Source organism: Ictidomys tridecemlineatus, chromosome X (assembly GCF_052094955.1).
Source record: "Ictidomys tridecemlineatus isolate mIctTri1 chromosome X, mIctTri1.hap1, whole genome shotgun sequence".
Taxonomy (NCBI): Eukaryota; Metazoa; Chordata; class Mammalia; order Rodentia; family Sciuridae; genus Ictidomys; species Ictidomys tridecemlineatus.
Window position 1 is genome coordinate 64868315 of NC_135493.1, and position 72089 is coordinate 64940403.

Sequence of the window (72089 nt, forward strand, 5' to 3'; positions counted from 1 at the left end):
AATAAACTGTACCTGAAATTTCATCCACATATAATTTATATAATATTTAGATGAAATTTTGAAATTTAGACTTTAGAGTTGATAAAGGGGAAAGATTAAGATTTGAAATGGAACAAATACATTTAGTATGTGAGAAGTCCATGGATATGTGAGAATAAGAGACAGAATTCTATGTACTAAGTTCTCTTTCACCAAAATTCATGTTGAAGCTTGAATCCCCAATGTGCTGACATATGGAGAATGGCCTTGAAGGAATTAACTGGGATAAAAAGAACATAATGGTAAGTCTCTTATGATGGGATTAGTAGCTTTATTTTAAAAAGGGGAAGAGAAAGGTATTTCTCTATCCACCATGTAAGAAAGTGGTTATCTGTAAGCCAGGAAAATAACTCTCACTAGAAAAAAAAATCAGCCAGCACCTTGATTTTGGACTTCACAGCCTTCAAATTTGTGAGAAATAAATATCTATTGTTTAAGCCACCTAAAAATAATCTATGGTATTTCTTATAGCAGCCAGAGTATACTAATACAAACAGGAAAATGGGAAATCATAATCATTTCAATTAACCATAAATCATTACTTTAATGCAATCTTAATAAAACTTCCATAGTTTTTCTTTCTGTGAAACAAGACAAAGTAATTACAAAGTTTACACAGAAGATTAAACAATCATAGTTTGGAAAACCCTTAGACAAAAGAGCAAGTGGAATATTTCAATGCCAGCTTTTAAACAGTCATTATAAAGCCTCTATAATTAAAATAATATGGCATTGAATCATAAATATATAGGCAGATTAATGGAACTGAGTAAAAAATCCAATTAAAATATATAAATTAGTTTATGCTAAAATTGTCTTATTTTGCATTCCTCTAGAAAGAAATCCTGAGACAAATATTACAGTTCATTTGTGCAGTGATCTGAGGAAATACCAATAAGGTAGTGTGGAAGGGAAATAGGAAATGGGAACCAGTCAATTAAAGGTTTTTTATCAAACAGATTACTTCTGTGTGTATTCAGAATTTACTTCAACTCTGTAATTCTGGAAAAAACATATGCCTCAGGGTTATCCCACTTAAAGATTAATTTGTTAGCAAGTTTTATTAGTTATCATGGGCTACTTGTGTGGGGTATTAATTCCCAAGTATTTCCAGCCTGCCTTGTGTTGGCAGACTGGGTTCTGATAGCCAAAGCTTTTTCAGGTTATTAAAAGAACTCAGTTACTGGAAGTCCTGGATGCACTAAGGTGGTAAGGGCAAAGAGATACAAGGAGGGTTCCTATAGTTTCTGTTTCAGATGGAAGCTCAAGTCAGTAAGGAAAATGTGGACCTCTTAATAATTGGCAAAAGGGTAACTGGATAGCCATATGGTAGAAATAACAAAATGTCTCTATTCCTCAAGCTATACAATAGGGCAAACTCTACCTGTATTAGATATTTAAGAATACAAAATGAAACTATACATGTACTAGAAGAAATATGGCTAAATTAAATTATAATTTGGGGGTATACGACTTGAAATTCAGAAACAATAATGGAAAAGATAGATTAATTTTATTATGTATTTTAAAAATTTATGTAAGAAAAGATACTCATTATAAAACAAAAACAAATGGCAAAATTGGAAAAAAAATCTATACCACCAAGAAAGCTTTAACATTACTAATATGTAACTTATTTTAATAATAGAGCAGAGCGACCAATCACATTCAAAACTAAACTAGACAGATAAGTTGTTAGTTCACAGAAAAAATGCAAATAGCCTTTCTGGGTGCAATGATGCATGCCTATAACCCCAGTGGCCTGGAAGGCTGAGGCAAGAGTACTAAATTCAAGGCCAGCTTCAACAATTTAGTGAAGCCCTAGACAACATAGCCAGACACTGTCTCTAAATAAAATATTTTTTTAAAAAGCTAGAGATGTGGGCTGGGGTCATAGCTCAGTGGTAGAGTACTTACCTAGGATGTGTGAGGCACTGGGTTCGATTCTCAACACCATGTATAAATAAAATAAAACAAAGGTCCATTGACAACTTAAAAAAAATGCTGGGGATGTGACTCAATGGTTAATTTCCACGAAGTTCAATTCCTGGTGCCAAAAAAAAAAGCAAATAGCCTTGATCTTGATTCTATTGTTTCTTGTGAGTGAGAACTAGGATTCTTAACTTTGGTGAAAACAGATACAGATGTAAGATCAAAGAAGTTAATTTAAAACTATGGTCTGGAATTTGAATTTTAAGTATCAGTATGAACTTATGAATTATTTTATTTTTAAAATAAATTCTTAGCTATTTTCACTGAAAATACCTAGGAATAATGACCAACCCAGGAACAAGGAGCATTCCTAGTACCTAGGTTGTGGTCTTGAAAAAAACATTCCCTCTAAAATAAAGCGCTGTTACTTGGAGAAATTCAAGGTTTGGGGCAAGAAATGTACAAGATGAGCCTGGAACATCTTGTCATACCAGAAATAATAAAGCTATTATTAGACTACTGGGAGCTGTGTCAAAAGGACTCAGTAGCCAAATTTAACAGACTCCCACAGGTCAAAGACAGTCAATTTGAACAACCATAAGAATAATTACTCTCATGGATTGAAACACATTAATTAACAGGATCATAGTGAAAGTTTAAAAAATAAACAATTTGTCACCATTGGAAGCTGATAGTAAAGAAATCCATCTTGAGAATTGGAAGAGCAAGAATCAAGATTTTCCCTGCCTCTCCTTGATAAAATTATCCCAGGATAACTAAAAAAATCTATATGAGATGAAGTAAAGTTTCTCATTGTAGAAGTAGGTCAGATAATAAACCAAGGAGGAATGTTATAATTAGAATATCACTATTTTGCAACCCTAATTTATTAATGTATTTACACATTTAACATAATGAGCTGCTAACAGATAGACAGCCAGAAATACATAAAGTATAGCCCTGCAGAAAGACTGTAACACCAATATTGCAGTATCCCTGCTGCTCTAAGAAAATAAAGTGAAATTGAATCTGATCAAGTCTTTAGATACATCTACCTATTTACTGGAAATACAGAGAGGAGAAGAACTTATCAAACAATACTTGTGAGATGCAAAAAAGAAATCTGCATTAGGAAATTCTATGAGATAAACGACCTACTCGTTTATCAATAATGTTCAATAAATATAGTGAAAAATGGAAAAATGAACCAGAAATCTACCAATTAAAAGATACCAGAAATATATTAATGAATCAATCTATGGACTTTATTTGGATCTTGATTCAAACAACTGCTAAAAGTATATCATAATTTTTATGAGATAATTAGAAATTTAATACTGGATATTTGGTGATTTAAAGTAGTTATTAATTTTTATGAATGATAATAGTATCTTGGTATAATGAATATAGTTCTATTTTCTAAAAATAAAATAATAAAATTTTATAGGGATATGTAATTCTGAGATATGCTTCAAAATCATAAGAGTTGGGTGTGGAGGTAGAAAATAAATGGAAGTAGGTCCTACAGTGTATGAAGTCAACCACTTTCTTACCAGCTCCTTCAATATCTTTTCCCAGTCGTCTGAGACTGCTGATCAAAATATAAACAAAAACAAACTTCTCTAGGATCGATTTAATGATTCCCCTTCTTTGGTCCTATTCTCAGAGCTAAAGGAGAAAACCATGAGCATGAAAATTGGCATTACCACAATTTTCACAGCCTGTTAAAACTGGAACTATCCTTTTATAGTTATCCATTTAACACTCTCTGCAAGAATCTCTTCTGCTTTTCTAATTATTTGAAATCCACTTTCATCAATTAATTCCATTCCATGCAATTCCTAATCCTGTGGATTTTGAGTTAGAAATCTCATGAACTTACCTGCTTCTCAACCAAAGAGTTTTAAAAATCTTAACCCACTGGTATAATATTAAAAGTTGTTGAAGCAGGACACTGTGGCGCATCCCTGTAATCCCAGTGACTGGGGAAGCCGAGACAAGAGGATTGTGAGTTCAAAGCCAGCCTCAGCAATGGCAAGCTGAGGTACTAAGCAACTCACTGAGACTCTGTCACTAAATAAAATACAAAATAGGGCTGGAGATGTGGCTCAGTGGCTGAGTGCCCGTGAATTCAATCCCTGGTACCCCTCCAAAAAAAGTTGTTGAAGGTATGACATCAAAAGTACACAGGAGTATTGAAGTGTTAACACTGAAATATCTGGTGCAGTCTCTTTCCACAGGGCTCTGAGACACTAGTTCTTGGTTAAAAATGGGAATTCTGGATAGAATCTGATTGCAGAAATTTAGGAAAACTGACTAAAACAGAAACTATATATAAATTATAGTCTTTAAAATGGCTATGGCTGATTTTTCAAAAGTGAAAGATGTGTTGAAAGTTTATGAAAACAATAATACATCTGCAAAGAAATTTGGTCATTTCTGTGGCATGCAAAATAAAGTACAGGCACAACATTATTTTTTTTAACCATGGGTTGAACCATGGGTGTTTAACCACTAAGCTGCATGCCCAGCCCTTTTAATGTTTTTTTTTTAATTTTCAATTTATTCTTTAGATACATACATGACAGTAAAGTATATTTTGATATATTATACATATATGGAATATAACTTATTCTAATAGGATCACATTCTTGTGGTTATAAATGATACGGAGTTATACCAGTTGTGTTCATATATGAACATAGGAAAGTTATGTCTGATTTGTTCTACTGTCTTCCCTTTTCCCATTCCCAATCCCTTTCCTTCATTCCCATTTGTCTAATATAATGAACTCCTACTCTTCCCTCACCCTCCATTATTGTATGTTAGCATCCACATATCACAGAACATTCAGCCTTTGGTTGTTTTGGGGGGATTGGCTTATTTCACTTAGCATGATAATCTTCAGTTCCATCCTTTTACTGGCAAATGCCATAATTTCATTTTTCTTTATGGCTAAGTAAAATTACATTATGTATATATACCACATTTTCATTATCCATTTATCTGTTGAAGGGCACCATAGTTGGTTCTGTACCATTTTTTTTTAAAATTTTGGGTCGCAGTCTCTCTGATTTGCTTAATACTTTGCTAAGTTGCTAAGGTTTGCCTTGAACTTGTGATCCTCCTGCCTCAGCCTCCAGAGTCACTGGAAATACTGTTGTGTGCTACCTCATGCAGCATAGGCATACCTTTTTAATGTGCTTCACAAACACTGTGTTTTTTTAAAAGAAGATTTTGGCAAACCTGCATTGAGTAAGACCACAGGTGACATTTTTTTCAAAAGCATATGCTCACTTGCTGTTTCTGTGTCATATTTTGGAATTCTAGAAATATTTCAATCTTTTTAGCTATTATTTTATATGTTGTGGTATCTGTCATCAGTGGTCTTTGATATTACTATTAAAATTGCTTTGAGGTGCCAAGATCCTCACCCATTTAAGAGAGTGAATTTAATTAAGATGTTTTGTGTATTGACTGCTCCACTGAGCCGCACTTTCTTCATCTCTGTCCCACTGCACAGGCTTTCCATTTATTTCAGATAAAACTATATTAAACTAAACCAATTAATAACCCTACAATGACTTTTAAGTGCTCAAGTGAAGGGAATACACACACATCTTTCACTTTAAATAAAAACCGAGAAATGATCTCTTGGTGAGGAAAGAAAATCATAGGCTGAGATTGGCCAAAAGCTGTCTCCTTTGCCAAACAGTAAGTCAAATTATCAATGCAAAAGAAAATTTCCTGAAGGAAATTAAATAGGTTACTCCAGTTAACACATAAATGATCAGAAAATGAAACAGCCTTACTGTTGACATAGAAAATTGTATGCTGATCTAGATATAAGATCAAACCAGCTATAATATTATGTTAAATTAAAGTCTAATCTATAGCAAGACTCTAACTCTTCAATTCTGTGAAGACTGAAAGAGGTGAGGAAGGTACAGAAAAAAAAATTTGCAGTTAGCAGAGGTTGGTTCATGAAATTTAAGGAAAAAAATTGTCTCCAAAAGATAAAAGTACAAAGTGAAACAACAAATATTGACATCGAAGTTGTAGTAAGTTTCCAGATGATCTGGCTAGTATAATTGATGAAGGTGGGTATATTAAACAAAAATTTCAATGTAGGTGAGACAGTCTTATATTGCAAGAAGAGGCCATATAGGACTTCCATAGCTAGAGCGGAGAAATGAATATCAGGCATTAAAGTTTTGAAAGAAAAGATAACTCTCTTTTAGGGCTTAAGTGTTGGCAACTTCAAGATGGATTCAATGTTCATCTATTTTAATTTAACTTTTATTCACCATTTAGAAAAATACAAGGGCCTGTAAGAATTGCAGCCTAAATCTGTTGTGCCCATTCTCTACAATTGGAACAACAATGCCTGGATGAGTGCACACTTGTTTAAGCACAGTTTCTTGAATATTTTAAGCCTATAATTACAACCTACTGCTCAGAAAAAAATATTGCTTTCAAAATATTACTGTCATTAACAACCATAAGAATGGGATCAAAAACGTAATGGGTTGCATCCCATGTATGTATAATGTGTCAAAATATACCCCACTGTCAAGTATATTTAAAAAAACAACAACAAATAAAAAAAAAGAATGAAAGAACACTGTACCTGGTTACCTAAGAACTCCGGTTGAGCTGTGAAATTAGACTAATTTTTTTAATGTCTGATAAAACATCTTTTCTGCAATCTATGTATCAAGAAGTAATTTCAATGTTTAAGTTTTATTTAAGAAATAGCACCTCGTAAGGCTATAGTTGAAATAGATATGATTCGTCTGATAGATCAGGGGAGAGTAAACTGTAAACATTCTAGAAAGCATTCACCAGGGTCTCACTAAGTTTCTGAGGCTGTATATGAATCTTCCTTTCATAGACTTCTGAATTATTGTGATCACAGTTGTCTACCACAGCTCTTGGCTTTCCTTTTTTTCTTTCTTTCTTTTTTTCAGGCCTGAGGATTGGACCCAGGGACTTGTGCATGCTAGGCAAATGATCTATCACTGAACTGCACATCCCCAGATCAGTAACATTTATTCACATAAAACTAGAGATGGGTAATTGAGAATTTCCTGCTATGCATCAGCATTTAGTGCTTAGGAGAGCTTTTGGACACACATACAACTTTTACAGCCATAAACATTCCACATATAACCTTTCAATGTTGCAAAAATTGAACATATTACTATTACCGAAAGACATACTTCATCTATAAGAATATGAAGTGGAAATATATAAATATAAATTTTTGCTTAGTCATCAGTTTCATTTTATTTAGATTTGATGTAGACATCCAGTGAATCCATTAATTAACTGAATTCACTATATGTTCAAGATTTTTTTTGAGAGAGAGAGAGAGAGAGAGAGAGAGAGAATTTTTAATGTTTATTTTTTAGTTTTCGGTGGACACAACATCTTTGTTTGTATGTGGTGCTGAGGATCGAACCCGGGCCACATGCTTGCCAGGCGAGCGTGCTACCGCTTGAGCCACATCCCCAGCCCCAAGATATTATTTTTAACCAGTACAAGATTTTAAGTTGCTTAGAGGTCTTGAAAATTATCTCCAAGTTGATATACCCTAAAGCATGGTGCTGAAATGAAACTTATCAGAATAATGATTTGATTTGTTTAAATGAACATTTTACAATTTTTCATAATCTTAACAGCAAGTAGAAATACTGCTAGTTTAATTGGTCAGTAAACCTGTATAAGTTGAGGAAAAAAATATCCAAGTATAATAAAAACTGTTTTCTTATATTTTACTTAACACTGACATTCAGAGAAGAAAACACAACTACTTTCATAAAGCCACAATTGTAGATTTCTCTCATCTGCTAAATTTCACCTAAACTATGAAAACCTTGATTTGTAAAACATTTCTAAGTCAGTTTCCTCAAGAATAATATGTTTACCACATGGAAATTTTTAAATACTCAATTTCCTTAATTTCTTGGAATCTTAGAAATATTCATTTTACATGTTTCTATTTTTCTCTATCGGCTATACAAAATAGAAGTCTTTTAATTTAAGGGACTTTATGATATAATTTATTTTTAGGCAAAATTAGTTGCTTTCACTTATTGTATTAAAGTGATAGAATTTATTAACATCATCTGGAGGTAGAAATAACACATACATAATGAGAGGTCAAGAACTTTATGAATTACAGGCACCTGGATAAAGACACATAGAGAGGGTTTATAGCTTCAATTCTAAAATTTCAGCACAAAATGTTATCAGTCCAGCCAGGTGCTATGGCACATATCCATGATCCTAGCAACTTGTGAGGCTGAGGCAGGACTCACATGTTCAAGGCCAACCTCAACAATTTGGTGAGACTCTCTCTCAAAATTTAAAAAAAAAATAAATAAAGAAGGTTGAGGATGCCTCAGTATTTAGCTCAGTGATAAAGCACCACAGTGTTGAAATCTTCATTATAAAAGAAAGAAAGAAAAAGGAAAAAAAGGAAAAATGAAAGGAAGAAAAGAGGGAATGAAGGAAGGAAGAAAGGGAGTGAGTTACTAGTATAGATATTAAAGAGCTCTTCTTACTAATGATGTTAGCTCAAAGTGGACAAGTAAGCAAAACAAACATAAACAACAACCACAATTAAGATTCTCTGTTGTTTCTCGCTGAACAGAGAATAAATGCCTGTAAACTATTAACCCACTTATAGAAAACATTGATGAGACTAGAAAACTCAAAATTCCAATATATAGTCTATAAAACCAAATTCCCAATAATTGTTACCACCAATGGGATATACCTTATCAACTATAAATAAACCAAAACCACACCAAAATACAAAACACAAAACTAGAAAAGAAGAAAATTATAAATCAAGATAAAGTTGTTTAACCACTGAGCCACATCTCCCCCAGCCCTTTTTTTTATATTATATTTAGATTCAGGGTCTCACTGAGTTACATAAGACCTTACCAAGTTTCTGAGACTGTCTTTGCACTCATGATCCTCCTGTCTCAGTCTCCCAAACTGCTGTGGCATGTGTCACCACACCTAACAACTATCTGTTTTTAAACTGCCCATGAGATGCACATCTCTTTTTAGAAAGTTTATCTGACTTTGTTGTATAAGTCCTTTGGGCATCTCTGGAAAACCAATAAAAAATTTTCACAAAAAAAGTAAAAACATGACTCATACAGATATTTTATTTAATCATGAAAGAATAAGGCAGATGAGATTACTAGTTAAAAAGAAACTCTGAAGAACAAACACATTAATAGATAAGGAAAATTAAAATGAATGTGCAAATGGAGGTAAAAACTTTTTCAATAGGGGTGGAACTGAGCAAGGGAAGTCTATTGGACTCCTACTGCACAAGACATAATTCGCAACTTTATAAACAACTATTATTTCCATTACTATCAGTTATTTACAATTTACATGGTTGTAAAATATTTCCCAGATTAAGATAACCCAGAAGGGTGTTCTATAGATGGTACACAATGCATAGTTTTCCACTGAGTCACATTTTTTTCTGCACAGTATGTGGTCTCTAACTCTTGTCAAACCCAGGTTTAAATCCCTACTATCACTGCTAACTAGATGTACAACCTAAATCAAGGTCCTTTACTCTCCCTCAGTTTTTTCACCTATAAAATTATAATAAGGATACCTTTCTCCTTGGGTTAAAAAGTTTAATGAAATATCCAAATAAAGAGTGCCTGTCATAGCAGAGGTTTCCATCCTCATCTCAGATAAAGTAGACTTCAAGCTAAAGTTAACCAAAAGAGACAAAGAAGAACATTTCGTATTTCTTAAGGGAAGTATATATCAGCAAGACATAACAATTATAAATATTTTTGTTTGTTTGATGAACATAGATGCTCCCCAAACAATGAGCACCTATGTACATCAAAAAATCCCTCCTCAATTTCTAAAATCAAAAAGAACACAACACAATAATAATGGGTGACTTTAATACACTCTCTCACTATCGGACAGATCTTCTAAACAAAAATCAAGAAAATACAGAACTGAATAACACAATCAATAATTTAGACTTAACAGGCATAGATAGAATATTTCTTCCATCAATGAGCTAATATACTTTCTTCTCATCAGTACATGACTACTACTCTAAAATACACCATATCTATGCCACAAAACAACTCTTAGTAAATAAAAAAAAAAAACAGAGATAATACCCTGCACTCTATCAGTTCACAATGGAAACAAATTAGAAGTTAATGATAAAATAAAAAATAGAAGCTACTCTAACAAATGGAGATTAAATAATACACTATTGCATGATGAATGGATAGCAGAAGAAATCAAGGATCAAATAAAAAAATCTTAGAGGTAAATGAGAACACTGTTACAACACATCAAAACATATCTCTGGGACACTATGAAGGCAGTACTAAGAAGAAAGTTCATTGCATTGAGTGCATTTATTTAAAGAATAAAAAGTTAACAAATAAATGACCTAACACTACATCTTAAAGCCCTAGGAAAAAAAGAACAAATCAACACCAAAAGCAGTAAAAGACAGGAAATAATTAAAATCAGAGCTGAAATTAATAAAATTAAAACAAAATAAACAATTGAAAAAATGGACAAATAAAAAAGTTGGTTCATTGAAAAAATAAATAAAATAGAGAAACCTCTGGCCATGCTAATGAAGAGAAAAAGAGAGAAAATAAAATTAATAAAATACAAGAAGAAGAAGGAACTATCAAAATGGACACATCTGAAATACAGAAGATAATTAGAAACTATTTTGAAAATTGATACTTGAGTAAAATAAAAAATATCAAAGACATCGACAAATTCCTAGAGACATATTACCTACCCAAACTGAATGAGGAGGTCATACATGCTTTAAACAGATCAAATTCAAAAAATGAAGTAAAAAATGCCTTCAAAAAATGGAAATATCTCCCATGCTCCTTGATAGAAAGAATTAATATTGTCAAAATGGCCATACTATCAAAAGTATTATACAGATTTAATGTAATTCTAATTAAAATCCCAATGACATTCTTCATAGAAGTAGAAAAAGCAATCATGAAATTTATTTGGAAAAATAAGAGAGCAAGAATACTTAAAGCAATCCTTAGCAAGAAAAGTGAAGCAGGAGGCATCACAATACCAAAATTAAACTATACGACAAAGCTATAGTAACAAAAATGGCATGGTATTGGCATGAAAATAGACTTATAACCAATGGTACAGAATAGAGGACACAGACATCTTTCCATCTTCTGAGGTTTTCTTCAATTTCTTTTTTTAGTGTTTTGTAGTTTTTGTTGTGAAGGTCTTTTACCTCTTTTCTTTGATTCCCAGGTAGTCTTTTTTTTTTTTTTGAGGCGATTGTGAATGGGATAGTTTTCCAAATTTCTCTGTCAATGAATTCATTGCTGATATTTAGGAATGTGTTTGATTTATGGGTGTTGATTTTATATCCTGCTAGTTTGCTGTATATATTTATTAGTTCTCAATAAATACAGTTATCTCATACTAGACAAAGGCACCAAAAACATATATTGGAGAAAGGATATCCTCTTCACAAATCATCCTGGAAAAACTGGAAATCCATATGTAACAAAATGAAATTAAACCTCTATCTCTCCCCCTGCACAAAAATCAACTCAAAGTGCATCAAAGAACAGAGACCCTGCATCTAATAGAAGAAAAGATAGGCCCAAATCTTCACTATGTCAGCCTAGGATCTGACTTCATTAAGAAGACCCCTAAAGCACAAGAAGTAAAATCAAGAATCAATAAATGGGATGTATTCAAATTAAAAAAACTTTTTCTCTGAAAAAGAAACAATCAATAATGTGAGGAGCGAGCCTACAGATTGGGACAAAATCTTCAACACATGCATCTCCAATAAAGCATTAATCTCTAAAATATATAAAGAACTAAAAAAAACTTAACACCAAAAAACAAATAACTCAATAAATAAATGGGCTAAGTAACTGAAAAGACACCTCACAGAAGAAGAAATACAATTGATCGACAAATATATGAAAAAGTGCTCAACATCTCTAGCAATTAGGGAAATGCAAATCAAAAGATTTCATCTAACTCCAGTCAGAATGGCAAGCATCAAGAATACAGGCAACAATAAATGTTGATGAGCATGTGGGGAAAAATGTACACTCATATATTGCTGGTGAGACTGCAAATTGGAACAATCACTATGGAAAGCAGTATGGATATACCTCAGAAAACTTGGAATGGAATCACCATTTGACCCAGCTATTCCACCCCTCGGTTTATACCCACAGGACTTAAAATCAGCATAGTACAGTAATGCAGTCACATCAATATTTATAACAGCTCAATTCACGATTGCTAAAGTATGGAACCAACCTAGGTGTCCTTCAATAGATGAATGGATAAAGAAAATGTGATATATATATTTTTCAATGAAATATAACTCAACTTTAAAGAAGAATGAAATTATGGTATTTGCCAGTAAATGGATGGTGTTGGAAAATATAATGCTAAGTGAAATAACCAATTCCAAAAAAACCAAAGGCAAAATGTTTTCTCTAATATGTGGATGCTAATTCACAACAAGGGAAGGGGCACTAGAGAAGAGCAGAATTACCTTAGATTAGGTAGAGGGAAGTGAAGGGAGGGGAGGGTAAGGGATGTAGGGATAGGAAGGATAGTAAAATGAAACATGAAGCAGACTTTATTACTTTATGTATATATGTCACTGTATGACAAATGTGATTCTACAGCATGTACACTCAGAAAAATGAGAAATTATATACCATCTATATATGATATACCAAAGTACATAAATTCATTATACTGTCATGTATAACTAATTAAAACAAATAAAATAATTTTTTTAAAGAAAAGAAAGTAATAGGTGTCAAAAAGACATCAGAGGCAGCTTGAAAGGACTCCTACAGTCTACCCTGGGACCAAGCCAAGCATCAAAAGGAATAACGACAGAAGTGAAATATAATAGGTTGGACAAAAATGAGTCCATATGAAAACAGGAAGGACAAAGAGAAGAAAGGAAGAAAAGGGGCTAGGTTGCAGTTGAGTGGTAGAGCACTTGCCCGACACATGTGAGGCACTGGGTTCAATCATCAGCACCACATAAAATAAATAAGTAAAACAAAGATATTATGTCCATGTTCAACTAAAAAAAAAGAAAGGAAGGAAGAAAAGAAGGTCTCTTCTTTACAAACGAATGGCAACAACTAAATATAGAAAAACTGGTTTACGGCCAGTATAGAATTAATATGTTCTGGCAGTGACAGCAGTAAATGCAGAAGTTATTAGGTGGATGGCCATGAAAATACAGTTCTTTCCCACAGTGTCCACAGATTAGATGTTAATTATAAAGGCAAAAAGGTAGCTTACACCAGAGAAATCCAGGAGATGCCACCTTAACCAGACAGACACACTCATTATCAATGATAGAAAACACTATCCTCATGTGCCCATGTGGCAATACCTACATCTTGCAAAAAAATATTTAGCCTAAATCAAAGTGTGCTTGAAAAAAATCCAAATTGTGGAGAAATAGGCTGGACCTTTCAAAATGTTTAGATAAGAGGCAAAAAGTTGGGTGAGTCTTGAACCTGCAGGAGACTGAAGCCCTGGCACCCAAAGCCAACACCAGTTTGGGGGGAACAACTCACAGTACATTATCAGAGATATTGAGAAATGCAGACCACATGCTATGTAATGGTCCTGTATGAAGGTTAAGCTTCCTGGCAGCCAACTATGTGTGGTTATGTGGGAGAATGCCCTTGCTGTATGACAGACCTGCGGAGACATTTCAAGATGCAGTGTCATCAGATCTCCAGGGGACTTTCAAATTCTCTGGGGGAAGGTTGAGGGACAGAAAAGGAGGGAGGCAAGTGTGCCAAAATGGGAACATTTAGTGACCAGAATGAAGAGAAACAGGTACTCTATACTGTTCTCGCAACTGTTGTAAAGGTTTTATAGTTGTTCAAAATAAGGTGGAGAAAGAAAGCAAACTAGGTTTGAATTCCAGATTATTTTCACCTACTGTCTTGGTAGGAAAGAAGCTAGATTTCCTTTAATTTATTCAGCTAGAATAAGCTAGCCTTGACTTAAGGTGAAAGAAATACAAGTTCTGAGTCCTTTCACCAGAACCAGGCCTAAGCACCCCAGAGCAACATCCCACAGCCAGCTCAGTCACAGAACTGGAATATGTGCACAAGAAATAAGCAGAAGAAAGCTGCCCCAGTGATTACTTTTCTTGCTCTTCCTTATTCCAGAACAAAGGGCTCCAAGAACCTTGCAGATGAGGAAGAAGGAGAGATCCTTGTAATAGACTTCCACTCTTTGGAATTTGGAAAACAGTAGCTATAATTTAGTTTTCTTGGACATAAATTTTGACTCTACAATAATATTTTCCTATCTCACAGAACTCAGACTGAGTTTGGGCCTGTTTTAACCAGGAGACATTACAGCAGGGCTGGTGAATGTACAGTGCCAGGCCCCTTCTGCTTTTTGTTTGCTTAGCCTACAGAGTTACAAAATGTTTTAAGTAGCTACAACTTTCAAAAGTCACAAAAGTTCACACAAAATTCTAAATTTCCACCTAGTCATGGAGTACTTAGGGCCTGGCAGTACCAGGTCCATATTCCCTCAGCAACAATCAGCTGGAACTGGTGTGAGTTGCTCTGTGTGGAGGGAGCGTTTGTGCTCTGGTTCCCACCTTCCCCACCACTCTGTCCTCTAGCTGATGCGTGTATTCATTCATGTGTTCATTTTTATTGTCTGCCCAGTCTCTGGGAACAGCTGAGTCGGAAACAAGAGAGCCTACATCAGGGGAGTGAGCAAATGTTTCCATGGGGATCAATCCACATAGCATGAAGTACAGAATGGTGGGTGCTTACAACAGGTTAGGCTCATAACAGTTTTTTTTTTGTTTGTTTTGTTTTTTTTAATTTATTTATTTTTTTATTGTTGGTCGTTCAAAACCTTACACAGTTCTTAATACATCATATTTCACAGTTTGATTCAAGCGGGTTATGAACTCCCAACTTTACCCCGTATACAGATTGCTGTATCACATCAGTTACCCTTCCATTGATTGACATATTGCCTTTCTAGTGTCTGATGTATTCTGCTGTCAGTCCTATTCTCTACTATCCCCCCTCCCCTCCCCTCCCCTCCCCTTTTCTCTCTCTACCCCTTCTACTGTAAATAATTTCTTCCATTTGTATTATCTTGTCTTACCCCTCCATTACATAGTTCTTGATATATCATATTTCACATTTTGATTTTTTTGATAGGTTTGGAAACTTCATCTGTTACCGGCTGAACTGTTCCCCCCAAAAGCTCACATGTTAAATCCTGCAGAAAGTGACCTTGTTTTGAAAGACAAGAATTTCAAATATAAGTTGAGGTCATTCTGAAGTAAGGCAACTCCCTAATCCAATATGACTGGTGTCCTTATTTTTAAAAAATGGGGGCATGTCTGGACACAGGGAGAATGCCATGGGAAGATGAAGGAAGAAGTGTGTCAAGGTGGCTAAAGACACATTGCCAAAGATCATCAGCCAACACAAGAAACAAGGGGAAAATAGCAGAACAGATTCTCTCTCATGGTCCTCAGGAGGAATAAGCCCTACTGATACCTTGACCTTGCAGCCTCCAGAACTACCAGACAATGAAATCCTATTGTTTAAGTTCCCCAAACCCCCTCCTATCATCTACAATATTTCATTACAGTAGCCACAGGAAGGTCTTACACCCTTCAGTGGCTGCTCACACAGAGGTGGTTGGAGTGGGTCAGATCCTAGTGACAGACTGCTAGGGGTGCCCCTGCCATCTACTATTTCTATGGCCTGGTCAAAATCCTGAAAATACTGTCCCTGTCGCCTCACCTTACAGTAACAGTGACCTTCGTAGGGCTGTTATGCAGGTGAATTTGCTTCATATTTGATGCTATGGTATGGGTATGAGGTATCCCCAAAAAGCTCATGTGTGAGACACTGCAAGAATGCTAAGAGATAAAATGATTGGGTTATGAGGGCAACTGAAAGCAGATGGGTGTGACTGGAGGAGCTGGGTCACTGAGAGTGTGCCTTTGGGGTGTATATTTTGTCCTCATTGAGTGGTGGTCTCTCTCTCTCTCTACTTTCTGATCACCACGTCCTGAGCCATTTTTCTCCACCACACATTTCTGCTATTATGTTCTGCCTCTCCTTAGGCCCCAAAGTATGGAATTGGCCTTTTATGGACTGAGACCTCTGAAATCATGAGCTCCAAAATAAATATTTCCTCCTCTAAAAAAAAAAGAGAATGTCTATCATATAGTACTTTCAATATTTAATATTGTTATTTGTTAATTAATGAATCTTTAATATATTGACACTCTTTTGTAACTTTTGTCATAATCTCATAATCCTATGTTATGAGAGGCAGCATGATATACTGGAAAGAGTACAGATTTTTAGATTCAAACATATCTGAGTTGATATACAGATTCAAATACTTATCAATGGTATAACATTTGGCAAGAGATTTACTGTTATTCTTAGTTTTTGTGCAAAACAGGATAATACTATCTCATAAGATTGCTGGAAGAATTAACAAACAACATAGCATCATGTTTGTTCCATAGTTAATGGTAAATGTAGGCAGTTTTCATTTCATTATTGTTATTTAAATATCTATACAGGTAATACAGCTTCAAACCTAGCCTTCCAATAACAGGACCTTCACTATTCTACTTTAAGCAGCACTCTCACGTGTCTATACCTTGATTTTAATTCTGTTCAACTTCAAAGAAATTAAGTTTAATATGCGAGTATGTCTAACTTATTATTTTACCAATTCCTTTATGATATTGCTTCCTTAAAACCTGCTTTTTAAACTCCAAGTCCCACATTTATTCCACTACTTATATAATTATGAGCAGTAATATGATTTCTCTTTTTTTTCCCAAGATTATCTTGAGCCCCAGGATTTATCATCTGAACTTTTTTTTTCCTCAAACCAATTTTCCTGTACACATTTACCTTTCCTTTGTATGTTATTTCTCAGAAATTATCCATTCTTTCACCTAAATTATAAATCTAAGATTCAGCAATTCTTCCCTTTCACATCTATAACTGCTTCTTTCACTTGAAAAAAACATTTCTCAAATTATAATCTTCTCTCCATTCCTACATGTATCATTTTCAGAGCTTCCTATTACTTGTCTTTTTCCTCTCCAATTTAAATCTGACCAGGTTAAAGACCAGATTAAAAACTCTTCAATAATTCTCCAATAGTTGAAGAGTAGTATGCTGATGTTAGTTCTTTTTGAAAAATAACAAGGAGTGAGATAGCTGAATCATATGGTGGTCCATTCTTAAACTTTTGAGGAATTATTATTTTTTATTTATTTTAAAGACAGGTCTTTATAACTCACAAGTGCTGGTGTTGAACTCATGCTCCTTCTGCCACAGACTCCAAGGTAGTGGAATAACAGACATACATACTAAACCCTAGCTGAAATTTTTAATTTAATTCCATTTAAACTTACATTGCAATATTTTACTAATGACTTTTGTATTATTCAACACAATTCTAGAAAATTTGAGTACCTCTGTTCTCACCCATTTAGTCATATATTTACTGAGTTAACTGTGCTCAAAACATGTTTATTTCAATTACATTTGTTGTAATTATAAATTATATAACATATATAATATAAAACACATATAAGTCGTGTAAATATTATTAAATATCATCTAAATTGATGGAATAAGTGCAAAATGGAAGATATATGTAAAGTAAAAATTTTGGAAATACTCAATAAATATCATTAAATGATTTTTCTCTCATATTAAGTGTGGGTGATGCAAGTGTAAGAAAATGGATGCTATGTGCTATCATCACAAAAAATGATAACTATGGAAAGAAGTACATTTGTTGATTGGCTAGACTTAATCATTCCACAATATACATATACTTTGAAAACATTGTGTTGTTCATAAAACAATGTTAAAGTATAATTTTTAAAAAAGGTGTAAACAAGTGGATATCATTATAATCTAGAATTCTGCAGTAAGATTACTTTGTAAATACCTTTAATTTCTTGATTTGTTCTAATAAAATTTAAACTGAAATAGATACAGTTTATGTGAGAAAGTTGACATCGAACTCCATACCCAAGAAAAATGTCTGTGCTAGTACAAAAGTTTGGTTATTCTATGTGCGTGTATATGCCTTAAATTTATAGTTAAGACATTTTGTTTTCATTATGTCCCTTTCCGTTTTTTCAATTAATTCACCACCATTTATTAATCCCTTTTCAGAATGCATCAGTGGATGGAATTTCTAATATAGTTTAAATACAGAAAAATATTGAAAGAATTATAATGCTTAGGCAATCAACAAATTAAACAAAGTTAATTCAAATGAACTCTTGCTGAGGTACATAGTTGCATATCCAATTTAATTTCAACAAAATAACATCATAAATCACATTCATGTTATTATTCAATTTTTATCTGGTTTGTTGTTTTGTTTGTAGAAAAATTATAAATTCAGTTTGGTTAGATAGTGGTATAACATACATTGGTTAAGCATATTCATGGTATAATGAAAATACAACTTTATTATTGTTATTATTTTGTTTCTTACTTTCTCTTGAATTTTTATTTATTGGAGGTAATGTTCCTCCTCCTTTAAAAATACTCCAACAAAACCCATACTTTTTAAAATCATCTGTAGGTAATAAGCACAATTGTGACCTTAAATCAAAAATACAATAAATGGAAAAATAAAAATATTTAATATATGATAACAATAAAACTCTGAAATTTAATTATTATTCAAATATTATCCCCAATTTGAACTTACTTAAATGGCAGGAAAGTATGGTTGATTTATTTCTATATATTTCTTTTCTTTTTTTTTTTTTTTTTTTGCTTTGAATTTACCCACTACTCCCTCCTTTGGTGGGTATAAGTAAGAGATAGTCTCATTGGAATGGTTCTGTTCTAGACTGGCTTTATATTCTCTGTGTACAAATGATATTTAAAACTAACTATCATTTTTATTGGTTCTTCTTAGTTATACATGACAATATAATCCATTTTGACGTAATTATAAAACCATAGAATATACCTTGTTCTAATTGAGTCCCCAGTACCTCTTCTTCCTAACCTCTCCCCCCAAGCTCTGCTCCTTCCATGATCCTTCTGCCATTTACCTATAGTTACTTAGTTTAATTACTTTATTGTGGATATACACAATGGTGGGACTAACTGTTGTTTGGGGTACTTTAGAACAACTCTCCTGTGATTCTCTTGATTAGGAGATAGGTGTGTCTACCCTCATGGGTCACTGGTGACTCCTTCTTTAGTTCATATGAATCTAGCATTCACCTCTAGGTCTTGCTGCTGAAATCCTCATTATCATCCCTCTAAGTAACCCTGTCAAAGGTACCCAGAATGACCTCCTGCTAATTATTTCATGTGGTCCACATCTAGTCCCCATAAAATACTCAAGTATCACTTGTCCAAATTGCAATACTTTTACCTCAATCCTGCTTTTATAGCCTACTTTACCTTTCTCATGTGTAAGGCTAGCATTAGTCCTCTGTGTTCTCCTAACTGTAGAGAAAACATTTCAAGCTATGTTATTCCATGAAAACCCTACCATTAATTTTTATTAGAAGAGGAAGAACTTTCTTGCCTCTCATCCTTTAAGGGTATATGAGAACTCACAGCAGTGGATAAGCTCTTTCCAAAACAAATCACCTCATAATTTCTCCTCTTTCTCCTCTTTCCCCTTTTATAAACTTTAAAGTCAGAAAATTCAATAGGCGGGCAACTTTGGCTTTAAAATTTTGCATATAACAATCTGTCTCACACCCATTTTGGTATGCAATATCTATTGGGATGAAGCCAGAAATGAAAGTGAGATGAGAAAATTGTATTTGAATAATGTATCACAGATGTGATAAGAGCTAGATTTATGTTCTTTCCAAATCTAGCAAGATCTTTAACCCTTTATCTAAGGACGTTTTCACTCTTTATCAACTACATGTCCTTATTTTCTTCGTTATCCAGATAGATTTCAGGGCCCATGTCAGGTTTCCATTGTTGTGACAAAATTCCTGGAAAAAAAAAACTTAAAAGAGGAAACATTTTGGTCCACTATTTTAGAAATTTCATTCCTTGGTCTCTTAGCCCCGATCTTTCTAGATCCCTGGTGAGATAGAGCATCATGGTGTGGTATGTTTGATGGATAAGAGCTGCTCACCTCATGCAACCAGGAAGCAAAGTGAAAGAGAGAGGATGAAGGATCTGGGGATAAAACACAGGCTTCAAGGATTTGTCCTCAAGAACCTACTTCCTCCAATGGGGCCCTCCCTCCTGAGTACTACCACCCCCCAGTAGCCCATTAAATTATGAATTGGTCAATGAATTAGTTCATTGATGAGGTTAGATTTCTCATGATGCACCATCTTCCAAAGGCCCTACCAATGACCAATGCTATTGTGGGGAACCAAGCAAACCTTCAACAGATGAGGCTTCAGGGTACGATTCAGATGTAAAACATAGCAGTCCATCACTATATAACCATTTTCTTGCATACACTCCTTGACCTTATTTTTCTTCTGTCATAATCACCTTGTGAAAAACTAAATTTACATAAATGCCTTGCTACCTATTATACACCTGAATTAGACAGCAGAATATAGGTAAAAATCATCACAGAACCATGTTGACTATCTAACTTTAAAACTATGGTCGTTTCCACTCTTGAAAATTCTGTTTTATTTATTCATCGTGATCTTATTTTCTACTCTCCGAGACAAGTATTCAATATCTTCTTATCTCTCCTCAAAATTCCAAAACTTCTTTTTTGTCTTCAATCTTGCTTATCACTTTATATTTTATTTAATTGAGAATATTGAAACAAGCAAACAAGAACAATGTAATTTTCTACCATACTGTCCGAAAATATTAATTTTTAATTAATCTACCATACTGTCTGCAAATTTATCTGTATATATCCACTTTTAGATTTATCTGCGTCCAAGGTGTATGGAGCACTTATCTCAGTTTCTTGGTATTCTCATAAAAAACGTAATAAAAATAGTTATTTTCTAATGGGGATGTCATGAGGATAAAATTAGTTAGTAACACTTTGAATTGATTCTGTCACAAAGTATATTTGAAATAAGTATTAGTATTTTTATTAAAAATCCTCCTCCTTCTTAAGGTCAGTTGTAGTATATAGCACTATACTTGCATACCTCTTAATTCTTCAGGACTTTACTCTAGAAATTATCTGCTATATTTACTTTCTCATCAATGTATCTATCTCCAGTGATCATTCCTATAATCACTCTGGCACTATAATATCTCTCCTCTTTGAAAGCTGCTCTCTAAATTACATTTCCCTATTTATCTAGCTACTCTGTTACTCTGGTTTTTTTAAAAAAACATACCTCTTGTGAAGGTATCCAACTAGAAGTTTCTAGTGTTCTACAAAAAACACAAAATATAAAATAACCACAGTTTAAACAAATGTTGAGTTAAAAAACCCAGAGAACAGCAAATCAACAATAGAAATCTTACATATCATAGGAAGTCAGGTAACCTTTGTATAGAAAGGAAGAAAATGCCTTGCCTTACAATACCACTGCATTCCCTCCTTTTGGTATCAGATGCAAACCTAGGGGCATGTTTCCCTGTGTAAAAGGTATTCAGGAAGACCCCAGTAGTCCCCAACACCACAACAGACATCTGCAGTCTTCACTATTGAAAATTCCTATATATCCTGGAGATTAGTGCTTTATCTTATGCGTGTGGCAAAAATTTGCTCCCAAAATGTAGGCTCTCTGTTCACTTCATTGATTGTTTCTTTTACTGAGAAGAAGCTTTTCGGTTTGAATCCATCCATTTATTGATTCGTGATTTTATTTCTTGTGCTTTAGGAGTCTTGATAAGGAAGTTGGGACCTAATCTGACATGATGAAGATTTGGACATACTTTTTCTTCTAATAGGTATAGGATCTCTGGTTTAATTCCTAGATCCTTTATCCACATTGAGTTGATTTTTGTGCATGGTGTGAAAGATAAGGGTTTAGTTTCATTTTGCTGCATATGGATTTCCAGTTTTCCCAGCACCATTTGTTGAAGAGGCTATCTTTTCTCCCATGTATATTTTTGACACATTTGTCTAGTATGAGGTAACTATATTTATGTAAGTTTGTCTCTGTGTCTTCTATTCTGTAGCATTGGTCTACATGCCTATTTTGGTGCCAATACTATGCAATTTTTATCACTATAGCTTTGTAGTATAGTTTAACTTCTGGTATTGTGATGCCTCCCACTTCACTCTTCTTGCTAAGGGTTGCTTTGACTATTCTCAATCTCTTATTTTTCCAAATGAATTTCATGATTGCTTTGTCTGTTTCTATAAGGAATGACATTGTGATTTTAATTAGAATCACATTAAATCTGTACAGCACTTTGGGTAGTATGGCCATTTTGACAATATTGACTCTGCCTATGCAAGAGCATGGGAGATCTTTCCATCTTCTTAAGCCTTCTTCAATTTATTTCTTTAGTGTTCTGTAGTTTTCGTTGTAGAGTTCTTTCACCTCTTTTGTTAGATTGATTCCCAAGGTTTTTTGTTGTTGTTGTTTGTTTGTTTTTTGAGGCTGTTGTGAATGGGGTAACACCCTGCAGTCCACATGCTCAACTATCTCCAGAGAAAGGTATAACTTTGTGCCCTGTTCCCTATGCTCTTTGCTGGTATTGCTTTGTGACATCTTAGAACCAGAGTTTTAAGATGCTAGAGTAAATCCCACAATAGTGTCTGTTGTGGTGTTGGGGATTACTGGGGTCTTCCTAAATGAAGATCCATTACATCCTTCCATCACTAAAACCCAAACATCTCTGTATAATTTCTATGCTATTTTCAAGCAATGCTTTTGCTATACCCTACCCTTTAGGGTCAAGCTACCACAGTGCTGCTGCATCTTCCCATCCAAGTCACTAGTCTACTTGTCTCTAAGAGCTAACCTTAAGGGGAGGCACCTGTAGGGACCTGTAATTTTGTACTACCAGAGAAGTTGTGTTTCCCAGAACCACAGCCAAAGTAATATTCCACCCCACTAGGGATTTTAGACCAACAACACCTTGGAACAGTCAAACCTCTGGCCCCAAAAGAGATGCTACACCTCTTTCTGAATCAAAGGCCTCAAATCTCCTGCACAGAAAGTAAGGCAGAGCTCCAAACCCAAGGGCCATCAGATGTTAGAGCAGCTGTGACTCTGAATACCACATCATCATTCTACTACGCTAGACCTTCCAAAACACAATTCACAGAGCAATTTTTCCATTCCTGAATCATTCTGTTCCTGCTGCTGCACCAGACCTGACAAAGCCTGGCTACTACAATGTACCACCATCCTGGGATCCAGATTCAAAAAGTACCATATGAAGTACCATGATACTTCATCCTCCAGAGCCCAAACTGTCACTCTGTTACATTGAAATTGGATACAGACTTGTAGCTGTGCCCTTCTCCCCAAGTACCTCTTATTCCCTTGAATTATGCTAGTGCTATACTCTCTTCCCTAGGATCAGAAAAATCGCAATGTAACAGAACAGAGAACTCAAGATTATTGTGTGGCTGAGAACAACAGACTCTTTTGTTAATGTGAAATTGGTATCTTCCCTTGAAGAGTGAACCTATGCCTTAAATACTAGGTGCTACAGTAGTTTTTCAAGATCCTGAGCTCAAGATTTTGATTCCACAACAATTGTGCCTGGATCCCAGTGCTGCTCTAAATGTCTATAATTCATCTCATTTGAAATATCCTGAGTCATACCCCTAACTAAGACTCCTAATTTTAGGGAAGATATGAACTGGGGGATCCCTAAAGTTCATGTACAAATAGCATACATAATCACTGTAACTCACAAATTCCTGCAAACTAGACCATTGAGGAATACACAGTCACTGCTAACATCGATGACAACTGAAGAAACTGCACAGAGAATCTAACACTGTACAAATGTGGAACCAGAGCCAAAGCACCCTGCTCAACTGGCAACCTCAAGCCAATGTAAAAGTGAAAGTTCCATAAAGAAACTGTATAAAGTTTGGAAGAGGTGACTGCTCCACCAGATACACAGATAAAAATTCAAAACCAAAAAACATTTTAAAAGCATGAAAATATGAAACACCAACATAACACATTAGTTCTCTAGTAACTGATCCAAAGAAAAAAATTATAAATTATCAAAGAAAAATTCAAAATGATGTTAAAGAATCTCTCTTTTTTTTTTTTTTTTTTTTTTTTTTTTTGCGATGCTGGGGATTGAACCTAGGGCTTTATGTATGTGAAGCAAGCACTCTACCAACTGAGATATATCCCCAGCCCCCAGATACATGAGAATACAAATAGAAAATTTTGATGAAACCTGGGAAAAATAATTTTCTTAATGAGAAAATTTTTGAGGATTCCTTCTGTTTTAGAATTTTTATCAGTGCATTTCAGTTATATACAATGTTACAGTTTATGTTTATGTAATCACACAAGCATGGAATATAATTTGCTCCACTTCAGTTCCTGGTATTTCCTCTTACTCTCTTCTTCTCCTTGCCACAGATTCTTCCTCTATTCTGCAGATCTTCTTTCAATTTATTTTATACAGTTTTTAATTGGTAATTCATAGTCATATAAAAGTGAAATTCACATATTTACATAGCATAGTTGGTCATCTTCATTTCACTGTTCCTCACTTTTCCCATCCTGCCTCCCTCACTGTCTTTCAACTTCTTCTACTTCACTTATTTCCCTTTATTTTCATAGGATTCCCTCCCCTTTCCCCTTTATTTTGGTCTAGCTTCAGCATAAAAGAGAAAACATTCAACCTTTAAGTCCCCAAGCCTGGCTTATTTCACTTAGCATGAAGTTCTCCAGTTTCATTCATTTACCAGAAAATGCCATAATTTCATTCTTTGTGACTGAGTAAAACTATATCATACATAAACACCACCTTTTCTATATCCATTATCTGTTGAGGGGCACCTGGTTTGATTGTATAACTTGGCTATTGTGAACTGTGCTGCTATAAACTGTGCTGTAACTCTATCATAACAGTTTATTAATTTTAGTTCTTTAGGTTAAACAGCAAGGAATGAGATAGCTGGGTCATATGGTGGTTAAATTACTATCTTTTGAGGCATCTCCATACTGCTTTCCAAGTGGTTGAAACAATTCTTTGTGTGTTTGCTTTTTGCAGTACCGGGGATCAAGCTCAGGGCCTTGCCTATGCATGGCTAGTACTCTGTCACTGAACTACATCCCAGCCCTTTTAAATTTTTTTTGGTTTTGAGGCAGGGTCTTAATAAATTTTCCAGACTTGCCTAGAATTTGTGATCTTACTACTGTAGACTCTAGTAGCTGGGATTATAAGCATGTGCCACCATATCTGGCCACTTAATCTCTTTGAGTCTGAGATTCCTTATAGACAAAACAGAGAAGTCATATTAGGTGACCTGTGTCATCTCTGTCATCCTTTCAGTGTATATGACAAATATATATATATATATATATATATATATATATATATATAATTTTATATCTCATGAAATAACGATAAGCTTATATGCCAACAAAATTCATCCAGGATATTATTGCACTTTGAAGTTGTGAGTGTTCTGAAGCTCCACCCCTAATTAAGTTGCTATATTTGTGATTGAATGATCAATAGCCAAGACTCATAAGGCATTAATTTATGTTGTGACAAACCTTATAGCTTGTATAGCCAAAAATTAGTTCCATCAACTCTGTGATAGTGTTCCATATGATGGAGGAGGGCACATAATTATATGAGCAAATTTTCTATCATATAAATCAGACATACTTTGAAACACAGAAAACATTTTTTCCTTAATGTTGTGTGGATACATACAAAATCTTAGGCTAAATAATTTTCTCACTAAACTAATAAAGATTTACAACATGTTTTACCATAATTTTCATGATTTGAAGAGAATTTAGGTAAACTGTCCATAATATTCAGCATTACAGTATTAATTCTGAGGTAGAGATATTACAAAAGAGGTATGAACAATAAATAATTCAAGGAAATTGATTTTGTGACCCTTAACACCAATTACATGGTTGAATTGCATTTTAGAATGATTTAAAAATCTGTGTACAGGTTTCAAAATAAATGTTAATAGAAGACTTAATTTCACAACAATGATATAATTAACACTTCATAATTTGCATTGCCATATAACATTGAATCTCATAAAGTTTCCATTCAAAATTGCAAAATATTTTATTCCAAGATGTAATACAATAATGTCTGATGTAATTAAGTGTGTACTTTTATGTATTTTTGTAAAATTTTGTAAAATTCCTAATTTTACAAAATATAGGGTCATCTTACACAATTATTTTAAAATTTATTCTTCTTAACTAATAATACACGATAGACACCCCTCAATTCACTCAAATGCAACATATTTCATTGTATTGTTATTATTATTTGTTCTACTTAATTGTACATGACAGCAGAATGCATTTCAATTCATTGTACTCAAATGGAGCACAACATTTCAATTCTCTGGTTGTATACAATGTAGAGATGCATCATTCATGCAATCATACATGTAACTAGGGTTATTATGTCCATCTCATTCCAACATTTTTCCTACCCCCATAGCCCCTACTGACCCTCCCCTTTGCCCAATCCAAAGTTCCTCCATTCTTCCAATGCCCCCCATCATAGATCAGCATCCACTAATCAGAGAAATGCCAACAATGTATTCTTTTTAGCCACTACATTTGTATTTCCTGATGTTCTATAATATTCCATACTAATGCACAGAATTTACTATATTAATTTTCCCTTATTAATTTATCTTCAATATTTTCATTTCTTCTGGACTCACACAAACTATAAACAACACTCCAATAAACATCCTTGTATGTATATTTCTTTTTCTGTTTTTTTTTTCTTTATGAAGCTGGGGTTTGAACTCTACCACTGAACTATGTCCCAAGCACTTTTTAAAATTTTATTTTGAGACAGACTCTCACTAAGTTGTTGAGGCTGTCCTGGAAGTTTTAATCCTCCTGCCTCAGCCTCCCAAATAGCTAGGATTACAGTTGTGTGCCAACATGCCTAACTAGTATGCATATTCATATATATTGGGGATTTTACTTATGCAGGCTATAATTCTCAAAATCAACTTGCAAGATAAAAGAGTATAATAACTTTTCAGTTAGTGGGGATATGGTCAGATAACTTCCAATGAAAGAAGATTGCCACAATTTCAACTAGCATTGTATGAGAGTGAGAATTTTTCCACACTCTTGATAGCCTTTTGCATTTTCAATTTCTTTACATTTGTCAGTTTGATGGATGTAAAATCATGTATTTTTGTTTTATTTTAATTTCTTCCACTATCTGTAAGATTGTATTGCTCTACATATATTAATCGGCCAAGCATTATTTCCACTTCTGTGAACTACATTTTCTTTTTATTTTGGATAATTGGTTTCAAAATTAACATATTCACAAGAAAAATAATGAAATCTATAAGATTTGTCTCAGGAAAGATGAGACCTTACTTTCTACTGACTGGCAATAAATACCTAACATTTCAAAACGTACTACTGTATTTCCTTATAAGACATATAACTACCATAGTGAACTACCTGCTTTCATGGTTTCTGGATTCTCTTCTGATTCAGACTCTATTTTTGCACTGATAAAAAGAAATAAAACATTGAAGTATCTACAAAAGTCCCAGTTTCCCATTTGCAAAATAAGAAGATTAGGTTTAAATAAATAAAATTCATTTTTGTGAAAATATTTATCTTCCCAAACAAAATAAATCTACAAAAAGAATAATACTATTTTATATTTTGTAAATCCATTTAACGTCTACTAGTAGGTTTAATTGTACATATTTATACATTTGATCTTGTTTAATATACTGTTTATACTGAAGTATTGGAACAAAATCAACCTCACACAGAGGTATAGTTGGTAAATGCAAAAGTATCTTAATAGTATTTTTACACAATTGTAAAATATTCTTTGCTACTACACTAAAATTCAACAAGCAATGTATTCTTATAATTTAGTTGCAATGTGGAATTTTAAATTATATCAAGAAACTTCATATACTGTTACATTAAAATCTACTACAGTGGCTAGGGCTGTAGCTTAGTGGTAGAGCACTTGCCTAGCACTGGGTTCCATCCTCAGAACCACATATAAATAAATAAAATAAAGGTATAAAAAAAGATGAAGCTTGTCTTAAAAAAATAATATCTATTATACTATCTTTTACTTTGAATGTCTAATTGTACAACATTATGTATTGGGTATTTATAAAAACATTAGTTAACTGAGTTACACAGATTCTTCCAAATGTTAATATATTTCTTTACTTTTTATTATTTATTATTTATTTTTATTTGTGCTATTTCATTATACATGACAGAAGAATCTATTTTGATATATTTGTACAAGCATAAAATATACCTTATTCTAATTAAGATCCCAGTGTTGTGTTTGTACACAATGTTGAGATTCATTATGGTGTATTCATATACGTATACACACACACACACACACACATAGGAAAATTATGTTCTGTGTCATTCCTATTTCTCTCCTCCCTGCCTTCCTTCATCCCTATATTCACCTTTTTTGAATGCATTGAACTTCTATCCCCCTCGCCCCCCCCCCATTGTGGGTTAGCATCCACATATCAGAGTGAACACTTGACATTTGTTTTTTGGGGGGGACTGGCTTATTTCATGTAGCATGATAGTCTCTAGATCCAGCCATTTATCAACGAATGTTGAAGTCATTTTTCTTCATATCTGAGCAATACCCCAATTTTTATATATACCACAATTTCTTTATTCATTCATTTTTTGATGGGCATTTAGGTTGATTCCATAACTTAGATGTTGCAAATTGTGCTGCTATAAATATTGATGTGGCTGTGTTGCTGCAGTATGCTGATTTTAACTCCTTTGGATATATATTGAGGAGTAGGATAATTAGGTCAAATAGTGGTTCTATTCCTAGCTTTTTGAGGAATCTCCATACTACTTTCCAGAGTGGTTGTACTTATTTAGATTCACAACAATAGTCTATGAGTTTTCTCTTTTCCCCACATTTCAACATGTCAGCTTAGGAACTGACTTCCTCAACAAGACTCCTAAAGCACAAGAAATAAAATAAAAAAATCAATTAATAAAATGGTATCAAAATAAAAAGCTTCTTCACAGCAAAGGAAACAATCAAGAGCACGAAGAGAGAACCTTCAGAATGGGAGAAAATCTTTGCCACCTTCAACTCAGAAAAGGCATTAATTTCTAGGATATACAAAGAACTCCAAAAGCTTATCAACAAAATAACACACTTCTTGATACAAAATAAAATAATCACAGTTACTAATATCACCACTGGTCATCAGAAAGTTGTTTAATTATAGAAATTTTTCAACATAGAGTGATGTATACAAATTTTCCAATTCTGAATTTTACTTGATCTTGAAGTTTATCATTAGTAATGGATACTGTCAATTGCTTTTTTTTAAGTGGCAAGTGTTATGGTTTGGTGTCCCACAAAAGCTCACATGTGATCCAGCCAAGAAGGATTAGAGGAGAAATGATTGGGTTGTAAGAGTCTTAACCCAATTCAGTGATTTAATCCCCTGAAAGATATTAACTGAAGGCTGTGGCTGGAGGAGGTGGGAATTGGGGTATGGCTTTGGGCATATATTTGTATCTGGAGCGTAGACTCTCTCTCTGCTTTCTGATCACCATGATTTGAGCTGCTTCCCTCTGCCACCTTCTCCTGCCATGATGTTCAGCCTCACCTCCAGCCAAGGAATGGAGCAGGCCTTCTCTGGACTAAGACCTCTGAAACTGTGAGCCCTCTAATAAACTTTTCCTCCTCTACAATTGTTCTGGTCAGAAATTTTAGTCACAGCATCTAAAAAGCTGACTAAAACAGCAGGCTACCTCTGTTAGTGTTTTGAGAAAATGTCTCCCAAATACCCAAATTTGAAAAAGTGAATAGTTCAGTTCACAACTCAAATAACCACAAAAGTGCTTTTCCTTGGGATAACCATAGTAATTTGGTATGCAACAGAAGCACTTTATGCCTCTATTTTCCATTAAATGGGATTGAGATATTTTTTAAACCTGATCAACTTTACTGCTTCATCAATGAAGTAAATCTGAATTTTTACCCTATAAAGTGCATGGCACAGTTAAATACAATGACTACTAGTACATTTTGTGTTGCTGCTTTTCTTTGTGCTAAGGTGTCAATGATTTTACCAACTATTGTATTATCAGTTTTTAAAAAAAACTAATAACATCTAAGTATTATTAAGATAATAATTTTACCTTGAGGACTCCCTAGAAGACTCAGGATCTTGTGGATTATTTGATGAATTGTTGAGCTAGATAATAATCAATGATTCTTCTAATTCTGCAATTTCAAGACACTAGTAAAATTAGTATCTGAAATTGGAAAAACACTGAATTGAGATAATGTAAGTTTTCTGAGTTTGCATTTTGCTTATCATAAGTTCAAGATCTATGAAAGAGAATAAATATGTGGTTCAGGTTAGAGTGTTATTTTGGGCTGAGGCCTGTCTAGTCGAACAAATTAATCAAAAGAAATAATGTTAACAATGAACACCTGTCCTAATTATTTATGCCAATAAAATAACACTTAAAAAACACATTTTAAAATGATAGCCTTGAGAGTAATCAACAAAAATGACACTAATATAGGAATATGCACATATACCAACAGAACAGAAGAGAAAGCCCAGAAAGTTATTCAATGCATGCAGAGTCACCTTACCTTCAACAAAGGCACCAAAAATACACAAAAATTACAGCAGAGTCTCTTCAATAAATATTGTTCAAAACACTGGATATTTTTGGGGTGCTGTGGCAGTCATGTATAATCCCAGCAACTCAGAAGGATGAGAAAGGAAGATCACAAGTTTGAGGCCACGCTCAGCAACATAAAGAGATCCTAAGCAAGTTAGGAAGTCCCTGTCTGAAAATACTACATAAAAGGCTGGGAATGTAGTTCAGTACTAAAACATAGTTGTGCTCAACCCATAATATCAAAAAGAAAGAAGGAAAAATACTAAAACACATTCTGTATGATCTTATGTATATGTGCAATCTAAAGAAGTCAAACTTATTGAAATAGAATAGAAGGGCAGCTACCAGGGAAAGGTGGGGAAATTTAAGATGAATAAATTCTGAAGATCCAAATGGTGACCATAGTTATTAATACTGAATTGTCTACTTGAAATTTTTAAGAGAGTGGATCTTATGTATTCTCAGCACACATACACACAGCAAAAAAAAAAAAAATACGCAAGGTGAGGGAAATATTAATTAGCTTTACTGTGGTAGTCTTTTCACAGGGAAAACATAAAAACAGTATGTTGTATATCTTAAATATACTAAATTTTTATTTGTCAACTATAACCTCAAATAAAACTTGAAAAAATATATAAAATGTTGAACTTGAGCTAGAAAGACCTGTTTGCTTTTGTCTTGCTCTATCTACTTTTGCCTTCCCACCATGAATCTGGCTCCATCCTAATCCCCAGAGCAACACAATGGCAAGAAATTACTTTGTAAACTTTATTTCATCATCCAGTAGAACTTAGATTATGCTAACTAACTCAGACCAAAAATTTTATAACCTTGCTTCAACTTCTTTTTTCTTAGGCACTCCTTTTCTACTAGATTTACCCTTCTGAACTCTGGTATCAAAGTTTTTAATGTCCACATACCCCTCTGAGTATACAGGAATTTCATAAAAGTAGGAAGAAATTTATTAATGGGTTAAGAGAGAGCAATGCAGTAGGAGTAGGACTATTATTAAAGACGGCGCTGTCTAGAATGGCAAATCAAATAACATTACTAAGAAATGTTTTCAAACCCAAAAGTCAAGCCAAAGATGCAAATTAAAATCAATGAATAAAAAGAACAAGATAAGGCAAAGTTTGAGCATAAGCTGAAGCCCCCTTTTATTTAAGCATGCCTATGGGCTGGAATCTATGTGATCTCTCCCACTAGTTTTTTGTCTGATTACTCTGCCTAGTGCATCTTGTCTTTCTGTAAGAAAGGCACATTGAAAACTTTGGTATACTGTATACCTCCAATCTGAATATTGTTTCCAACATATTTTTTCCCTCACAAACCCTTATACCTCCCATCAGGAAGTCCTGCTTTGTATAGATTGATTTTGGTTGTCTACTGTACTGTCAAAAGGAAACTGAATTCTAAATAAGATTAGTTGTAGGAATCCTTATTACTCTGCATAGAATACTATAGTTTCTGGTAATGAGAATTTCTTAAGTAATAGACTCAAAATTTTCCAATTCCTTTTTAGTTCCATAAAATAACTGATCAAGTGGCCTTTTCAGGGCTAGTTCAGCAAGTTGGATAGTTCTTTCATCCCATAAAGTCTTATCTCACATTGTATAGCTGAGCAAACTCTCAAATGAGCCCACGATGGTCTCAACACTCAAGTTACCTCTATAATTTTACAGTGCAATGGTAATCTATAATATAGCAAGATTTTATATCTCCTCTGCTATAGTATGAGCACTATGATAGCAGAACATAAAAAGATAATGAATACAAAAATCTTCAATTACAAATAAGTCAGAAAAGCCTAAATTATCTAACAGAATTAAAATAAGCTACAATTTATGTTACTTAACTTCATGCCTCCCCTAAGAATGCTAATGCCAATATCTAAGAGTTGTTCCTCTGATTTTACATAAAATCAGACTTATTGCTAGCAAAAATTCATAAGTATATTAGGTTTATTGTTTTAAGGTAGAAGAAGCAACATGAGATGTAGATTTACATAATAAATGTTACTCATCAAATAAGCAACAACATCCAATGAACCCAGTTAAAAGTTTGAAATGAATACATTTTGTTTTGTCTAGCATCAAAATCACATATTGATAAATATGATTTGGGGAATATGTTTGATTTCCCTGGAATGGGTACAAAATATAAGTAATGTGAGAAAAAGGATAAATGATCAAAACCCAGTTTTTATCAGACATTGTTTGTGGCCTCCCTAAGAGCTATCCTGCCTTTTTCTTGCTAACAAAACCCTAATTTTGTTCAAGTGGCAGTGTATACAGCCTCATAAGATGAAGAAGCTTTTGTCTCAGTGGGACAAATGAGCATCCAGAAATTGTTTTAGAAAGCAATAAGAGTGGTGTCCTTGTTGTCATGATGACTGGAGTATTGCTAGCATTGAGTAGGTGAGTCTCATAAATACTAGGTGTCATATAATGTACTGTGTAGTCCTACAAAATTAAAAACTATGTCAAATTTCTTTGAATCTCAAATGTCTACTCAGATATTCATTGAAATTATAAAAAGCCTATTTAAAATTTTCAAACCTACATCTGTTTTCACATATATATTACTCAGTTTTGCATTACTAAAACAAAATACCAGAAGCAATTAACTTTGTAAAAATATAATGTTCATTTAGCACAGTTTTGGAGGTTCAGAGGTATGGCACCTTCATTAGCTCAGTTTTGGTTAAGACTTTATAGCAAATGGCAGAATGGCAATGGCAGGAGTGGGTGTCAGAGGGAGCACTCACATCTCAATCAGGAACAGAGGAAAAGACTATGGGTTACTACAGGCTTTCTCCTTTTTAAATTTATTTTTATTTGTTCTAATTACTTATACATGACATCAAAATGCATTTCATTTCAGGCTTCCTCCTTTTATAACATTCCTCCCAAAAGAACTCACTCAGTTGAACTACCTCACATTGCCAGTGACATATGAATCTCTCAATTGGGGCTCACCTCCTGTCAGTGTTACCCTCTGAACCAAACTTTTAATCATAATGGACCATTGGAGGTCATAATTTAATCAAAATACTAAAGCATTTAACTCCTAATTATTTTATTTTTTTGTGCTTGCATTAATGAAATTATTTTCTTGATTTGCATGGCCCCTTTTGACTCCTTCTTTTGTGCTTGGAATACAAATACATACATACATATATATATATATATATATATATATATATATATATATATATATATATATCATAGAATATGAGGTTTCAATTCACATTGTGGAATGGTTAAATCAAAGTATTTAATTATTTAATTATGTAGTACCTAACATATCATCTTTTTGTAGTGAGAACATTTAAAATCTATACTCTTAACATTTTCATGTATGTATTATGTTGCTGTTAATTATAGTCACCATTATATATATTAGACCTCTGAAACTTGTTGCTTGCTCCTTACTAAAATTTTAAATATAAATTGAAGATATACTCTGATTTAGGTAAAGGTGTATGTTATAGAATTTAAATTAACCACTAAAATTAAAAAATGCAGCAAGGAGATAAAATGTAATAAAGTTATTCAATGTAAAAGGAGGAATAAAAGAGGAAAAAAGAGACAAAAATTGGACAAATAGAAAAATAGCAAATAGGGGCTGGGGTTGTGGCTCAGCGGTAGAGTGCCTACCTAGCACGGGTGAGGCCCTGGGTTCAATCCTTAGCACCACATGAAAATAAATAAATAAAATAAATGTATTGTGTCCAACCACAACTAAAAACTATAAATATTTGAAAAAAAGAAAAATAGCAAACAGATTTAATCCTAGCTATGTCCATGATCACCTTAAAGGTCTCTGGTTCAAATATTCAAATCAAAAGTTAGACATTGTCAGATTGGATAAAAAGCAAGATGTAGTGATACTATGCATTAAAGAAATGCAACTTAAGTATAAAAACACACATAAGTTAAAAATGGGACATGATATGCCATGCAAATCATACTTAAAAAAACTCAAATCACTTGGGTGGATATTTCAATATCAAACAATGTAGATTTCACAGCAAAGAATATCACCAGGGATAAATCAGGTCAATTCTCAGTTATAAAGTTAACAATAAATTAAGAAGACATAATAATACTAAATAGGTACACAACTTGTTGAGAGCCACAGCCAAAGGGGCCCCAGCAAACTTCCAGCTGCCAGCAAGCTTCAGACTGCCCCAGCAACATCTAGCTGATTGGCTCCTCTGCGGTGATGTTCATTGGGCTGTTTCCCTGCCCTTCAGACTGCCAGCTGATGATTGGCTCACAGCTGCCCCAGCAACATCTAGCTGATTGGCTCCTCCACGGAGCTGCTCATTGGGGGACTTCTTTGGCTCTGCCCACGCAACCCAGCCAATCGGCCTCAAGAGGAGGAGGATTGTGGGAGGTTGAGAGGCTGGTGTGGGGGAGAGAGGCTTGTGGAAGCCGGTGGTGGCAGTTGGGCTCTGAGGGTTTTTCCCTGGAGCTGTTTTGTTTGGCGTTTGTAGTTCTAAAAATAAAGTTAGTTTCTTTTTGACAAGTGGCTCCTGATTTGTGCCAAGCCAGACTTCGGCATTTGGTGGCTCGCACGGGGAGCAACTGAGGGTAAGTAAACTGCTCGCCCCTGAGGGCAGGGCGAGAGGATGGGGAGCCATTCTAAGTCTCCTCTTTTGTTTTGCTTCGTTTTTGTTTTAACTTTCCTGTCCCTGGAGATGAGTAAGAGGGAAGAAAAACCACTCACATCTGAGGAAAAACTATTTGCGTTTGAGGAACAGATAGGGAGAAAGGACGGATGCATATGTCAGGAGGATAGAAAGGCTGTTATAATGATTTTGTGTGGTTCCCTTTTTATTGGATTCTGTCTCGGTTTTGTTTGGCGTCATCTTGTTGGGTTGTATTATAGTAGAAATACGGGATCAGCAATTAGTAAAAAACAAACCGAAAGAGTGTTAAGTAAATTGTTAGAGGAAGGAAGCTTCCCAGTAAAATCAAGAGCAGTCAGGGCATACGTTGATGTAATACAAGAATATAGCCCATGGCTTTTTAAGGAGGAGCTGTTAGATATATCACAATGGAACCATCACGGTGAAGATTTAAAAAGAATAGAAAAGAACAACCCAGGGACTCTGCCAGTTGGCACATTGTCATTGTGGACGTTGGTATCTAGTTTGCTTAGTCCAAAGCCTTCAGTTCAGACAGAGGTAGAGGAAGAAGAAGACATATTGATTCAAGTAGAAGAGGAAGTCTCTCAAGTTAGTCAGACAGAGGAAAAGATTCAAGTAAAAGCTCGAGCTAGTCAGAAAGAGGAAAAGATTCAAGTAAAAGAGAAGGTCTTTCGAGATAGTGAGACAGAGGAAGGAAGTTTAGAGCAGAAAAATCTATCAGGGGAAAATTTAAAACAGGAGACTGCTAATAAGACCCTTTTATTAGAGAGCGTAAGTGTCCCACCAACAGCACCGCCTCTACAGGAGACTGCTACTAATAGCATTCTATCACCAGAGGGCATAAGTGTTCAACCAACAGCGCCACCTCTACAGGAGACTGCTACTAACAGCACTCTATCACCAGAGGGCATAAGTGTCCAATCAACAGCACCACCTCCATATGCTAAGAGACTCCCAACCCCCGCAGTTGATAGTTTGGATCCTGAGACAGGATCTCAAGTATGCCCTGTATTTGAGGTAGGAGGGCAGCGAACTTACCAGGGTTTAAATTTCAAATCAGTGAAGGAGCTAAAAGAGGCTGTAGCAACCTATGGTCCTCAAGCACCCTTCACTGTAAGCTTGGTCGAATCCATTACCAACTTAAGCATGACGCCAGCAGATTGGGCTAGTTTGTGTAAAGCTGTGCTAAATGGAGGACAATACCTGTTATGGAAGGTTGCCAATGAGGAATTTTGCAAGGAGACGGCTAGTCGAAATGCAGCAGCTGGTTATCCTCAGAGAAATCTAGATATGTTGTTAGGAAAGGGACCTTATGAGGATCGGCAGCAACAACTTGCATATGATCCTGGTGTATATTTACAAATTGCTGTAGATGCAGTTAGGGCATGGAAGTCTTTACAAGAACCTGGAGGTTTACAAGGTCAATTATCTAAGATAATACAAGGAGCTAATGAACCTTACGCTGAATTTGTAGATAGGCTTATTCAAACAGCTACCAGAGTTTTTGGGAATACAGAACAAGCAATGCCATTTATAAAACAACTGGCTTATGACCAAGCGAATCGTTGGTGTAGAGATATCATTAGACCATGGAAACAGGAAGATTTAAACACATATATTAAATTATGTAGAGACATTAATGAACAAGGGCAAATTGTGGCAGCTGCAGTAAAACAAGCTTTAGATGCCAGAGACATTAATGAACAAGGGCAAATTGTGGCAGCTGCAGTAAAACAGGCTTTAGATGCCAGAGACATTAATGAACAAGGGCAAATTGTGGCAGCTGCAGTAAAACAGGTTTTGGATGCCAGAGACATTAATGAACAAGGGCAAATTGTGGCAGCTGCAGTAAAACAGGCTTTAGATGCCAGGCCAAGAACATGCTACAATTGTCAACAAACAGGACATTTTAAAAGGAATTGCCCCATAGGAGGAGGGTTTAACAAAACTAGGTATCAAACAAGTAGAATACCGGGTATTTGCCCACGATGCCGTAGAGGGAGACATTGGGCTAATGAATGCCGTTCTCAAACCACCATAGAGGGTACTCCATTATATTGGGCTAATGAATACCGTCCTCAAACCGCCATAGAGGGTACTCCATTATCAAAAAACGAACAAGGACAAGGTGTTTATCCACAATATCGTGGACAAAGGCATCAGGCTCCGTTGCCAAAAAATGGACAGGGGGCCCCAATGCTCCGGGGCCCCAAACCACAAATATACGGAGCACTGGAGGAACCCAGCAACCCCAGCAACCCCATCAGGGTAGTGCCCAGCACATCAGATCCCTCATCAGACAAACCAGAGGGAGCGCAGGGTTGGACATCTGCGCCTCCACCAAATCAGTACTAACTCCAGAGATGGGAGTTCAAATCATTCCCACAGGGGTAAAAGGACCTCTTCCCAAAGGAACAGTAGGCTTATTATTGGGACGCAGCTCTTCTACTCTAAAAGGACTTTTGATAAGTCCTGGGGTAATTGATTCCAATTATGAAGGTGAAATAAAAATTATAGCCAGTTCTCCAAAGGGTATATCAGTAATTTCACCAGGAGATAGAATAGCACAGTTACTAATAATACCAAGCCTACATGATAAATTTTCCAGTCATGTTGTAGAAAGAGGTTCCAAGAGATTAGGCTCCACAGGTGTAGATTGGGCTATGCTTTCTTTAAATTTAGATTCTCGACCCATGCTAAAACTAAATATTCAAGGACATGAATTTAATGGGCTACTGGATACAGGTGCAGATCTTAGCATCATCTCTCGTCAAGAATGGCCAAAACATTGGCCATTACAACAAGCCACTCAATCGCTTCGAGGCCTAGGAGTGGCGACTAATCCCGATAGAAGTGCAATGCTATTAGATTGGAAGGATCCTGAAGGATGTGAAGGAACTATACAGCCATATGTATTGGATTATCTTCCCGTAAATTTATGGGGACGAGATGTCTTAGATCAATTAGGTTTGACATTAACAAATAATATCAATCAAAATGCACCCACTATTATGGCTAGACAAGGTTTTAGGAAAGGAAAAAGATTAGAAAGACAAGAACAATGTATAGCAGCACCAATACAAATAGATCAAGGAACAGACAGACATGGGTTGGATTTTCACAAAGGGCCACTGAGACAATAAAAATTACATGGAAATCAGAAAGACCAGTATGGGTTCCTCAGTGGCCCTTGACTAAAGAAAAGACACAAGTAGCCCATGATCTGGTCAAACAACAATTAGCGGAAGGACATATACAACCTTCTGTATCTCCCCATAATACTCCCATTTTTGTCATCAAAAAGAAATCTGGTAAATGGAGATTACTGCAAGATTTAAGAGCCATTAACAATGAAATGGTCATTATGGGACCTGCTCAATCGGGGATTCCTCAATTGTCTGCTTTGCCAAAAACTTGGTATGTTTTAGTTATAGATATTAAAGATTGTTTTTTTTCAATTCCAATTCATCCTGAGGATAGTCCACGTTTTGCATTTACTATCCCTGCACTAAATCATGAAGGTCCTGATCAGAGATATGAATGGAAAGTACTCCCTCAAGGGATGGCTAACAGCCCAACTATGTGTCAAATTTATGTTAACAAAGTAATCCAGCCACTTAGAAATCAAAATCCTGAACTACAAATATTTCACTATATGGATGATGTGTTATTGGCACACAAAGCTAAAAACACATTGCTAGAATGTTATGCCACACTTACAAACTTATTAAAAAATTATAATCTAGAGATAGCAATAGATAAAGTGCAATTAAATTTTCCAATTAATTATTTAGGAGTTCTATTATCCTCAACCATGGTCCGTCCACCAAAAATTCAAATACGAGTAGATCAACTCAAATCACTTAATGACTTTCAAAAGTTATTAGGAGACATAAATTGGATAAGGCCTTATCTAGGTATTCCAACAGGAGAATTGGGACCTTTATTTGATATCCTAAAAGGTCCATCAGATCCAAATTCACCCCGAATGTTAACGCCTGAAGCAAGAAAGGCATTAAAAATCATTGAAACATATATGGAAAATATGCATTTGGATAGAATTGATATAAGTTTGCCTTTATTATTTATTGTACTACCAACAAAATATATTCCTACAGGAGTATTTTGGCAAGAAGGTCCATTATTATGGATACATTTATCTTATTCTCCTAACACTATTCTTACTAGGTATCCTGAGGCTGTAGGACAATTAATACTCAAAGGAATAAAAACAGCAAAGGCAGTGTTTGGAATTTCTCCCCATAAAATTATTACTCCATATACTATGAATCAAATTGATGAATTAGCTAATGAGTTAAATACTTGGGCAATAATAATGTGCAAATCTAATGTTTCATTTGATAACCACTTACCATCTAATCCTTTATTGTCTTTTTGGTCATTGCATCCTGTAATTTTTCCAAAAATGACAAGAAAAACACCTATCATGAATGCTCCAAATATATTCACTGATGGGTCAAATAATGGTACAGCAGCAATAGTTACACCTGATCAAGCTTTTACATTTTTAGTACCCAAACAATCAGCTCAAAAGGTAGAGCTTAATGCAGTATTACAAACTTTTGTGATGTTTAAAGATTCTGTATTTAATTTATTTTCTGATAGCCAGTATATAGTTAATGCTATAGTATCCCTTGAAGATGCTGGTAGAATTTCCCCTTCTTCTACTGTTTTCTCTTTGTTTTCCACTATACAAAGTTTAATCTGGGACAGAAAAGATCCATTCTTTATAGGACATATCAGGGCACATACAGGATTGCCTGGAGCCCTTAGTTTGGGCAATGATTTAGCAGATAAAACTACACGTGACATACATATTTTCTCTATACTAGAAGAAGCTATAAATTTTCATGAAAGATTCCATGTCAATGCTAATACTTTACAAAAGCGTTTTAAAATAACTAAGGAACAAGCTAGACAAATAATAAAACAATGTCAAAATTGTGTGACCTTTTTACCACAAGTTAATCTTGGAGTCAATCCTAGAGGATTGATGCCTAACCATATTTGGCAGATGGACGTCACACACTTGCCAGAATTTGGAAAATTAAAATATTTGCATGTTACAGTTGATACTTCTTCTGGATTTTTGATGGGCTCCCTTCATGCCGGTGAAAAAACTAAAGATGTTATAGCTCATTGCTTACAAAATTTTGCCACTGTGGGCATTCCAAAACAGTTAAAAACAGATAATGCCCCTGGTTATACGTCTACTTCTTTTAAACAATTTTGCTCATCATTTGGCATTACTCATATAACAGGAATCCCATACAATCCACAGGGTCAAGGCATAGTTGAAAGAGCTCATCAAACTATTAAAATGTACTTATTAAAGCAAAAAGACGGAATTGGGAAGGGGTATATATTCCCCAAAGATAAACTTAAAATAACTCTTTTTACTCTAAACTTTTTAAATTTGGATTCATCAGGACTTAGTGCTGCAGAAAGGCATATGTGTCCAAAAAATGTACATAAGCCCAAGGTACTTTGGAAAGATATTCTAACAGGACAATGGAAAGGTCCTGACCCAGTAATTGTCTGGAATCGGGGGTCTGTTTGTGTGTTTCCACAGGAAGAACAGCAGCCGATTTGGATTCCAGAGAGATTAACCAAGGTTCTGACCCAGAACAGCAGCCGATTTGGATTCCAGAGAGATTAACCAAGGTTCTGACCCAGTGATTGTCTGGAGTCGGGGGCCTGTTTGTGTGTTTCCACAGGGAGAACAGCAGCTGATTTGGATTCCAGAGAGATTAACTAAAGCGATTTCTACAGACCAAAAAGAAGATGATTTAGCTCAAATCCATAATAGCTGATATCCAAAACTCCAATTTGGCTATCCTTACATCTGCGACAGAACCAGGATGCTTTTTTCAATATCTATTTTATTATTGCCCTTTCCCATATCATGAAGTTCTATTTTATTTTTTTGAGCTCATACAGACCTAGGTTAATGTTTTGCTGATCAGTTCTATTTTTTTTTGACTATAGAGTTTTTAAACATTGCAATAGAGATTTTACCTGTAAAAAGTTATAAGGCCTTTACTATTGTGTTATGTGTTGTATGTATTATATTATGTGTGCACACTTGTGTTTTGTGTTATATGTTTAAATGTACGTATGTCCAATGTACATATTTCTATATATCATATATGATGAGCGCTCATGAAAAGATGGATCCAAATATTTTTTTTTATTCACGTGATTTAAATGGTTTAATTTAAATTGGGTAAATAACTGTTAAGAATTGTTTTAATATGTAAACAAAAAGGAGGTTAACAGATCTGTTTGTTTACTCTCACCTTTAGTTTTCATTATATTTAATAATTCTCTTCACTATAATATAAATTGTTAAGAAAATTGTTTTCTTTTAAGAAAATTGTTTTCTTTTAGTGCCTTCTGGAATGTTACCTAATTTTTTCTTTAGCCATTATTGCCAGAATTTCTATCTTCATCCCAGTGCCGATGAAGATAATATAAATTGTTAAGAAAATTGTTTTCTTTTAGTGTCTTCTGGAATGTTACCTAATTTTTTCTTTAGTCATTATTGCCAGAATTCCTATCTTCATCCCTGTGCCGGTGAAGACAAAGATAAAACTAATCTACAGTTTCTGCAATAGCCATCACTGAACTGCTTACAGAACTTGCACTGAACTGCTTACAGAACTATGTGTCATTTGTATGCATTGTGAACTATCTGTTGGTGCAGCGACTTGTGGTAGTGTTGGGGTATTTTTGCTGATGATATCATCGGTGGTACAATTTTCCCAAAAGGAGCCGTCAATTGACTTGGTATATCTTCCTCCCTTCTGCTTGTCATGATCATTCAGCTAAAATTTGGGGGTCAACAGAGGTGAGGCAAAGAACCTCACCCCCCCCCCCGCTGAGACCTCTCCACAGGTGTGGCTGTACTGGACCGGTAGTCAATGACGGGTAAGATCCAATTACAATGGTACCAACCTAAGACAGGAGGCTGACGCCCTGAGGTCAGCTCATCCGAAGACGGGTAAGGACCATATGTATTGGACAACCTAAGGCAGGCACGGTCCATAAGCCACATGCTTGTTGTTTAAACAGAGAGGGGGAGATGTTGAGAGCCACAGCCAAAGGGGCCCCAGCAAACTTCCAGCTGCCAGCAAGCTTCAGACTGCCCCAGCAACATCTAGCTGATTGGCTCCTCTGCGGTGATGTTCATTGGGCTGTTTCCCTGCCCTTCAGACTGCCAGCTGATGATTGGCTCACAGCTGCCCCAGCAACATCTAGCTGATTGGCTCCTCCACGGAGCTGCTCATTGGGTGACTTCTTTGGCTCTGCCCACGCAACCCAGCCAATCGGCCTCAAGAGGAGGAGGATTGTGGGAGGTTGAGAGGCTGGTGTGGGGGAGAGAGGCTTGTGGAAGCCGGTGGTGGCAGTTGGGCTCTGAGGGTTTTTCCCTGGAGCTGTTTTGTTTGGCGTTTGTAGTTCTAAAAATAAAGTTAGTTTCTTTTTGACAAGTGGCTCCTGATTTGTGCCAAGCCAGACTTCGGCACAACTAATCATAGAGCTTTGAAATACATAAATAAAAACTGACAGAACTGCAAGAATTAGGTAAATCCAAAATTACAGACATAGTGACCAGGAAACAAACAGAGAAGACAAAATTTGTCAATATCAAGAAAAAGAAAAACAACAAAATTTAATGATAATACAGATGTTAAAAAATACTAGTGTATTAATGGAGTTGGGGTTGTGGCTCAAGTGGTAGAGCGCTCACCTGGCATGCATGAGGCACTGGGTTTGATCCTCAGAACCACATAAAAATAAAATATATTGTGTCCACCTAAAAAACTAAAAAGTTAACATTTAAAAATAGTGTATTACTATTAACTTTATGACAATAAATTTGTCAACAAAACATAAAAATTTCTTGAAGACCATAAATGACCAAATCTCACTCAGATGACATATCCTGAGTAGCCCTGTATCTACTAGGGAAATTGATTTGTGGCTTACAAAGAAAACTTAGTCTTTAAAGATGAATTATATCAGAGATTTAAAAGATAAATAATACCTGTCCTGCCAAAACACTTTTAGGTAGTTAAAAAACCATGGACTATGACCATTGAGTAGGTCAATATTAATCAATTTAAGTGAAATAAAATATTAAATATACCCATGAATTCAGTCATATAGTTTATTTCAGTTTTAATTTATATATGTATATTTATACTGCATTAAAATATATATATTTTATTTCTTACAGTTAATTGGAATAAATAAAAATTAAAACCCCCAAAGAGGGGTGCACCATATAATTAATCATATGGCAAAAATAAAAAAGGAAAAAGATAATTTAAATAGAAGTATAAAAATCAATTGACCAAATCCAACATCTGGTCCCCCAAAACTCTCAGAAAACCAGAACTCATAAGATTTATTATGAGTTAACCTGACAAGGAGTTTAACCTGCCCCAAACACTAAACTTAGTGGTGAGAGACTAAAAAATTACCCTGTAAGATTTATGAAAAGCCAAAGATACCTTTTCCTTTCTGATCACTGCTCTTTAATATTATACTAGAAGCTCTGATTAGTGTAAACAGGGAAGAGCAAGAAGGAATGGAACAAAGAAAGGAAGGAGAAAGAAGAAGAGAAAGAAAAGAAATAAAAGTCATCAATTTCTCCAAGTCTGCCATGGAATTAGATGGTACTGATTTTCACCACCCCCCTAAGGAAAACATTATAAGAATATGGCTACAAACTAGGCAAAATTATTATTATTTAGGAGACAAGCATTTTGGTGAAGCCCATGGGAATCTTTTAGTTGAAAGGCATTTGGCAGCTTACTTCAGCTATTTAATAAAAATCAATATGAATTGTAATACATTCTTCTGTCATATATAACAAATAAAAAAAATAACAAAAGAAAAGTCAGAGGCAATGGTCTTTTTAGAGACATAGACACAATTTTCCTACTCAGTTCCTTATCCTCATCTATTTTCAGGGTTGTTTCCTTGTGTAATACTGTAATATTATATGTGTTGATGAGTAAGTTTAATAAGGAAAAGTTAAAATGTTCTAATAATAAGAAAATAAAATCATTATACAATGAATTCAACTGTCAAATCATATCAAACATGACCAGAACACACACCACACAGTCATTAGGATGCATTCCCTGTCATTAAAGGAATTCATAAAGTCCCAAAGTTGTAAATCTCCATGTATAGGTAGTCTTTATAAACAATGGAGAGTAGCATAACATTTGGGTTTCCAGAGAATGTCATAATTCTTTAATTTTTTTTCTATTAAAGGATATGAAAGGCTACATAGTTGTGTGCATTTTCAAACAATTAGGGAAAACAGAAACATTAAATTTTGCAAAGATGTGAGGTTGAATACCATGTGTTTTTAGAATGCCAATGTGTTTTTCTTTATATTTTGTGTGAAAATAATAAACAGGTATGAAATTACTGTTCAAAACCAATAGAAAAGTAAAAAAATGAAAAGTAAAACAAATGAAAATAGAATGATAAATGAAAAAAAAAGTCATCAAGATTGAAATGAGGGCTGGGGATGTGGCTCAAGCAGTAATGTGCTCGCCTGGCATGCGTGCGGCCCGGGTTGGATCCTTAGCACCACATACAAACAAAGATATTGTGTCCACCGATTACTAAAAAAAAATAAATATTAAAAAATATATAAAAAATATTAAAAGAATATTTTTCGAATTATTTGTTCTAAGCAAAACAATGAAAACACACAGGGAAAATCAAAAGATTTAAAATAGTCACAAACATGTTTGAAAATAAAGAAAACTGTTGGCGGACTAAAACTGTATAATCTCAAGATGCGTTATTTACCTGTATGACTGGCAAAAAATAGACAGATAAATGCAGGATAATACAGAGCTTATAAATAAACTTGAAACTATATGGACAACTGATTTTTATTTGTGCATTATAATTATACATAATAGTAGGTTTCATTATGCCATATTTGTGCACGCACATAAAATAATTTCCTCAAACTCTTTCCCCAGTACCTTCTGTTTTCCTCCTCTATCTCTCCCCCCGCCACACCTTTTTTAATCTACCAATTTCTTTTGTAATAATATTATTATTTTAATTAGTTTATTATCATTGTATAAGTGGGATTTATTGTGGTATATTTTGTACATAGACAGAATAATTTGATGGATGTCATTTCCCTGTACTTCCAAATGTCTTCCTTTCCTACCTCCCTCTCAAGCCCCTTCCTTCATTATATTGAATGATTTATTCTTGGCAAAGGTGCAAAAGCAATGCAATGGGAAAAGAATAATCTTTTCAACAAGGACCAGAAAGGGACATTCACTTGCAAACATAAAGAAATAAGCAAACAAAGTTAAACACTTGCCTCAAACCATATTCATTTTTAATCATATTTACAATAAAAGTCAAAATAAATCATACACCTAAGCAAATTAGAGGAAGTTTGTATTTCCAGCTTCTCTGTGACTCTGCATTCAAATAGCAAAAGTACTGCTTTTCAGTGAGGACTATAAAAAAGGGAATTCACTGAAATTCAATCTCAGTCAGTCAGAGTTTCTTAGAGACTGAAACATTCGAATGCATTAAACAAAAAGCAAGCAAGAATACATTGGAGCTGATCTGGCAGCAGTGGCAGTAATGCTTGTTCACTACAGAGGAATAATACAGAGGGATTAACACAACAGATAAATTTGGCACAGAAAAACATGTACATCAGAAAATCACCCTGAACTTAGCTGATTCAGAGGCTGAACAGCAAACTGGCATCTAAAATGTGCTCTGGGTTTCTCAACTGGCAAACAGGGATCTGAGGCAGGAGTGATCTTGAAGAGTTCATGTGCATCTTTCTACTGCGAAACCCTGGTAGATCATACCAAACATTGACCTACTGCCCCAGCAAGTGTCTGCCATGTGGCCTAGATGCTCATCATGTGTACCAAGATGAACACAAGTGAAATAGGCACAGAGATAATTATATTCAAGGGGAATAAAGTCAGAAATACAGAAAAGGGTACATCTCACTTTTTCTTTAAATCTGGAGGCTAAAAAATTTAGCCAGAAGGTTGGAAAACTCAAAAGGCAAGTTTGAATATACTAAGGGACTAAGCCAGGGAATTCCATATGCATGGGCAACAGAATATGTGAGACATGTAGAGGGCTAACTACCCTGCTCCCTGAATAGAATTCTTGGGATACTCATGAAATTCAGACTCCTAACAGAAATCAGCATCTGCCTGGCCCTGTAGATGTGTTGATCTAAACTTTCCAGAGCAAACATCACCCAGAAAAGTCCCTAAACCCTGATTAGATCTAAGTCCCAACCAAAAGAAATCCCCTTAGAACTTTACTGCAACAGCTCCCTGGGAGGAGTGCACTGATCTGAATTCTCCAGACAAAACTCCAATGCATAGTACTTCACATTCCATCCTATAATATACTCAGGATAAAGGAATCTTAGAGCTATTTAAACCAAATAGAATTTAGGCCGTGAGAAACACAAAAATGGAAGAAGTTAACAGCTACCATTTGTGTTCTCTCTCTCAATATCTATCTGTCACTCATATATATATATATATATATATATATATATATATATATATATATATATTCATTCATTCTCTCTGTCTCTCTCTCTTCGTCCCAGTGCTTAGCTCCAGAAGAAACAAAAAAGAAGAACAATAGGAGATAGGCAATGGCAATCCATCCTTATGAACTGTTCTGACCATCTCAGTGGAGATAATTCTTTCCTTTTTCATCAAGAGTCTTCTCTCTCTCTCTCTCTCTCTCTCTCTCTCTCTCTCTCTCTCTCTCTCTCTCTCTCTCTCTCTCTCTCTCTCCCCTCTCTCTCTCATTTTGTTGTTGCTATTGTTGTTCTGCCAATTGGTTCATGGATGTATATATATTTGTTTCTTTTTCTCTCATTTTTGGCATTGCTTTACAATTGCTATTTTTCTGTCTTGTCTTTTGATGGTCAGGGTTTTTTGATGTTTTTTTTTGTTTTGTTTTGTTTGTTTCTATTTCTCTTCTTTCTTTTTGCCCTAGTAGCAAAATTCTCTTATACACTCTCTCTGCCTTTGTATTTTTTCTATTTTTTTAATAGACACCACTTTCTACATCTCTTTTGAATACTCTCTGTTCACATTTTGAAAATTACAAACTTTCTTTTACTTCCTATCACATTATCTTTTATCTCAATGAAATTTATTATCGCATATTTTAGAAGTATTGGACTTATATAATTTCTACTCCCATGATTCATGTTGTTGCAGTCATTATATTATGGACATCATAGTTGACACCTGCTCTTTCAGGCCAGATTTTGATTATAGCTGTTATAGATTTTCTTATTGGCAATTGATGACTCTATCATTCTATTTTGTTTCAGTTGTTGCTGTTCTTTTGTTTCCCATTTTCTGTGATGTTCTGGGAATCTGCAGAGACACCACAAGTTCATGGGGTAGGTTCTGAACTAACCTGAGCCAAGAGACAGCACACCTTGCTCCACACACAAATAAACCACACTCAGACTTCGAAGATGAATCAATACAAATAATATAAGAAAAAAAAAACACACTAAAGGCCAGACCTGAAATAACACTTGGAGATGCTGCTGCAGGTCCCACTCATAGATATCCACTCCAACAGCAAAAACAGAAGAGTTAACACAAAAACTGTGGATACTACAAATATGATAGGTATGGGTTTCAATCTAGAGCACTCTAGGATACTGTAAAAGTCTGTGCCCTAAAAAGGCCCACAAAGAAGGGTGGAATAGAGACCCTTCACAACAAATGCATAAAAGCCAACACAGAAATACAAGAAATAATTAAAAATCAAGATAACACAACTCCTACTAAAGTTCATAATTCATCAAAAACTGAATCAAAAGATATTGAATTGTATAAAAATGGGATAAAGAATTCAAAAGAATGACTATAGAAATGATTAATGAACTACAAGAGAACATAGAAAAACAATGGAATAAATTAGTCAGTATAGGGTAGGAGCAAGAAATTCAATAAGGAGATAGAGATATTAAAAAAGACCCAAAACAAGAATCTTGGAAATGAAAGATAAAATACATCAAATCAAATGTTCAACTTAAAGTCTCTCTAATACAGTAAACCATGCTAAAACAGTCTCTGAGAGCTGGAAGGCAAAAGGCTATTCTTGAGCATTCAGATAATATTAAGGAAAAAATGAGTTAGTAGGCTCAGAAAAGCTCTGGGACAACATTAAGAGACCAAATTTAAGAATCATCAGAAGTGAAGAGGGTTGAGAAATGCAGGCTGATTTCAGGGATAACCTCTTTAGGAAAATAATAATAGAACATTTTACAAAATTAGAGAGTGAAACAGGCATCCATGTACAAGAGGCATTCAAAGCTCTAAATAGACAAGATCAACAAAGAACTTCTAAATAACACAACATTATACATAAAATGCCTAACATAAAGAACAAGTACAGAATTTTAGAAGCCTTGAGAAAAATAAAAAGTTAGGTCACTTTTAGAGGGAAATAAATCTGAATTACTTCCAATTTCTTGGTAAAATCTCTAAAATCCATGAGGGTTTGAAATAGTATGTTCTAAAGCATGAAAGAAAAATAACTTCTAATGAAGATTGCTATATCCAGCAAATCTGTCCTGTAGAACCAAAGAAGAAATAAAAGCCTTACAAGAAAACCTGAAACAAGAATAAGTTATGACTACTAAGCCAGCACTACATACAATACTGAAAGAAATACTACACATAGAAGAAATCAAAAACACCAGAACTCACAAATAGACAAATCTCATTTGAAGACTACCTAAGAAAATAAGAAGCTGGACCAAATTAAACAGAAATGCAGAAATTAATAAATATCTATATAACATTGACTATAAATGATCTCAACTCTCCAATTAAATGGCATATGCTCACAGAATGGATTAAAAACAATTTACAACTGTATATTGTTTTCAAGAGACTCACCACAATGGCAAAAGCAGTCACAGTCTAAAGCTAAAAATATAGAAATTTATATACTATGCAAACAAAGCCTGAAAACAAACAGGAGTAGCTACTTTAATATCTAAGAAAAAACTTCATACCTAAATTAATCAGAAGAGAAAAAAAAGATTGCTTCATACTTGTGAAAAACAATTCAACAAGAAGATATGATGATAGTAAATATTTATGTCCCAAATATTGGTACACCTAATAACATAAAACACCATCTAAATTAAGAACTCGGACACCAGTGAAATAACACTGGGTGATTTCAACACATCTTTCTCAATGATAGGTAGGTCATCCAAAAATAAACTCAGTGGAGATTTATAAGACCTAAAAATATTATAAATCAACTGGACTTACAGAAATCTTTATAATATTCATCCAACAACATCTATATACTTTTCTCTCAGCTGCTCATTCATCATTCTTCAAAATAAGACTTTATTTAAGACTACAAAACCAACCTTAGCAAATACAAAAAGTCAAATCCCTTGCATCCTCTCTTATGATAATGGAATAAAATTACAAATCAACACCAAAAGAATTCTACAGAAATGATATATAAATATATGGAGATTGAAAACTGAACTTTTGAATGATAAAAAGATGGTAGAAGAAATCAGGGGAGAAATTTAAAAATTCTTAGAATCAAACTAGAATAGCAAAGCAAAATATCAAAATCTCTGAGACACTATAAAGGTGGTTCTGAGAGGGATACTTATAGCTCTGTGTGCCTGCAAAAAAATGTCCCAAATAAACAATGTAATGGTGCATCTGAAGACCCTTGACAAACAAAAGCAAAGCAATTCCAAAACCAATACAAGGAAAAAAATAATTAAGATCAGAGCCAAAATAAATAAGATTAAAATTTTTAAAAGAGCAATAAAAACTTCCATGTAATTAAGAATTAGTTCTGAGAAAAGACAAAAAAAAGAATAATGAGCCAAAAACAAACTAAGCAAAAGAAAAAGAGAGTTGGGCACTCTAGTGCATGCCTGTAATCCCAGCAGCTTGGAGACTGAGACAGGAGAATCGTGAGTTCAGAGTAGCCTCAGCAACTCAGCAAGGTCCTAAGCAACTCAGCAAGACCCTGTCTCTAAATAAAATACAATAAAGGGCTGAGGATGTGGCTAAGTGGTTAAGCATCCCTGGGTTCAATACCCTATACAAGAGAGAGAGGGGGGGAGGGAGGGAGATAGATATGACCCAAATTAATAAAATTAGAGATGAAAAAGGAAAAATCACCACAGACATCACAAAAATCCAGAGACTCATTAGAGAAAATATTGAAAACTTATACTCTAATAAATTTGAAAACTTTTAAGAAATTGATCCACTTCAGACATACATGACTTGCCAAAGTTGAATCAGGAGGACACAGAAAGCATAAACAGACCAAAAACTTCCAATATGTTAAAAGCAATAATAAAAAGCTTTCCAAAAAAGAAAAGCCCAGGACAAAGGGAAATGTCAGCTGAATTCTACCACATCTTTAAAGGAGAACTAATACTAATGCTCCTCAAATGACTCCATGAAATAGAAAGACATGCAACACTTCCAAATCCATTCTATGATGCCAGTATCATCCTCTTGCCAAAACTAGATGAGGACATATAAAAGAAAAAACACTAAGGACCAGAAACTTAGATATAAAAATTCTTGATAAAATGTTATGAAATCACAGTACATGATATATTTAGAAGATTGTATATCATGACCAAGTTGGTTTTATATCAAGGATGCAAGAAAGGTTTATCATATATAAAACAATAAACATATTTCATGACATAAAGAGAATCAAAGAAAAAATTCACATATCCATTTCAATAGATGTAGATAAAGCCTTCAAAAACTGCAGTACACAAACATAATAAAAACTCTCAAGAAACTAGGAATAAAAGGAACCTAACTAAACATTTGAAAACCTACATACCAAAATCAACATCATAGCAAATAGGGAAAAACTAAAAGCATTTCTTTTAAAATCTGGAACAACACAAGAATGCCACTCTCACCATTCCTATTCAACATAGTAATAGAAATTCTAGCCAGAACACTTAGGCAAGAGAAGGAAATAAAAGGGATAAAAATGGAAAAGGAATCAGCCAAATGGTCACTGTTTGAAGATGATGTAATTCTACAATTAGAAGATCCCAAAAGTTCAACTTGGAAACTTCTAGGGGAAATAAACCATTTCTGCAAAGTAGCAATTTCAAAATCAATAAGTAAAAAAAAATCAATTGCTTTCCTGTATACCAATAATATAGCCCCTGAAAAAGAAATTAAAAGTCCCATTCTTAGCAGCCTCAAAAAATACCTGAGAATAAATTTAACCAAGGAGGTGAAAGACCTCTACAATGAAAACTATAGAACACTGAAGAAATAAATTGAAAAAGACATAAGGAGATGGAAGGACCTCCTATGTCCATGAATATGCAGAATCAGTATTGTTAAAATAATCATACTGCCAAAAGCAATATATAGAGTCAATGTAATGCCCATCAAAATATCAATGGCATTCTTCACAGAAATAGAAAAAAAAGCTCTAAAATATATTTGGAAGAATAAAGACCCAGAATAGCCAAATAAATTCTAAGCCAAAAAAGCAATGTTGGAGGCATCACAATTCCTGATTTCAAACTATGCTACAGAGCTATAGCAATAGAATCTGCATGATACTGGCATAGAAACAAACACATGGACCACTGGAACAGAATGAAAACCACAGCGACAAACCCATGCATCTACAGCCATCTGATCCTTAACAAAGGTACCGAAAACATGCATTTCACAAATCACAATTATTTTAACAAATGGTGCTGGAAAAATTGCTTATCTGTATGAAAAAAAAAAAAACTAAATCCTTACTTCTCACCCTGCACAAAGTCAAATCAAAATGGATCAAAGACCTAGGAATTATACCAAAAATTATAAAGAAAACCTAGGAGCAACATATGCATGGGCATCAATTTTCCCCAAAAGCTCAGAAAATAATGTTAAGAGTTAATAAATGGGATGGCATCAGATTAGATAGCCTTTGTACAGCAAAGGAAATCATTAAATATGTGAAAACAGAACCTACAGAATAGAAGAAAATCTTTGCTAGCTACTCTTCTGACAGGGAATTAATATCTAGAATGTTCAAAGAAATTTTAAAAGCACCTAAAATTAATTTATAAATTAATAATTAATAAAATTATTAATAATCATTAATTATAAATGAAAATAATTAATAAAATACCAATTAATAAATGAGCAAATGAACTAAAAAGACACTTCTCAAAAGAAGAAATGCAAATGTATAAATATGCATAAATATGTATTTATGTATATATATACATATACATATATATATATATATATATGTTTGACATAATTTGTAATTAGGCAAATGCAAATTCAAACTACAGTGTGATTTCATCTGACAACCACCCAGAATAACAATCATCGGGATCACAAATGATAGTAAATGCTGAGACGATATGGAGTAAAATGAACACTTTTACACTGTTGCTAGGACTGTAAATTAGTACAACCACTATGGAAATAAGTATAAAGTTTCCTCAAAAGAGTAGGCATGGAACCACCCTGTGATCCAGCTATACCCCTCCTAGGTATTTATCTTGAAGAATTAAAGCCACCATACTACAGTGATACATACATACCCATGTTTCTAGCAGCACAATTCAAAAATAACCAAACTATGGAACCAGCCTAGGTTTTCATGAAGAAATAAATGGATAAAGAAAATGTGGTATATATACACAATGGAGTTTTATTCAGCCATAAATAAAAATAAAATTATGTCATTTGCAGGAAAATGGATGGAACTAGAGACCATCATGTTACGAAAAGTAAGTAAAACTTGGATGCTTAAGGGCTATATGTTTTCTCTCATATGTGGAAGCTAGAGAGGACAAAGGAAAAGAAAGGTAGATAGGAACTCATAAAAATCAAAGGGAGATTGGTAGAGGAAAGGGACCAAGTGGTGGGGGTTGTAGAGGGAGCAAGGAAGTGCTGGGGAGTGATACTGGCCGAATTATATTGTTATATTGTATGCACATACAAATATGTAACAAGAAATCCCATCAATATGTATAACTATAATGCACCAATAAAAATGTGGGAAAAAATCTATACTGAAATTTCATCTTACAATATTTAGAATAACAGCCATCAAGAATACAAACAATAATAAATGGTGGGTAGGTTTCGGACAAAAGGGATCACTTTGACACTGTTAATGGGATGGCAAATTGTTCTAACTGCTATGGAAATCAGCATGGAGTTTCCACAAAAAACTAAGAATATGGGCTGGGGCTGTTGCTCAGTGGCAGAGCATTTGCCTGGCACTTGTGAAGCACCCGGTTTGATACTCAGCACCACATAAAAATGAATAAATAAAAATAAAGGCTTTGTGTTCATTTACAACTAAAATTTAAAAAAAAACTAATAATATAACCACCACAATACGTAGCTATTCTACTCCTTAGTATTTATACTAAAAAATTAGCACAGTATAGTGACATATAGATTCCCATATTTATAACCACACAATTCATAATAGCCAAATTATGGAAGCAGCCTAGGTGTCCATCAATAGTTAAATCGATGAAGAACATGTGCTATATATACACAACAGAGTTTTTTTGGTTTTTCTTTTTTGGAGGGAGGGGATTGAACTCAGGGGCCCTTGACCACTGAGCCACATTCCCAGCCCTATTTTGTAATTTTTTTTTTTTTTAATTTAGAGACAAGGTCTCACTGAGTTGCCATTGCAGAAGCTGGCTTTGAACTTGCAATTCTCCTGTTTCAGTCTCCAGAGCTGCTAGGCACAATGGAGTTTTATTGAGCCACAAAGAATGAAATTATGTCATTTACATGGAACTAGATGAATCTTGAGAATATTATGTTAAGAAAAATAAGTCAAATTTTGAAAGTCCAGGGTCATATACTTTCCTTTACTCATGGAAGCTAGAGAGGAAAAAGGAAAAGAAAGGTGCAGGATGATCTCAAGAAAATCAAGAGATCAGTACAATATAAATAATACAAAGGAGGAGAGTAAAAGGGGAAATACTGGGGAATGATATTGTCCAAATTATATAGCTATATCATGTATGTATGAATATACAACAACAAAATGCCACCACTATCTACAATTATATGCACCAATAAGAACATGGAAAAAATTAATAAGAAAATTGTAGAGCTATATGTAAGATGAAAACAAAAATTTAGAAGAAAACACAATAGAAAATATTTGTTGTTTTCTTAAACAAAGACTTCTTAGATATAACAACAATGGTGATACACATAAGTGATAAAATACTAAATGGAGATTCATCAAAATTTTTTAAAAGCTTCTAATCTTAAATAGATGCTGTCAAGATAATGAAATAACTATCCAAATATTGTGATAAAATTCTTGCAAAACATAACTGATGAATGACTTATAACCAGAATATTAAAAGACACCTTGAAATTCTATGAAAAGTAAATAACAACCGAAAAAATATTGGCATAAAATTTTAACAAAAGCTTTGTCAGTAATAATAAATGATGGAAAACAAATGCATGAAAAGTTATTCAACATTATTCTTCACTAGGTGAATCTAAATTAAAATCTCCATGAGATACCATTATATATCTATTAGAGTGTTTAAAATTAAAAAGACTATCCATAAAATATTAGCATATATGTGAAGGAATTGGAACTCTCATTCAATGCCAGTGAAAATGTTAAAAGAGTAAAACCAGCCATTCGTCTCCTAGGAATTTATGCAAACAGATGACAGCACATTCCCAAAAAAGGGCATGCAAATGACTATTTATGTCAGCTTTAATAGTAAGACCCAAACATTGAAAATAACACAAATGTCCATCAATGGTGAAATGGATAAATAAACTGAGTCAGAGGAGCAAAGACAACAAAGAATGAAAAAAAATCAAAGGGAGCCTAAGTTGGCTTTTTGTTTTGTATTTGTGTGTGTGTGTGTGTGTGTGTGTGTGTGTGTGTTTACACTGTCTCCAAGACCTGAAAGTGAAAGCCATTGGTTAGTCAGTCATGTGTTGTTGGAAATTCTGTGGCACTGGGGAACAAAACTCACCAGCTACAGCCAAGCTGACAGGTTATGAACTGCAAGAACATAAGGTGTTTATGGGACAAAATCCAGCACAATAATACATATTATGGTAATATCAGAAGAAGAAAGAGAAAGATTATTTGAAGAAATTTGTCCCAACACTTCTAAATCTGAAAAAAGAAAAGTACATACTGATTTAAGAAGCTCCAAAATCTTTGACTAGAATGAATCCAAAGAAAAAAAATTAAGACAAATTATAGATTTACCTCAGCTTACAATGATTCAACTTGTTTTTTTTTTATCTTTATAATATCGGAAAGGCAATATATATGAGATCAAAATTATACATTGAATTTTGAATTTTTATCTTTTCCTAGTGATATGTTATATGATACTCTGATGGAAAGCAGCACCATGGCGTGGCACCCAGTCTGTAATATGATCGTGAGGATACATAACAATTCTCTCTGGTGTATTGTGTTGCTAACCTATGATGTTCAGTGAAAATAAATTTACATTTACTTAATGCATTTTGATTTATTATATTTTTCAAATTATTTGTGTTGGCTAAGATATAATCTCATTGTAAACAAAGGATCACTTTTGTAACAAAACTTTAAAGTCAAAGACAGGGGATCATGAAAGTAACACAAAAAAAGCTATTCATCAAGTACAAGGAAGCATCCGTAAGATTGCAGTCACATTTTTCAGCAAAAAGTATTTATGTCAGAATGGAGTGGGATAACATATTCAAGATGCTAGCCAGGCATGTGGCACATGGTGGCACTATGATCCCATGTAATTACAGTGATTAAGAGGATGAGGCAGGAAGATCACAAGTTTGAGGCCAACTTAATCAATGTATTGAGAACCTATCTTAATTTTTCAAAATAATAACATGAAAAGGGCTGGGGATATTTTCAGTGGTAAAGCACTCCTGGATTAAATATCCATTGCCACAAAAAAGAGGAAAAAATAAAATAAAAGCAAGCAAGTATGAAAGGAAGCAAGAAAAAAAGTAAAAAAAATAAAAAAGAAGGAAATAAAGTGCTTTATATCTTACCAAGCAGAGTGGTGCATGCTTATAATCCCAATTACCTGGGAGATTGAGGCAGTAGGTTTACAATACAATGTTAGCCTATACAAATTAGCAAGACCTTATTTCAAAATAAAAATAAAATTGGCTTTGGATGTATATGAGTGGTAGAGAGCCCCTGGGATCAATCCCCATTACCACACAAAAGAAACTGAAGAACCCTTTTTTTTCTGGAAAAACTACCCTTCAATAAGGAAGGAGATAATGAGACAAACAAAATCTGAAGGATTTGGTTATTAATGAAGTCACACTATAAAAAATACTAAAGAAAGTCCTTCAAATTGAAATGAATGTACAATAGACAGAAACATGAAAATATATAAAAATAAAGGTTTCCAATCTATGGTAAATGTATAAAATATATAGTAACAAACACTATTCAAATTTATATGCATAGAATTCCAATACAAAAAAAGTTTATAAAAACTATAAATCTATGTTTATGGGTATATACTATACAAAAATGTGATTTGTAACACTGATAAAAAGTAGGGAAATAGGGTCATAAAGAACTACAGATTTTAGGATTTTTTTTTAGTTGTAGATAGACACTACCTTTATTCATTTTTATGTGGTGCTGAGGTGCAAGGCAAGCGCTCTACCACTGAGCCACGACCCCATCCCCAAGAACAACGTTTTATGTGTGATTGAAGTTAACAGTTTAAAATAGATTGCTAGAATTTTAAGATAATTTATATAGCTACAATAGCAGTAACAAAGAAAATATCTGTAACAAACTGAGAATGGAATCAAAGCATATCATGAAAAAAATCAATGAAAAAAAAAGAATGCAGTAATAAAGTAAAGGAAGGAGAGGAAAAGCTAAAAGACATATAGAAAAAAATAAAATTACTATAAAAAGTTTTCTCTACAATAAAAATTATTTAAATATAAATGGATTAAAATTCTCATTCAAAAAGCCATAGATTGGAAGATCAAGATGTCAGGGTTTAAAACTGGCAACACATCTCAGTCCCTCTGCAGTTTAGAATCAATATAGTGAGACAATGACTCCTCTAAGTTTAATATTTATTTTGCTAATTTCCAACTTTGGGGTCTATTCTAGAAAAATACTCTACCTTTGTATTAGCATAGTATACAGAGAATTTTCAATAAGTTCTTATGATTTATTAGTATATGTTTTCCTTCAAATGGTCTCAATTTCGGGTGATTATTTTCTATACTCAAAATGGTGCTAAGGATTGATTATAGCTCTTTGAACTTGTTGAGTATGTTCTTTAATGCTGAGATATACCGCCAGTCTGGGTATACATCAAGGAGAATGTAGCCCACTAAAGTGAACCCATGCCAGTACTGGTGGCACACACCTGTAATCCCAGCAATTCATGAGGCAGGAGGATTGAAAATTCAATCATAGCCTCTGCAAATTACCATGGTCCTTAGCAATTTAGTGCGACCCTGTTTCGAAATAAAAAGTAAAACAGACTGGGGATTTTGCTGAGTAGTAAAGCACCTCTGGGTTCAATTTCCAGGAAAGAAAGAAAGAAAAAGAAAAAAAGGAAGGAATTCATATAATAATAGAAGAGATATACGTCCCAACAGATGTGAAAATGTCAATAAAGAAACACAATCATCATTAGAAAGCAAGGAAAGAAGATATTTCTAAAAATTTATAACTGTCTAAAAACTAATAGATATCAAAGTGGATGAAATTCTGGACAAAGAATCCAAAAAGTTCCTGTTAAAATGTTCGATAAATTAAAAGATTAACCACAAAATTAACTAAGGGATAAAATCAGGATAGGGAAGAATTTTTAATAAAGAGGAATTATAAAAAAAATAAGAGCCAAATAGAAATCTTGGAGAAGAAATAAATTAAACAACAAACTTAGTGGAGATTCTCACCAACAGACTACACGAAGTAGAAGAAACAGTATCAGCACTGGATGATAAGATGCAGGAAGTAGAACTCTCAGACAGTAATAAAGAAAAAATTATAATGAATGGACTATACAAAAGATCCAGAATAACATTAGAAAATAAAAATTGAGCCTACAAAGTGCTGGGCATGGTGGTAAATCCCATAACTACATCCACTCAGGAGGCTGAGCAAGAAAGATTTCAAGTTCAAGGTCAGCCTTAGTGATTCAGCAAGACCCTGTCTCAAAACAAAAGACTGGGGATTTATCTCAGCGGTTAAGTGCCCCTGAGTTCAATCCCAATGACCACAAAAAAGTACTGATACTAAGGAAAGAGAGGTTATACATAATAATGGTATAGAAAATGTATGCAATCAAACCAGAGCAGAAAATTTCTCTACTCCTGGGAAGATGATAGACATATAGATACTGGAAGTATTTAGAACTCCAAATAGAAAGGATCAGAAAGGAATTTTTTGATGGACTAAAATTAAAATGCAAAAATATATGCCACATTTTCTTTATCCATTCATCCACTGAAGGGCATCTAGTTTGGTTCCACAGTTTAGCTATTGTGAATTGTGCTTCTATAAACATTGATGTGGCTGTGTCCCTGTAGTATGCTGTTTTTAAGTCCTTTGGGTATAGTCTGAAGAGAGGGATAGCTGGGTCAAATAGTGGTTCCAGTCCCAGTTTTCCAAGGAATCTTCTGCTTTCCATATTGGCTGCACCAATTTGCAGTCCCACTAGCAATCTATGAGTGTACCTTTTTCCCCACATCCTCAAGACAGGAATTGGGTGTCAACCTACTTTATACAAGAGATATGAATAATTGTGGTATATATGTGTAATGAGAATTGTAATTTTAAAAAACCCAAAGCACATGTATAAAGATATGAATTGGTGTGAACATACTTTATATACAAAGATATGAAAAATTGTGCTCTATATGTGTAATAAGAATTGTAATACATTCTGCTTTGTGTATTTAAAAAAATAAAATCAATTAAATAAAAAAAATTAGCAGTTGAGGAGCTGGGGTTGTGGCTCAGCGGTAGAATGCTTGCTTAGCATGTGTGAGGTCCTGGGTTCCATCCTCAGCACCACATAAAAATAAATAAATAAAATAAAGTTATTGTGTCCAATTACAACTAAAAAATAAATATTAAATTTTTTAAAAAATAATATGCAAAAAAATCCATAACAAAGAATTTTAGAAGCCTCAAGAGAGAAACACAAAGTCACTTAAAAAGGCAAATTAATTAGAATTAACTAATTGACTCAGGAGGCTGAGGCAGGAGGATAGTGAACTCTATCCTCACTAAATTGCTAAGGCTGACAGTATCTCCCAAGACCCTGTCTCTGAATAAAATCTAAAACGAGCTCGAGATGTGGCCCAAAGATTAAGTGCCCCAGGGTTCAATCTCTGGTACCAAATAATAATAATAATAAGAAGAAGAAGAATGTCTTCCAACCCAGATGACTATATCCAGCAATCCAGCAGTGCTGTGGTTTAGATATTAGATATACCCTCAAAAGCTCGTGTGTGAGACAATGAAAGAGTTTAGGGGTGAAACTATTAGGTTATGAGAGTCTTGAGTGAATCAATGCATTAATCCTCATATAGGGATTAATTGTGTAGTAACTCTAGGCAGCGAGGATGCAACTGGAGCAGGTGGGTCATTTGGGGAATCCTTTTTGCGTATATATTTTGTCTGTGGTGAGGGGAATCTCTCTCCACTTTCTGATGTCCTGTTCTAAACTGCTTTCCTCTGTCATTCCCTTCCACTATGCTGTTTAAACTCAACATTAGGCCAGAGTAATGGAACTGAACATCTACAGACTGGGACCTCTGAAAGTGTGAACCCTCAAATAAAATTTTCCTCCTATAAAATTGTTCTTGTCAAGGTCTTTTGGTTACAGTGGCAAAAAACCCGATAAAAAGAAGCAATAACATCCTTCAGAATTGAAGAAAATATAAAAAATCCTCCACAATATGCATAAACTATGAGTTCATCACCATTAAGCAAGTAATGCAGGAGATACAGGAATTCTACAGACAGAAAAAGGAAGACAAAAATAACCAAGAGAGCATGAAAATGAATAAATCTCATTAGAATAAATAACCAAATGAATATTAGAAATTCTTCCTGTATTAAAGCAGAGAAAGCCAGAGATGGTGGTGCATGCCTGTAATTCCAGTGGCTCAGGAGGCTGAGGCAGAAGGATCACAAGTTCAAAGACAACCTTAGCAAAAGCCAGGTGCTAAGAAACTCAGTGAGATCTTATCTCTAAATAAAATACAAAATATGCTGGAGATGTGGCTCAGTGGTCAAGTGCCCCTGAATTAAATCCCTGGTATCCTCCCCTGCCAAAAAAGGCAAAATGACAAGAAGTAGCACATATGTCTCTGTAATGTTTCTGAATTTAAATGGTTTAACTCTCTAAATAAAAGACATTTACTATAAGATTGGATTAACAAAAACAAGACCCAATGCTATGGTGCATCCAAAAAACATACCTCATAACCAAAGACCTTCATAGACTAAAAGAGGAAGGAAGTATAATATCATTCCATACCAATGGAATTTTAAATCTAGCAGGCAGTTACTCTTCTACCTGAAAACATACACTTTATGCCAAAATTAGTCAGAAGAGACAAAGAAGATCATTATATATAAGTAAAGGGAATAATCTAACAAAAAGGTATAACAAATGCAAATATTTATGCTTTAATGCCATGCACCTAATTTCAAAAAGCAAACATTATTCAACATAAAGAGACATACAGGCCCCAATATAATAGTAAGTGACAATTTAATATTCCATTACCACCAACAGATAGGTTATCAAGACAGAAAATTAATGCAGACAAAGCAAACTTAAACTATACTATACATCAAATGGATTTAACAGATGCCTACAGAAAATTTCATCCTACAGGAGCTCAAAATACTTTGTTTTCAGTTTCTCTTAGAACTTTCTATAAATCTGATCATGTATTAGGCCATAAAAACAAGGCTTAACAAATGAAAAAATCTCTTGTATTTTTTCAGATTATACTTTAATAAAATTAGAAATAAGTAGCAAGAAAAACTGCAGAATATGTACAGATACCTGGAGATTGAACAATATACTTTTGAATAATGAGTGGGTTATTGAAGAAATCAGGAGGGGAAACTTTAAAAATTCTTAAAATCTAAAGAAGATAGAAACACAACATACCAGAGGAGAGAGTGATGGCAATTCGAAGAGTAAAGTTTACAGCTATAAGTGCCTACATTTTAAAAAAAGCAGAAAGATTACAAATAAACAACCTGATGGTGCATCCAAATATCTTAGGAAAAAAATAAGAAAACAATGCCAAAGATAATAGAAAGAAAAATAATAAAGATTAGAGGTGAAATTAAAGATAGAGAATAAAATATACACAGTATCAATGAGGCAGAGTTTATTATTTGAAAAAGTAATCAAAAATAATTAAAAAATAAGAAAAATAAGAAGGAAGACTGAAATTAATAAAATTACAGATGAAAATGAAAATACTAAAAGAGACACCACTGAAATCCATAGGATTATTAAGATCGATTTTGAAAATTTATTTTCCAATGAATTGGAAAATATAGAAGAAATGTATAAATTTATAGATACACAACCTACCAAAACTTAACTGAGAGCAAACAAAACACCTAAACAGATAACACACAATGAAATTGTAGCAGAAATGAAAAGCCTCCCAACAAAGACACCATCAGGCTAAGATAAATTCAAAGCACGATTTTCCCAGAAATTTAAAGAAAAACTAACATGACTACCCCTCATATTATTCCATTAAATATGAAGGCAAGAATACTTCAAAACTCATTGTATAAAACCAGTATGATCCTGATATCAAAATCTAATAAGCGCACATCAAGGGAATAAAATTGAAGACCAATAACCTTGATGAATGCAAACATCATTAATAAAACACTTGCAATTTGAACTCAGCAAAATATCTAAAAATGTCAAACATCATGATGAAGTTGACTTGATTCTGGGGATATTAGAATAGTTTAACATACACACATGAAGAAATATAATTTACCACATAAATAGAACCAAGGACAAAAATCCCATGATCATCGCCATAGGTATAGAAAAAGACTTTGTCAAAATTCAATACATCTTCATGGTTTAAAAAATTCAAAGACAGTAGGAAAAAAACTTACCTCAATATCATAAGAGTATATATAACAAACCAAAGTCCACAATGATAATGCGGGGGAAAATTGATAGCATTTGCTATAACATCAGAAACAAGTCAAGGATGTCTACTCTGACTACTCCTATTCATAATACTTAAAACATTACCTGAACAATTAGGCAAGGGAAGGAAATATAAATTATACAAATAGGAAAGGAGGAAGCCAAATTTTCCCTCTTTGCAGATTACATGAACCAATACTTAGAAGTCCCTAAAGGTTCCATAAGAAGACATCTAGATCTAATAAAAATTTCAGCAAAATAGCAGGATACAAAAAACCATGCAAAAATCAATAGTTTTTTATTCATCCAATATTAAGCCCACCAAGAAAAAAAAAAAGGAAAACAATTCCATTCATAGTAGCTTAAAACATATGTAGGGCCAGGCTTGATGGTTCACACCTTTAATATTCATAACTCAGGAGACTGAGGAAAGAGGATTGCAAGTTTAAGATCAGCCTCAGCAATTTAGTGATACCCTGTCTTAAAACAAATAAGAAAAAAGGACAGGAGATGTAACTGAATGGCAAAATGCCTGTGGGTTCAATTCCCAGTAGAAAAAACAAAAACAATTATGTAGATATAAATCTGATCAATGAAGTAAAAGATTTCTACAAGTAAAGTTACAGAATGGTAGAAAGAGTTGAAGATGTTAGAGGATGCATAAGCTTCCCAAATTCATGGATAATCAAAATTAATATTGTTAAAATGGCTGTATTGGGGCTGGGGTTGTGGCTCAGCAGTAGAGTGCTTGCTTAGCATGTGAGAGGTGCTGGGTTTGAGCCTCAGAACCACATATAAATAAATAAATAAATAAATAAAGTTTTTTAAAATAGCTGTATTACTGAAAATTATCTACAGAGTTTATTCAATCTCCATTAAAATAACAGTGATATTCTTCATAAAACTGGAAAAGCAATCCTAAAATTCACATAGAAGAATGAAAAACCCGGAATAGCCAAGGAAATCCTAAAGAAAGTGTCATACTGAAGGCACAACAATAATCAATTAAAATTATACTGTGTATATTATGAATGGGATAGTTTTCCTAATTTCTTTTTCAGTAAATTCATCATTCAGGTATAGGAACACAATTGATTTATAGGTGTTGATTTTATATCCTGCTTCGTTGCTGAATTCATTTATGAGTTCTAGAAGTATTCTGATGGAGTTTTTGGATCTTCTAAATATAGGAATATGTCATTGGCAAATAGATAATTTAAGCCCTTCCTTTCCAGTTTGTATTCCTTTAATAGGTTTATTTTTCCTTCTGCTGTCATTTATTTTTTCAAAAAAATCAATTAAAAAAATATACATTTATCATTCCTAATTGGTCTGGTTTCAAGTTTCAAGGATTATGAAAAATAGGAGTGGTAAAAGTGGGCATCCCTGACAGAGGAGCTGGCTTGTGTGCTCATGGCTATGATCCTGCAGGCGACAACTCAGGCCATGGGGCCTGTAGCCATGGAAATTTAGTTATCAAAATTGCCTCCAGAAGAAAGAACCTGACAAACCAGTAACAAAGGAAATAATCAGAAAGTTACTAGAATGCTAATATCCCTCATACCATATATTCGGCTGGTATCATAGGTTTTAAAAAAAATCTTCATGAAGAAGAAAGATCTTAAGCAACATGATGGATTCAGAAGCTCATGAAAAGAAGCCATGGATCCTTACATCTTCAAAACAAGACAGCTCACCTCATATTACAAATGTTAGTGAGATGAAGCATTACATGTACAGCTGCTGAGCAACTTTCAGCAACATAGCCATCATACTTCCCATTGAGAAGATCCTTCTTTGGCAGCAGCGCTATGCAATCTAAACCCACAATGTTGTGCTTCAGTTGAGGAGGGATGGATTTAGAAACTTGTATCACAGGATCCTTCTGCCATTAATGCAGAAAACAACCACCATGTCACTTACATTCATGCTATATAAGTTTTTGTCTTGCCTTCTCCAAAAGCATGTCAGTGCCACAGCGTTTGCAACACATGGTGTGGCAGCAGTACCTTACAGAAACAATAGAAGCCATCTTAATTCCATTGGAAAGAATTCAGACATTCCTTCAAGACCACAAGCATCATAACAAGTTCACAAACACTTATCAGGCTTTCAGAGCACTGAAATGCTATGGAATTGGAGAATGTTATTGAGGATTGGTGCCCATTATTTTCTTTAATGATTTCAGTATTGTCCTTTTTGGGCCTTTGAGGTCCCATTAAAGAATATCTGCCTACTACAATGACTCACAGTGCTCATTTGGTCAGTGACTTTATCTGGGGAGGTCTATTGGGTGCCATGTTGGTATTCTTGTTTTTTTTTTCCAATTGGTGTTGTTAAAACTTGCACACAGCCTCAGAATGTTGGGGAGTTTCAGTCTTTCCCCAAGTTTTTCAAAACAATCTGGCTTGAACATGAGGGGAAACTGACAAATCTTTTCATAGGTGCAGATCTGAAATACCATCAGTCTCTTATCTCTTGGGACATAATCAGTGTTACTTATGAGTTCCTGTTAAAGATTATATGAGAAAAGTCATTGGTGAAGTACCATTTGTCAACTAAATAGACCTAAGAATGTAGTTTGGGGGCTGGTGTTGTAGCTCAGTGGTAGAGTGCTTGACAAGCATGTGTGAGGCACTGGGATTGATTCTCAGCACCACATATAAATAGATAGATAGATACATAGATAGATAAACAGATAAATTGGTCCATATAAAAAGAAAATAAGGGATGGGGTTGTGGCTCGGCTGTAGAGCGCTCACCTGGCACGTGCAAAGCCCCGGGTTCGATCCTCAACACCACATAAAAAATAAACAAACAAAATAAATGTATTGTGTACAAATAAAAAATATTTAAAAAGAATATAGTTTGGTCTTATTCCTAATTGCCTCAAATATAAGTTGGTGTCATTAAGTACAGACCACATGAATTATGGGCAAAGTTAATTTCCTTAATCTTCAACAACAACAAAAATAAAAACAATAAAACATTTCAGTAGAAAAAAAGTGGGCATCCCTGTCTTATTCCTGTTTTTAAAGGAAATACTTTCAATTTTTCTCAATTCAGAATAATGCTGGCCCCAGTTTTTTTTATATATGGCCTTTACAATATTGAAGGATGTTTCTTTTATCCTTAGTTTTCTAGTGTTTTAACATTCATGAATGCCATACTTTGTCAAATACTTTTTTCTCCATTCACAACAGCCTCAAAAAATAAAATAAAATATTGAGAATCAATCTAAAAAAAGAGATGAAGACCCTCCATAATGAAAACTATAGAACACTAAAGAAAAAAATTGGAGAAGACTTTAGAAGTTGGAAAGATCTCCCATATTCTTGGATAGGCAGAATTAATATTTTCAAAACAACCAAACTACCAGAATAACTATACATTTCCATGCAATTCCATCAAAATACCAATGACATTCTTCATAGGAATAGAAAAAGCAGTTATGAAATCCATTTGGAAGAATAAGAGTCCCAGAACAGCCAAACAATCCTTAGTGAAAAGAAGCAAAGCAGGAGGCATCACAATACCAGACCTCAAATAATACTACAGAGCTTTAGTAACAAAAACAGCATGGTATTGGCACCAAAACAGGCAAGAATACCAGTGTAATAGAAAGGAAGATACAAAGAAAAATCCGCATAAATACAGTTATCTCATACTTGACAAAGGTGCCAAAAACATACCTTGGAGAAAAGATAGCCTCTTTATCAAACGGTACTTGGAAAACTGGAAATCCATTTGTAGCAGAATGAAATTTAATCCCTATCTCTCACCCTGAACAAAACTGAACTCAAAATGGATCAAAGACCTAAGAATTAGACTAGAAATCTGCACTTGTAATAAGTAAATATAGGCCCAACACTCGAACATGTTGGCTTAGGAGCTTAGTATCTTAACAACTAAATCATAAGAAATAAAATAAAATTCAATATTGTTATGGCATCAAATTAAAAATCTTCTTCACAGCAAAGGAAACCATCAAGAGCATGAAGAAAGGGCCTACAAAATGGGAAAAAAATATTTGCCACCTGCACCTCAAATAAAGCCTTTACTCCCAGGATACTCAAAGGACTCAAAAAACTTATCACCAAAAATTAAAACAACTCAATAAATAAATGATCAAAGAAACTAAACAGACTCTTCTCAAAAAAAGAAATATGAACAGTCAACAAATATATGACAAAAAATGTTCAACATCTCTGGCTATTATATAAATGCAAATTAAAACTACACTAAGATTTCATCTCACTCCAGTCAGACTGAAAATTATCAAGAATATAAGTAAAATAAATGGTGAGTCACTGGGTTCAATTCTCAGCACCGATATAAATAAATGAATAAAATAAAGGTCCGTCAACACTAAAAAATATTTTAAAAAAGATTCACTCTATAAGTAAAAATAAATGTTGGCAAGGATATGGGGAAAGGGTACACTCTTATATTGTTAGTGGGAGTGCAAATTGGTGCAACCACTCTGGAAAGCAGTATGAAGATTCCTCAGAAAACTTGGAATTAAAACCTCATTTGACCCAGTTATCCCATGCCTCAGTACATACCCAAGGATACTACAGACTACAGTAACACAGCCACATCAATATTTATAGCAGCACAATTCAAAATAGCTATGCTATGCAGTCAATCTAAGTGCCCTTCATCAGATGAATGGATAAATATAATGTGGTTTAAACATACAATGGAGTATTACTCAGCAATGAAGAAGAATGACTTTATGACATTCACAGATAAATGGATGTATCTGGAGACTATCATACAAAGTGAAATAAGCCAATACCCTGCAAAAAAACTCAAAGGTAAAATTTATTCTCTGACATTTGAGAGAAAATTCACAAAAAAAAAGCAGCATTAAAAAATAAAATTTCAGTGAAGTGCACAAAGGGAAATGGAGGAGGAATGGGAAAAGGAAAGACAGTGGAATGAATCTGACATCACTTTCCCATACATAAATAAATTTGCCTCAGTGAATATCAGCATTGAGTACATCTGTAAGAAATTAATTTTAAAAACATCTAAGGATAAATGGCAGAAATATCAGTAAAGCAGAGGAAAGGAAAGAGGGAGGGAGATAGAGTAGGGGATGTGAAGAGTATGCACTAAGAACTGAATAAGAACAAGGTATATTCCATGCTTTTATAATTATGAAAAATGGATTCTACTGTAATGCATAACTAAAAAAGACTAATAAAATTAATAATAAAGATATTACAAAAAAATAGAAATGAAATATCCTCCATCCAACATAAATTTGTTTGATTTTACTATTACCTCAGCATATGTAAAGTAGGATTTTTCCTCAAATAAAATATTTTTTTCACACACAAAAAATTATACTGTGGAGCAAAAAAAAAACCCAGCATTGTATGGGCATAAATATAGAAACATAAACCAATGGAATAGAATATAAGACACAGAGACAGAGCCACTCACCTTATCTTGACAAAGGTACCAAAAACAATCACTGGTGTGTAACGACAGCCTCTCCAATAATTTGTGTTAGGAAAATTGGGTATCCATATGAAGAAACACAAAATTTGTTCTCTATCTCTCACCCTGCACAAAATCAACTCAAAAAAAATAAAGGCCTAGGTTTAAGATTAGAATCTTTGCAATTTCTAGAATTAAACATAAGGAAAATTCTTTAACACATAGGCACAGGTGAGAACTTCATGAATAGGACTACTATAACTCAGGAAATAACAAGGCCAATAGCAAAGTAAACAATTTACAGATTGAAGAGACAACCTAAAAAATTGAGTAATATCTTTCCCTCTTACTTTCCATCAGATGATTAATATCCAGAGAATATAAAATAACTAACACTCAGCACCAAAAATTCCTAATAACCTGCTTAGTAAATGGGCAAATGAAATGTACAGACACTTTTCAAAAGAAAGTACAAATGGCCAACAAGTATATGAAAAAATATTCAACAATTTTAGCCTTCAGAGAAATCAGAATCAAAACTTGTTGAGAGCCACAGCCAAAGGGGCCCCAGCAAACTTCCAACTGTCAGCAAACTTCTAGCTGCCAGCTGATGATTGGGCACAGTGGCCCCAGCAAACTCCTAGCTGCCAACTGATTGGTTCCTCTGCGGTGATGCTCATCGGGGCTGTTTCCCCGCCCTTTCAGACCACAGAGCTGCTCATTGGGGGATATTTTTTGGCTCTGCCCACAGGACCCAGCCAATCGGCCTCAAGAGCAGGAGGAGTGGGGGAGGTTGAGAGGCTTGTGGGAAGCCGGTGGTGGCAGTTGGGCTCTGAGAGAATTCCTGAAAAGCTGTGTGGTGTGTGTGTGTGTGTGTTCTAAAAATAAAGTTTGTTTCCTTTGACAAGTGGCTCCTGAATTGTGCCCAGCCAGACTGCGGCAAAAACTATCCTGAAATTCTAACTTACTCTATTCTAAATGGCAATTATTGAGGAAAAAAACTACTGTAAATGTTGGTGAAGATGCAGAGAAAAGGAACTTTTATACATTGTTGATGGGAATTTAAATTAGTACAACCACTATAGAATTCAGAATGGAAGATCCTCAAAAAGATGAATACAGGGGCTGGTGTTATAACTCAGTGGTAGAGCACTTGCTTAGCACATATGAGACACTAGACTCTATCCTCAGCACCCCATGAAAATAAATAAATAAAATATAGGTATTGTGTTCATCTACAACTAAATATATCTTTAAAAGATAAAACTATCATATGACTCAGCTATACCCCTTCTTGGTATTTATCTAAAATAACTGAAGTCAATATATTTTAGTGATACATTGCATACCCATGTTTACTGCAGCACAATTCAAAAGAGCCAAGTTATGGTATTATTCTCAGTTTCTGTCAATAAATAGATACAGATAATGTGATACATATGTGTTCAATGGATCCTCATTCAGCCAAAAGAAAAATAGAATTGTCATTTGTAGGAAAATGGATGGAATTTGTCAGCATTATATTGAGTGAAATAAATCACACTTTGAAAAGCAAGTATTGCTTGTTTTCTCTCTTATGTGGAAACTACAGGAAAGGAAAAAGTACATTATTAATGTAAAAGGGATACAACTAGTGCAGAGGAAAGCATGATCAGGGAAATGGAGATTAGAGGGAAAAGAGAGGAAAAGGGGAATGATTTGACCTTATTATTTTATAAGCATGTATGAATATATCACAATAAAAGCCACAATTCTGTATAATGAATATGAACAAATAAAAACATAGATTGAATGAATTTAAAAACCAGGGAAAAACTACGTTTCCTAAAATATTACTCACCTTTAGATCTAAAGACACATATAAACTGAATATGAAAGTATAGGAAAAGATAACCCATGTAAATATTAACGACAAATAGCAGGAGTTACAGTATATGAAAAAATGGTCAACATCTCTAGCAATTAGCGAAATGAAAGTGAAAACTATTTTAAGATTTCATCTCACTCCAGTCACAATAGCAATTATCAAGAATACAAGCAACAATAAGTGCTGGAAAGGATGTAGGGGGAAAAGGTACACTCATACATTGCTGGTGGGACTGCAAATTGTTGCAACCAATCTAGAAAGTAGTATGGAGATTCCTTAGAAAACTTGGAATGGAACCACCATTTGATCCAGCTATCCCTCTTCTTGATTTATACCCAAAGGACTTAAAATCAGCATACTACAGTAACTCAGCCACATCAGTGTTTATAGCAACCCAATTCACAATAGCTAAACTATGGAACCAATTTAGATGCCCTTCAACAGATGAATGGATAAAGAAAATATGGTACATATAAACAATGGAATATTACTCAGCCTTAAAGAAGAATGAAATTTTGGCATTTGCCAGTAAATGGATGTAGTTGGAGCATATCATGTTGAGCAAAATAAAACAATCCCCAAACCCAAAGTCCAAATGCTTTCTCTGATATGCAGATGCTGATCAATAATGGGGGACAGCTAGGGAAGAAGGAACTTTGGATTGGGCAGAAGAGAGTGAGGAAGGGGAGGGGTGTGGGAATAGGAAAGACGGTAGAATAAGATGGACATTATTACCCTCTGTACATGTATGTTGCACAAATGGTGTGACTCTGCATCATGTACAGCAGTGAAATGAGAAGTTGTGGTCCATTTGTGTACAATGAGTTGAAATGCATTCTAATTGGTTTATGTATACCAATTAGAACAAATAAAAAAGTAAAATAAAAAATATCAGAAAAAAATACATTGAATAAAAAACTGATGGAAATTATGAAACAAGGAATGAAATAATTATAAAATGTCAATTCACAAAGAAAATTATAAATATTTTTCTTTATTTTCCTGGTTTTATTGGTGCATTATAATTATACATGATAGTGGGATTTATCATTACATATTCATTCACAGACACAATATAATAATATAATTTGGTTAATATTGTTTCCCTGTATCTCCCCTTTCCTCTCCTCTTCCCTCCTCCTTGTTCCTTTCCTGTACTCTGTTTGTCTTCTTTCTATTTTTATAAGACCTCTCCCCCACCTTTTTTCCCCATTTTTCTCTTTAGCTTCCACATATGAACAAAAATTTATGACCTTTGACTTTCTGAGTTTGTATTATTTCACTTAATGCTCTCAAGTTCCATCAATTCCCTACAAATGACATGATTTCATTCTTATTTATTGCTCAATAAAATTCCATTATATTTATATACCACATTTTCTTTATCAATTTATCCCTTGATGGACACTAAGTCTGATTCCATAATGGCTTTTCTGAATTGTGCTGCTATAAACATAGTATGCACCTACTGCTATGATATGATGACCTTAATTCTTTTGTATAAATACATATATTTTTATATTTAAGTCATGTGTTGGTTCCATTCCTAGTCTTTAGATGAACTTCAACACTGATTTCTATAGTGAATATACTAATATATAGTCCCAGCAACAGTTTAAAAGTGTTCCTCTTTCTGCATGTCTTCTCTAGCATTTATCATTGTTTCTAATATTTTAATATTTCTTTCTTTCTTTTTTGTACTAGAGACTGAAACTATGTGCACTTTACTACTAGGCTACATCCCAAGCCTTTTTATTTATTTTTTAATTGTTTGTTTTAATTTTTAGACAAGGTCTTGATAAATTGCTTAGATTGTTGAGACTGGCCTTGGACTTGCAACCCTCCTTCCTCAGTCTCTGAAGTCACTGGGGTTATAAGAACGGGCCACTGAGCT

At 34.2% G+C, this 72089-nt stretch overlaps 1 long non-coding RNA gene and 1 pseudogene across 1 annotated transcript; both read left to right on the forward strand.

Moving 5' to 3' along the window:
* The first annotated feature begins 29703 nt into the window (after window positions 1-29703).
* LOC144371713 (uncharacterized) lies at window positions 29704-56179 on the forward strand. Its single transcript, XR_013431775.1, has 4 exons — window positions 29704-29904; window positions 47959-48030; window positions 53387-53424; window positions 56031-56179. It is a non-coding gene; the product is annotated as an uncharacterized LOC144371713 (long non-coding RNA).
* A 7900-nt stretch (window positions 56180-64079) lies between these two features.
* LOC101966432 (mitochondrial nicotinamide adenine dinucleotide transporter SLC25A51-like) lies at window positions 64080-65882 on the forward strand (annotated as a pseudogene).
* The last annotated feature ends 6207 nt before the right edge of the window (window positions 65883-72089 follow it).